Source organism: Heterodontus francisci, chromosome 9, assembly GCF_036365525.1.
Source record: "Heterodontus francisci isolate sHetFra1 chromosome 9, sHetFra1.hap1, whole genome shotgun sequence".
Lineage (NCBI taxonomy): Eukaryota > Metazoa > Chordata > Chondrichthyes > Heterodontiformes > Heterodontidae > Heterodontus > Heterodontus francisci.
In genome coordinates, this window is record NC_090379.1 from 9,341,868 (window position 1) to 9,413,402 (window position 71,535).

General features: G+C 43.8%; 1 protein-coding gene across 1 annotated transcript; it reads right to left on the minus strand.

Moving 5' to 3' along the window:
• Positions 1-50,788: 50,788 nt before the first annotated feature.
• On the minus strand, positions 50,789-51,691 carry LOC137373303 (G-protein coupled receptor 4-like). Its single transcript, XM_068038125.1, has one exon. It carries the CDS (start codon positions 51,689-51,691, stop codon positions 50,789-50,791), a length of 903 nt encoding a protein of 300 aa, XP_067894226.1.
• Positions 51,692-71,535: the final 19,844 nt, after the last annotated feature.

The following is a 71,535-nucleotide window of genomic DNA, read 5'->3' on the forward strand; positions in this document are numbered from 1 at the left end:
ATTTCCTTGAAGATGATGGTGTGGCAATGAGCTAGTGTCTTCATTTCCTTGAAGATGATGGTGTGGCAGTGAGCTAGAGTCTTCATTTCCTTGAAGATGATGGTGTAGTTGTGAGCTAGAATCTTCCTGTCCTTGAAGATGATGGTGTAGCAGTGAGCTAGAATCTTCCTGTCCTTGAAGATGATGGTGTAGCAGTGAGCTAGAATCTTCATTTCCTTGAAGATGATGGTGTGGCAGTGAGATAGAGTCTTCCTGTCCTTGAAGATGATGGTGTGGCAATGAGCTAGTGTCTTCATTTCCTTGAAGATGATGGTGTCGCAGTGAGCTAGAATCTTCCTGTCCTTGAAGATGATGGTGTAGCAGTGAGCTAGAATCTTCCTGTCCTTGAAGATGATGGTGTGGCAGTGAGCTAGAGTCTTCCTGTCCTTGAAGATGATGGTGTGGCAGTGAGCTAGAGTCTTCCTGTCCTTGAGGATGATGGTTTAGCAGTGAGCTAGAATCTTCATGTCCTTGAAGATGATGATGTGTCGGTTTGCTAGAGTCTTACTATCCTTGAAGATGATGGTGTAGCAGTGAGCTAGAGTCTTCATTTCCTTGAAGATGATGATGTGGCAGTGAGCTAGAATCTTCATTGCTTTGAAGATGATGGTGTGGCAGTGAGCTAGTCTTCATTTCCTTGAAGATGATGGTGTAGCAGTGAGCTAGAGTCTTCATTTCCATGAAGATGATGGTGTAGCAGTGAGCTAGAGTCTTCCTGTCCTTGAAGATGATGGTGTAGCAGTGAGCTAGAGTCTTCCTGTCCTTGAAGATGATGGTGTGGCAGTGAGCTAGAGTCTTCATTTCCTTGAAGATGATGGTGTGGCAGTGAGCTAGAGTCATCCTGTCCTTGAAGATGATGGTGTAGCAGTGAGCTAGAGTCGTAATTTCCTTGAAGATGATGGTGTGACAGTGAGCTAGAGTTTTCCTGTCCTTGAAGATGATGGTGTGGCAGTGAGCTAGAATCTTCATTTCCTTGAAGATGATGGTGTGGCAGGAAGCTAGAGTCTTCCTGTCCTTGAAGATGATGGTGTGGCAGTGAGCTAGAATCTTCATTTCCTTGAAGATGATGGTGTGTCAGGAAGCTAGAGTCTTCCTGTCCTTGAAGATGATGGTGTGGCAGTGAGCTAGTGTCTTCATTTCCTTGTAGATGATGGTGTGGCAGCGTGCTAGAGTCTTCATTTTTTGAAGATGATGGTGTGGCAGTGCGCTAGTGTCTTCATTTCCTTGAAGATGATGGTGTGGCAGTGAGCTAGAGTCTTCATTTCCTTGAAGATGATGGTGTGGCAGTGAGCTAGAGTCTTCATTTCCTTGAAGATGATGGTGTGGCAGTGAGCTAGAGTCTTCATTTCCTTGAAGATGATGGTGTGGCAGGAAGCTAGAGTCTTCCTGTCCTTGAAGATGATGGTGTGGCAGTGAGCTAGTGTCTTCATTTCCTTGAAGATGATGGTGTGGCAGTGAGCAAGAGTCTTCATTTCCTTTAGGATGATGTTGTAGCAGTGAGCTAGAGTCTTCATTTCCTTGAAGATGATGGTGTAGCAGTAAGCTGGAGTATTCCTGTGCTTGAAGATGATGGTGTGAAAGTGAGCTAAATTCTTTCTGTGCTTGAAGTTGATGGTATGTCAGTGAGCAAGCGTCTTCATTTCCTTGAAGATGATGGTGTGGCAGTGAGCTAGAGTTTTGATGTCCTTGAAGATGATGGTGTAGCAGTGAGCTACAGTCTTCATTTCCTTGAAGATGATGGTGTGGCAGTGAGCTAGAGTCTTCATTTCCTTGAAGATGATGGTGTAGCAGTAAGCTAGAGTCTTCCTGTGCTTGAAGATGATGGTGTGACAGTGAGCTAGAGTCTTTCTGTGCTTGAGGTTGATGGTCTGGCAGTGAGCTAGAGTCTTCCTGTCCTTGAGGATGATGGTTTAGCAGTGAGCTAGAGTCTTCCTGTCCTTGAAGATGATGGTGTAGCAGTGAGCTAGAGTCTTCCTGTCCTTGAAGATGATGGTGTAGCAGTGAGCTAGAGTCGTAATTTCCTTGAAGATGATGGTGTGACAGTGAGCTAAAGTCTTCATTTCCTTGAAGATGATGGTGTAGCAGTGAGCTAGAGTTTTCCTGTCCTTGAAGATGATGGTGTAGCAGTGAGCTAGAATCTTCCTGTCCTTGAAGATGATGGTGTGGCAGTGAGCTAGAGTCTTCATTTCCTTGAAGATGATGGTGTAGCAGTGAGCTAATGTCTTCATTTCCTTGTAGATGATGGTGTGGCAGGAAGCTAGAGTCTTCCTGTCCTTGAAGATGATGGTGTGGCAGTGAGCTAGTGTCTTCATTTCCTTGAAGATGATGGTGTGGCAGTGAGCTAGAGTTTTCATGTCCTTGAAGATGATGGTGTAGCAGTGAGCAAGAGTCTTCATTTCCTTGAAGATGATGGTGTAGCAGTAAGCTGGAGTATTCCTGTGCTTGAAGATGATGGTGTGAAAGTGAGCTAAATTCTTTCTGTGCTTGAGGTTGATGGTCTGGCAGTGAGCTAGAGTCTTCCTGTCCTTGAGGATGATGGTTTAGCAGTGAGCTAGAATCTTCATGTCCTTGAAGATGATGATGTGTCGGTTTGCTAGAGTCTTCCTATCCTTGAAGATGATGGTGTAGCAGTGAGCTAGAGTCTTCATTTCCTTGAAGATGATGATGTGGCAATGAGCTAGAATCTTCATTGCTTTGAAGATGATGGTGTGGCAGTGAGCTAGAGTCTTCATTTCCTTGAAAATTATGGTGTAGCAGTGAGCTAGAGTCTTCATTTCCATGAAGATGATGGTGTAGCAGTGAGCTCGAGGCTTCCTGTCCTTGAAGATGATGGTGTAGCAGTGAGCTAGAGTCTTCCTGTCCTTGAAGATGATGGTGTAGCAGTGAGCTAGAGTCTTCCTGTCCTTGAAGATGATGGTGTGGCAGTGAGCTAGAGTCTTCATTTCCTTGAAGATGATGGTGTGGCTGTGAGCTAGAGTCTTCCTGTCCTTGAAGATGACGGTGTAGCAGTGAGCTAGAGTCGTAATTTCCTTGAAGATGATGGTGTGACAGTGAGCTAAAGTCTTCATTTCCTTGAAGATGATGGTGTAGCAGTGAGCTAGAGTTTTCCTGTCCTTGAAGATGATGGTGTGGCAGTGAGCTAGAGTCTTCATTTCCTTGAAGATGATGGTGTGGCAGTGAGCTAATGTCTTCATTTCCTTGTAGATGATGGTGTGGCAGTGAGCTAGAGTCTTCATTTCCTTGAAGATGATGGTGTCGCAGTGAGCTAGAGTCTTGCTGTCCTTGAAGATGATGGTGTGGCAGTGAGCTAGAATCTTCATTGCCTTGAAGATGATGGTGTGGCAGGAAGCTAGAGTCTTCATGTCCTTGAAGATGATGGTGTGGCAGTGAGATAGTGTCTTCATTTCCTTGTAGATGATGGTGTGGCAGTGAGCTAGAGTCTTCCTGTGCTTGAAGATGATGGTGTGACAGTGAGCTAGAGTCTTTCTGTGCTTGAAGTTGATGGTCTGGCAGTGAGCTAGAGTCTTCCTGTCCTTGAGGATGATGGTTTAGCATTGAGCTAGAATCTTCATGTCCTTGAATATGATGATGTGTCGGTGTGCTAGAATCTTCATTGCTTTGAAGATGATGGTGTGGCATTCAGATAGTCTTCATTTCCTTGAAGATGATGGTGTAGCAGTGAGCTAGAGTCTTCATTTCCTTGAAGATGATGGTGTAGCAGTGAGCTAGAGTCTTCATTTCCTTGAAGATGATGGTGTGGCAGTGAGCTAGAATCTTCATTGCTTTGAAGATGATGGTGTGGCATTGAGATAGTCTTCATTTCCTTGAAGATGATGGTGTAGCAGTGAGCTAGAGTCTTCATTTCCTTGAAGATGATGGTGTAGCAGTGAGCTAGAGTCTTCATTTCCTTGAAGATGATGGTGTGACAGTGAGCTAGAGTCTTCCTGAGCTTGAAGATGATGGTGTAGCAGTGAGCTAGAGTCTTCATTTCCTTGAAGATGATGGTGTATCAGTGAGCTAGAGTCTTCCTGTCATTGAAGATGATGGTGTAGCAGTGAGCTAGAGTCTTCATTTCCTTGAAGATGATGGTGTGGCAGTGAGCTAGAATCTTCATTGCTTTGAAGATAATGGTGTGGCAGTGAGCTAGAGTCTTCATTTCCTTGAAGATGATGGTGTAGCAGTGAGCTAGTGTCTTCATTTCCTTGAAGATGATGGTGTGGCAGTGAGCTAGAGTCTTCATTTCCTTGAAGATGATGGTGTAGTTGTGAGCTAGAATCTTCCTGTCCTTGAAGATGATGGTGTGGCAATGAGCTAGAGTCTTCATTTCCTTGAAGATGATGGTGTGGCAGTGAGCTAGTGTCTTCATTTCCTTGAAGATGATGGTGTGGCAGTGAGATAGAGTCTTCCTGTCCTTGAAGATGATGGTGTGGCAGTGAGCTAGAGTCTTCATTTCCTTGAAGATGATGGTGTAGTTGTGAGCTAGAGTCTTCATTTCCTTGAAGATGATGGTGTGGAAATAAGCTGGAGTCTTCCTGTCCTTGAAGATGATGGTGTGGCAATGAGCTCGAGTCTTCATTTCCTTGAAGATGATGGTGTCGCAGTGAGCTAGAGTTTTCATGTCCATGAAGATGATGGTGTAGCAGTGAGCTAGAGTCTTCATTTCCTTGAAGATGATGGTGTAGCAGTGAGCTAGAGTCTTCATTTCCTTGAAGATGATGGTGTAGCAGTAAGCTAGAGTCTTCCTGTGCTTGAAGATGATGGTGTGACAGTGAGCTAGAGTCTTTCTGTGCTTGAAGTTGATGGTGTGGCAGTGAGCTAGAGTCTTCCTGTCCTTGAAGATGATGGTGTAGCAGTGAGCTAGTGTCTTCATTTCCTTGAAGATGATGGTGTGGCAGTGAGCTAGAGTCTTCATTTCCTTGAAGATGATGATGTAGTTGTGAGCTAGAATCTTCCTGTCCTTGAAGATGATGGTGTGGCAATGAGCTAGAGTCTTCATTTCCTTGAAGATGATGGTGTGGCAGTGAGCTAGTGTCTTCATTTCCTTGAAGATGATGGTGTGACAGTGAGCTAGAGACTTCCTGAGCTTGAAAATGATGGTGTCGCAGTGAGCTAGAGTCTTCATTTCCTTGAAGATGATGTTGTGACAGTCAGCTAGAGTCTTCCTGAGCTTGAAGATGATGGTGTAGCAGTGAGCTAGAGTGTTCATTTCCTTGAAGATGATGGTGTAGCAGTGTGCTAGAGTCTTCCTGTCCTTGAAGATGATGGTGTAGCAGTGAGCTAGAGTCTTCATTTCCTTGAAGATGATGGTGTGGCAGTGAGCTAGAATCTTCATTGCTTTGAAGATGATGGTGTGGCAGTGAGCTAGAGTCTTCATTTCCTTGAAGATGATGGTGTAGCAGTAAGCTAGAGTCTTCCTGTGCTTGAAGATGATGGTGTGACAGTGAGCTAGAGTCTTTCTGTGCTTGAGGTTGATGGTCTGGCAGTGAGCTAGAGTCTTCCTGTCCTTGAGGATGATGGTTTAGCAGTGAGCTAGAGTCTTCCTGTCCTTGAAGATGATGGTGTAGCAGTGAGCTAGAGTCTTCCTGTCCTTGAAGATGATGGTGTAGCAGTGAGCTAGAGTCGTCATTTCCTTGAAGATGATGGTGTGACAGTGAGCTAAAGTCTTCATTTCCTTGAAGATGATGGTGTAGCAGTGAGCTAGAGTTTTCCTGTCCTTGAAGATGATGGTGTAGCAGTGAGCTAGAATCTTCCTGTCCTTGAAGATGATGGTGTGGCAGTGAGCTAGAGTCTTCATTTCCTTGAAGATGATGGTGTAGCAGTGAGCTAATGTCTTCATTTCCTTGTAGATGATGGTGTGGCAGGAAGCTAGAGTCTTCCTGTCCTTGAAGATGATGGTGTGGCAGTGAGCTAGTGTCTTCATTTCCTTGAAGATGATGGTGTGGCAGTGAGCTAGAGTTTTCATGTCCTTGAAGATGATGGTGTAGCAGTGAGCAAGAGTCTTCATTTCCTTGAAGATGATGGTGTAGCAGTAAGCTGGAGTATTCCTGTGCTTGAAGATGATGGTGTGAAAGTGAGCTAAATTCTTTCTGTGCTTGAGGTTGATGGTCTGGCAGTGAGCTAGAGTCTTCCTGTCCTTGAGGATGATGGTTTAGCAGTGAGCTAGAATCTTCATGTCCTTGAAGATGATGATGTGTCGGTTTGCTAGAGTCTTCCTATCCTTGAAGATGATGGTGTAGCAGTGAGCTAGAGTCTTCATTTCCTTGAAGATGATGATGTGGCAATGAGCTAGAATCTTCATTGCTTTGAAGATGATGGTGTGGCAGTGAGCTAGAGTCTTCATTTCCTTGAAAATTATGGTGTAGCAGTGAGCTAGAGTCTTCATTTCCATGAAGATGATGGTGTAGCAGTGAGCTCGAGGCTTCCTGTCCTTGAAGATGATGGTGTAGCAGTGAGCTAGAGTCTTCCTGTCCTTGAAGATGATGGTGTAGCAGTGAGCTAGAGTCTTCCTGTCCTTGAAGATGATGGTGTGGCAGTGAGCTAGAGTCTTCATTTCCTTGAAGATGATGGTGTGGCTGTGAGCTAGAGTCTTCCTGTCCTTGAAGATGACGGTGTAGCAGTGAGCTAGAGTCGTAATTTCCTTGAAGATGATGGTGTGACAGTGAGCTAAAGTCTTCATTTCCTTGAAGATGATGGTGTAGCAGTGAGCTAGAGTTTTCCTGTCCTTGAAGATGATGGTGTGGCAGTGAGCTAGAGTCTTCATTTCCTTGAAGATGATGGTGTGGCAGTGAGCTAATGTCTTCATTTCCTTGTAGATGATGGTGTGGCAGTGAGCTAGAGTCTTCATTTCCTTGAAGATGATGGTGTCGCAGTGAGCTAGAGTCTTGCTGTCCTTGAAGATGATGGTGTGGCAGTGAGCTAGAATCTTCATTGCCTTGAAGATGATGGTGTGGCAGGAAGCTAGAGTCTTCATGTCCTTGAAGATGATGGTGTGGCAGTGAGCTAGTGTCTTCATTTCCTTGTAGATGATGGTGTGGCAGTGAGCTAGAGTCTTCCTGTGCTTGAAGATGATGGTGTGACAGTGAGCTAGAGTCTTTCTGTGCTTGAAGTTGATGGTCTGGCAGTGAGCTAGAGTCTTCCTGTCCTTGAGGATGATGGTTTAGCATTGAGCTAGAATCTTCATGTCCTTGAATATGATGATGTGTCGGTGTGCTAGAATCTTCATTGCTTTGAAGATGATGGTGTGGCATTCAGATAGTCTTCATTTCCTTGAAGATGATGGTGTAGCAGTGAGCTAGAGTCTTCATTTCCTTGAAGATGATGGTGTAGCAGTGAGCTAGAGTCTTCATTTCCTTGAAGATGATGGTGTGGCAGTGAGCTAGAATCTTCATTGCTTTGAAGATGATGGTGTGGCATTGAGATAGTCTTCATTTCCTTGAAGATGATGGTGTAGCAGTGAGCTAGAGTCTTCATTTCCTTGAAGATGATGGTGTAGCAGTGAGCTAGAGTCTTCATTTCCTTGAAGATGATGGTGTGACAGTGAGCTAGAGTCTTCCTGAGCTTGAAGATGATGGTGTAGCAGTGAGCTAGAGTCTTCATTTCCTTGAAGATGATGGTGTATCAGTGAGCTAGAGTCTTCCTGTCATTGAAGATGATGGTGTAGCAGTGAGCTAGAGTCTTCATTTCCTTGAAGATGATGGTGTGGCAGTGAGCTAGAATCTTCATTGCTTTGAAGATAATGGTGTGGCAGTGAGCTAGAGTCTTCATTTCCTTGAAGATGATGGTGTAGCAGTGAGCTAGTGTCTTCATTTCCTTGAAGATGATGGTGTGGCAGTGAGCTAGAGTCTTCATTTCCTTGAAGATGATGGTGTAGTTGTGAGCTAGAATCTTCCTGTCCTTGAAGATGATGGTGTGGCAATGAGCTAGAGTCTTCATTTCCTTGAAGATGATGGTGTGGCAGTGAGCTAGTGTCTTCATTTCCTTGAAGATGATGGTGTGGCAGTGAGATAGAGTCTTCCTGTCCTTGAAGATGATGGTGTGGCAGTGAGCTAGAGTCTTCATTTCCTTGAAGATGATGGTGTAGTTGTGAGCTAGAGTCTTCATTTCCTTGAAGATGATGGTGTGGAAATAAGCTGGAGTCTTCCTGTCCTTGAAGATGATGGTGTGGCAATGAGCTCGAGTCTTCATTTCCTTGAAGATGATGGTGTCGCAGTGAGCTAGAGTTTTCATGTCCATGAAGATGATGGTGTAGCAGTGAGCTAGAGTCTTCATTTCCTTGAAGATGATGGTGTAGCAGTGAGCTAGAGTCTTCATTTCCTTGAAGATGATGGTGTAGCAGTAAGCTAGAGTCTTCCTGTGCTTGAAGATGATGGTGTGACAGTGAGCTAGAGTCTTTCTGTGCTTGAAGTTGATGGTGTGGCAGTGAGCTAGAGTCTTCCTGTCCTTGAAGATGATGGTGTAGCAGTGAGCTAGTGTCTTCATTTCCTTGAAGATGATGGTGTGGCAGTGAGCTAGAGTCTTCATTTCCTTGAAGATGATGGTGTAGTTGTGAGCTAGAATCTTCCTGTCCTTGAAGATGATGGTGTGGCAATGAGCTAGAGTCTTCATTTCCTTGAAGATGATGGTGTGGCAGTGAGCTAGTGTCTTCATTTCCTTGAAGATGATGGTGTGACAGTGAGCTAGAGACTTCCTGAGCTTGAAAATGATGGTGTCGCAGTGAGCTAGAGTCTTCATTTCCTTGAAGATGATGTTGTGACAGTCAGCTAGAGTCTTCCTGAGCTTGAAGATGATGGTGTAGCAGTGAGCTAGAGTGTTCATTTCCTTGAAGATGATGGTGTAGCAGTGTGCTAGAGTCTTCCTGTCCTTGAAGATGATGGTGTAGCAGTGAGCTAGAGTCTTCATTTCCTTGAAGATGATGGTGTGGCAGTGAGCTAGAATCTTCATTGCTTTGAAGATGATGGTGTGGCAGTGAGCTAGAGTCTTCATTTCCTTGAAGATGATGGTGTAGCAGTAAGCTAGAGTCTTCCTGTGCTTGAAGATGATGGTGTGACAGTGAGCTAGAGTCTTTCTGTGCTTGAGGTTGATGGTCTGGCAGTGAGCTAGAGTCTTCCTGTCCTTGAGGATGATGGTTTAGCAGTGAGCTAGAGTCTTCCTGTCCTTGAAGATGATGGTGTAGCAGTGAGCTAGAGTCTTCCTGTCCTTGAAGATGATGGTGTAGCAGTGAGCTAGAGTCGTCATTTCCTTGAAGATGATGGTGTGACAGTGAGCTAAAGTCTTCATTTCCTTGAAGATGATGGTGTAGCAGTGAGCTAGAGTTTTCCTGTCCTTGAAGATGATGGTGTAGCAGTGAGCTAGAATCTTCCTGTCCTTGAAGATGATGGTGTGGCAGTGAGCTAGAGTCTTCATTTCCTTGAAGATGATGGTGTAGCAGTGAGCTAATGTCTTCATTTCCTTGTAGATGATGGTGTGGCAGGAAGCTAGAGTCTTCCTGTCCTTGAAGATGATGGTGTGGCAGTGAGCTAGTGTCTTCATTTCCTTGAAGATGATGGTGTGGCAGTGAGCTAGAGTTTTCATGTCCTTGAAGATGATGGTGTAGCAGTGAGCAAGAGTCTTCATTTCCTTGAAGATGATGGTGTAGCAGTAAGCTGGAGTATTCCTGTGCTTGAAGATGATGGTGTGAAAGTGAGCTAAATTCTTTCTGTGCTTGAGGTTGATGGTCTGGCAGTGAGCTAGAGTCTTCCTGTCCTTGAGGATGATGGTTTAGCAGTGAGCTAGAATCTTCATGTCCTTGAAGATGATGATGTGTCGGTTTGCTAGAGTCTTCCTATCCTTGAAGATGATGGTGTAGCAGTGAGCTAGAGTCTTCATTTCCTTGAAGATGATGATGTGGCAATGAGCTAGAATCTTCATTGCTTTGAAGATGATGGTGTGGCAGTGAGCTAGAGTCTTCATTTCCTTGAAAATTATGGTGTAGCAGTGAGCTAGAGTCTTCATTTCCATGAAGATGATGGTGTAGCAGTGAGCTCGAGGCTTCCTGTCCTTGAAGATGATGGTGTAGCAGTGAGCTAGAGTCTTCCTGTCCTTGAAGATGATGGTGTAGCAGTGAGCTAGAGTCTTCCTGTCCTTGAAGATGATGGTGTGGCAGTGAGCTAGAGTCTTCATTTCCTTGAAGATGATGGTGTGGCTGTGAGCTAGAGTCTTCCTGTCCTTGAAGATGACGGTGTAGCAGTGAGCTAGAGTCGTAATTTCCTTGAAGATGATGGTGTGACAGTGAGCTAAAGTCTTCATTTCCTTGAAGATGATGGTGTAGCAGTGAGCTAGAGTTTTCCTGTCCTTGAAGATGATGGTGTGGCAGTGAGCTAGAGTCTTCATTTCCTTGAAGATGATGGTGCGGCAGTGAGCTAATGTCTTCATTTCCTTGTAGATGATGGTGTGGCAGTGAGCTAGAGTCTTCATTTCCTTGAAGATGATGGTGTCGCAGTGAGCTAGAGTCTTGCTGTCCTTGAAGATGATGGTGTGGCAGTGAGCTAGAATCTTCATTGCCTTGAAGATGATGGTGTGGCAGGAAGCTAGAGTCTTCATGTCCTTGAAGATGATGGTGTGGCAGTGAGCTAGTGTCTTCATTTCCTTGTAGATGATGGTGTGGCAGTGAGCTAGAGTCTTCATTTCCTTGAAGATGATGGTGTGGCAGTGAGCTAGTGTCTTCATTTCCTTGAAGATGATGGTGTGGCAGGATGCTAGAGTCTTCATTTCCTTGATGATGATGGTGTGGCAGTGAGCTAGAGTTTTCCTGTCCTTGAAGATGATGTTGTAGCAGTGAGCTAGAGTCTTCATTTCCTTGAAGATGATGGTGTAGTTGTGAGCTAGAATTTTCCTGTCCTTGAAGATGATGGTGTGGCAATGAGCTAGTGTCTTCATTTCCTTGAAGATGATGGTGTGGAAGTGAGATAGAGTCTTCCTGTCCTTGAAGATGATGGTGTGGCAGTGAGCTAGAGTCTTCATTTCCTTGAAGATGATGGTGTAGTTGTGAGCTAGAGTCTTCATTTCCTTGAAGATGATGGTGTGGAAATAAGCTGGAGTCTTCGTGTCCTTGAAGATGATGGTGTGGCAATGAGCTAGAGTTTTCATGTCCATGAAGATGATGGTGTAGCAGTGAGCTAGAGTCTTCATTTCCTTGAAGATGATCGTGTAGCAGTGAGCTAGAGTCTTCATTTCCTTGAAGATGATGGTGTGGCAGTGAGCTAGAATCTTCATTGCCTTGAAGATGATGGTGTGGCAGGAAGCTAGAGTCTTCATGTCCTTGAATATAATGGTGTGGCAGTGAGCTAGTGTCTTCATTTCCTTGTAGATGATGGTGTGGCAGTGAGCTAGAGTCTTCATTTCCTTGAAGATGATGGTGTGGCAGTGAGCTAGTGTCTTCATTTCCTTGAAGATGATGGTGTGGCAGGATGCTAGAGTCTTCCTGTCCTTGAAGATGATGGTGTGGCAGTGAGCTAGAGTTTTCATGTCCTTGAAGATGATGGTGTAGCAGTGAGCAAGAGTCCTCATTTCCTTGAGGATGATGGTCTAGCAGTGAGCTAGAGTCTTCATTTCCTTGAAGATGATGGTGTAGCAGTAAGCTGGAGTATTCCTGTGCTTGAAGATGATGGTGTGAAAGTGAGCTAAATTCTTTCTGTGCTTGAAGTTGATGGTATGTCAGTGAGCTAGAGTCTTCATTTCCTTGAAGATGATGGTGTGGCAGTGAGCTAGAGTTTTCATGTCCTTGAAGATGATGGTGTAGCAGTGAGCTACAGTCTTCATTTCCTTGAAGATGATGGTGTGGCAGTGAGCTAGAGTCTTCATTTCCTTGATGATGATGGTGTGGCAGTGAGCTAGAGTTTTCCTGTCCTTGAAGATGATGTTGTAGCAGTGAGCTAGAGTCTTCATTTCCTTGAAGATGATGGTGTAGTTGTGAGCTAGAATTTTCCTGTCCTTGAAGATGATGGTGTGGCAATGAGCTAGTGTCTTCATTTCCTTGAAGATGATGGTGTGGAAGTGAGATAGAGTCTTCCTGTCCTTGAAGATGATGGTGTGGCAGTGAGCTAGAGTCTTCATTTCCTTGAAGATGATGGTGTAGTTGTGAGCTAGAGTCTTCATTTCCTTGAAGATGATGGTGTGGAAATAAGCTGGAGTCTTCGTGTCCTTGAAGATGATGGTGTGGCAATGAGCTAGAGTTTTCATGTCCATGAAGATGATGGTGTAGCAGTGAGCTAGAGTCTTCATTTCCTTGAAGATGATGGTGTAGCAGTGAGCTAGAGTCTTCATTTCCTTGAAGATGATGGTGTAGCAGTAAGCTAGAGTCTTCCTGTGCTTGAAGATGATGGTGTGACAGTGAGCTAGAGTCTTTCTGTGCTTGAAGTTGATGGTCTGGCAGTGAGCTAGAGTCTTCCTGTCCTTGAGGATGATGGTTTAGCATTGAGCTAGAATCTTCATGTCCTTGAATATGATGATGTGTCGGTGTGCTAGAATCTTCATTGCTTTGAAGATGATGGTGTGGCATTCAGATAGTCTTCATTTCCTTGAAGATGATGGTGTAGCAGTGAGCTAGAGTCTTCATTTCCTTGAAGATGATGGTGTAGCAGTGAGCTAGAGTCTTCATTTCCTTGAAGATGATGGTGTGGCAGTGAGCTAGAATCTTCATTGCTTTGAAGATGATGGTGTGGCATTGAGATAGTCTTCATTTCCTTGAAGATGATGGTGTAGCAGTGAGCTAGAGTCTTCATTTCCTTGAAGATGATGGTGTAGCAGTGAGCTAGAGTCTTCATTTCCTTGAAGATGATGGTGTGACAGTGAGCTAGAGTCTTCCTGAGCTTGAAGATGATGGTGTAGCAGTGAGCTAGAGTCTTCATTTCCTTGAAGATGATGGTGTATCAGTGAGCTAGAGTCTTCCTGTCATTGAAGATGATGGTGTAGCAGTGAGCTAGAGTCTTCATTTCCTTGAAGATGATGGTGTGGCAGTGAGCTAGAATCTTCATTGCTTTGAAGATGATGGTGTGGCAGTGAGCTAGAGTCTTCATTTCCTTGAAGATGATGGTGTAGCAGTGAGCTAGTGTCTTCATTTCCTTGAAGATGATGGTGTGGCAGTGAGCTAGAGTCTTCATTTCCTTGAAGATGATGGTGTAGTTGTGAGCTAGAATCTTCCTGTCCTTGAAGATGATGGTGTGGCAATGAGCTAGAGTCTTCATTTCCTTGAAGATGATGGTGTGGCAGTGAGCTAGTGTCTTCATTTCCTTGAAGATGATGGTGTGGCAGTGAGATAGAGTCTTCCTGTCCTTGAAGATGATGGTGTGGCAGTGAGCTAGAGTCTTCATTTCCTTGAAGATGATGGTGTAGTTGTGAGCTAGAGTCTTCATTTCCTTGAAGATGATGGTGTGGAAATAAGCTGGAGTCTTCCTGTCCTTGAAGATGATGGTGTGGCAATGAGCTCGAGTCTTCATTTCCTTGAAGATGATGGTGTCGCAGTGAGCTAGAGTTTTCATGTCCATGAAGATGATGGTGTAGCAGTGAGCTAGAGTCTTCATTTCCTTGAAGATGATGGTGTAGCAGTGAGCTAGAGTCTTCATTTCCTTGAAGATGATGGTGTAGCAGTAAGCTAGAGTCTTCCTGTGCTTGAAGATGATGGTGTGACAGTGAGCTAGAGTCTTTCTGTGCTTGAAGTTGATGGTGTGGCAGTGAGCTAGAGTCTTCCTGTCCTTGAAGATGATGGTGTAGCAGTGAGCTAGTGTCTTCATTTCCTTGAAGATGATGGTGTGGCAGTGAGCTAGAGTCTTCATTTCCTTGAAGATGATGGTGTAGTTGTGAGCTAGAATCTTCCTGTCCTTGAAGATGATGGTGTGGCAATGAGCTAGAGTCTTCATTTCCTTGAAGATGATGGTGTGGCAGTGAGCTAGTGTCTTCATTTCCTTGAAGATGATGGTGTGACAGTGAGCTAGAGTCTTCCTGAGCTTGAAAATGATGGTGTCGCAGTGAGCTAGAGTCTTCATTTCCTTGAAGATGATGTTGTGACAGTCAGCTAGAGTCTTCCTGAGCTTGAAGATGATGGTGTAGCAGTGAGCTAGAGTGTTCATTTCCTTGAAGATGATGGTGTAGCAGTGTGCTAGAGTCTTCCTGTCCTTGAAGATGATGGTGTAGCAGTGAGCTAGAGTCTTCATTTCCTTGAAGATGATGGTGTGGCAGTGAGCTAGAATCTTCATTGCTTTGAAGATGATGGTGTGGCAGTGAGCTAGAGTCTTCATTTCCTTGAAGATGATGGTGTAGCAGTGAGCTAGAGTCTTCATTTCCTTGAAGATGATGGTGTGGCAGTGAGCTAGAGTTTTCCTGTCCTTGAAGATGATGGTGTGACAGTGAGCTGGAGTTTTTCTGTGCTTGAAGTTGATGGTCTGGCAGTGAGCTAGAGTCTTCCTGTCCTTGAGGATGATGGTGTAGCAGTGAGCTAGAGTCTTCCTGTCCTTGAAGATGATGGTGTGGCAGTGAGCTAGAGTTTTCATTTCCTTGAAGATGATGGTGTGGCTGTTAGCTGGAATTTTCATGTCCTTGAAGATGATGGTGTAGCAGTGAGCTAGTGTCTTCATTTCCTTGAAGATGATGGTGTAGCAGTAAGCTGGAGTATTCCTGTGCTTGAAGATGATGGTGTGAAAGTGAGCTCAATTCTTTCTGTGCTTGAAGTTGATGGTATGTCAGTGAGCAAGCGTCTTCATTTTCTTGAAGATGATGGTGTGGCAGTGAGCTAGAGTCTTCATTTCCTTGAAGATGATAGTGTAGCAGTGAGCTAGAGTTTTCATGTCCTTGAAGATGATGGTGTAGCAGTGAGCTACAGTCTTCATTTCCTTGAAGATGATGGTGTGGCAGTGAGCAAGGGTCTTCATTTCCTTGAAGATTATGGTGTGGCAGTGAGCAAGAGTCTTCATTTCCTTGAAGATGATGGTGTAGCAGTGAGCTAGAGTTTTCCTGTCCTTGAAGATGATGGTGTAGCAGTGAGCTAGAGTCTTCCTGTCCTTGAAGATGATGATCTGGCAATGAGCTAGAGTCTTCATTTCCTTGAAGATGATGGTGTGGCAGTGAGCTAGAGTCTTCATTTCCTTGATGATGATGGTGTGGCAGTGAGCTAGAGTCTTCATTTCCTTGAAGATGATGGTGTAGCAGTGAGCTAGAATCTTCCTGTCCTTGAAGATGATGGTGTGGCAATGAGCTCGAGTCTTCATTTCCTTGAAGAAATTGGTGTGGCAGTGAGCTAGTGTCTTCATTTCCTTGAAGATGACGGTGTGGCAGTGAGATAGAGTCTTCCTGTCCTTGAAGATGATGGTGTGGCAGTGAGCTAGAGTCTTTATTTCCTTGAAGATGATGGTGTAGTTGTGAGCTAGTCTTTTTTTCCTTGAAGATGATGGTGTGGAAATAAGCTGGAGTCTTCCTGTCCTTGAAGATGATGGTGTGGCAATGAGCTAGAGTCTTCATTTCCTTGAAGATGATGGTGTCGCAGTGAGCTAGAGTTTTCATGTCCCTGAAGATGATGGTGTAGCAGTGAGCTTGAGTCTTCATTTCCTTGAAGATGATGGTGTAGCAGTGAGCTAGAGTCTTCCTGTGCTTGACGATGATGGTGTGACAGTGAGCTAGAGTCTTTCTGTGCTTGAAGTTGATGGTGTGGCAGTGAGCTAGAGTCTTCCTGTCCTTGAAGATGATGGAGTAGCAGTGAGCTAGAGTCTTCATTTCCTTGAAGATGATGGTGTGGCAGTGAGCTAGAATCTTCATTGCTTTGAAGATGATGGTGTGGCATTGAGATAGTCTTCATTTCCTTGAAGATGATGGTGTAGCAGTGAGCTAGAGTCTTCATTTCCTTGAAGATGATGGTGTAGCAGTGAGCTAGAGTCTTCATTTCCTTGAAGATGATGGTGTGACAGTGAGCTAGAGTCTTCCTGAGCTTGAAGATGATGGTGTAGCAGTCAGCCTGATTCTTCATTTCCTTGAAGATGATGTTGTGACAGTCAGCTAGAGTCTTCCTGAGCTTGAAGATGATGGTGTAGCAGTGAGCTAGAGTCTTCATTTCCTTGAAGATGATGGTGTAGCAGTGTGCTAGAGTCTTCCTGTCCTTGAAGATGATGGTGTAGCAGAGCTAGAGTCTTCATTTCCTTGAAGATGATGGTGTGGCAGTGAGCTAGAATCTTCATTGCTTTGAAGATGATGGTGTGGCAGTGAGCTAGAGTCTTCATTTCCTTGAAGATGATGGTGTAGCAGTGAGCTAGTGTCTTCATTTCCTTGAAGATGATGGTGTGACAGTGAGCTAGAGTCTTCATTTCCTTGAAAATTATGGTGTAGCAGTGAGCTAGAGTCTTCATTTCCATGAATATGATGGTATGGCAGTGAGCTAGAGTCTTCATTTCCTTGAAGATGATGGTGTGGCAGTGAGCTAGGGTCTTCATTTCCTTGAAGATTATGGTGTGGCAGTGAGCAAGAGTCTTCATTTCCTTGAAGATGATGGTGTAGCATTGAGCTAGAGTTTTCCTGTCCTTGAAGATGATGGTGTAGCAGTGAGCTAGAATCTTCCTGTCCTTGAAGATGATGATCTGGCAATGAGATAGAGTCTTCATTTCCTTGAAGATGATGGTCTGGCAGTGAGCTAGAGTCTTCCAGTCCTTGAGGATGATGGTTTAGCAGTGAGCTAGAATCTTCATGTCCTTGAAGATGATGATGTGTCGGTGTACTAGAGTCTTCCTGTCCTTGAAGATGATGGTGTAGCAGTGAGCTAGAGTCTTCATTTCCTTGAAGATGATGGTGTGGCAGTGAGCTAGAATCTTCATTGCTTTGAAGATGATGGTGTGGCAGTGAGCTTGTCTTCATTTCCTTGAAGATGATGGTGTAGCAGTGAGCTAGAGTCTTCCTGTCCTTGAAGATGATGGTGCAGCAGTGAGCTAGAGTCTTCATTTCCTTGAAGATGATGTTGTGACAGTGAGCTAGTCTTCCTGTCCTTGAAGATGATGGTGCAGCAGTGAGCTAGAGTCTTCGTTATCCTTGAAAATGATGGTGTAGCAGTGAGCTAGAGTCTTCATTTCCTTGAAGATGATGGTGTGACAGTGAGCTAGTCTTCCTGTCCTTGAAGATGATGGTGCAGCAGTGAGCTAGAGTCTTCATTATCCTTGAAAATGATGGTGTAGCAGTGAGCTAGAGTCTTCATTTCCATGAAGATGATGGTGTAGCAGTGAGCTAGAGTCTTCATTTCCTTGAAGATGATGGTGTGACAGTGAGCTAGAGTTTTCCTGAGCTTGAGGATGATGGTGTAGCAGTGAGCTGGAGTCTTCATTTCCTTGAAGATGATGTTGTGACAGTCAGCTAGAGTCTTCCTGAGCTTGAAGATGATGTTGTAGCAGTGAGCTAGAGTCTTCATTTCATTGAAGATGATGGTGTGGCAGTGAGCTAGAATCTTCATTGCTTTGAAGATGATGGTGTGGCAGTGAGCTAGAGTCTTCATTTCCTTGAAGATGATGGTGTAGCAGTGAGCTAGAGTCTTCATTGCCTTGAAGATGATGGTGTGACAGTGAGCTAGAGTCTTCCTGTCCTTGAAGATGATGGTGTAGCAGTGAGCTAGAGTCTTCATTTCCTTGAAAATGATGGTGTAGCAGTGAGCTAGAGTCTTCATTTCCTTGAAGATGATGGTGTGGCAGTGAGCTAGAGACTTCATTTCCTTGAAGATGATGGTGTAGCAGTGAGCTAGAGTCTTCATTGCCTTGAAGATGATGGTGTGACAGTGAGCTAGAGTCTTCCTGTCCTTGAAGATGATGGTGTAGCAGTGAGCTAGAGTCTTCATTTCCTTGAAAATGATGGTGTAGCAGTGAGCTAGAGTCTTCATTTCCTTGAAGATGATGGTGTAGCAGTAAGCTAGAGTCTTCCTGTGCTTGAAGATGATGGTGTGACAGTGAGCTAGAGTCTTTCTGTGCTTGAAGTTGATGGTCTGGCAGTGAGCTAGAGTCTTCCTGTCCTTGAGGATGATGGTTTAGCAGTGAGCTAGAATCTTCATGTCCTTTTAAGATGATGATGTGTCGGTGTGCTAGAGTCCTCCTGTCCTTGAAGATGATGGTGTCGCAGTGAGCTAGAGTCTTCATTTCCTTGAAGATGATGGTGTAGCAGTGAGCTAGAGTCTTCATTTCCTTGAAGATGATGGTGTGACAGTGAGCTAGAGTCTTCCTGTCCTTGAAGATGATGGTGCAGCAGTGAGCTAGAGTCTTCATTATCCTTGAAAATGATGGTGTAGCAGTGAGCTAGAGTCTTCATTTCCATGAAGATGATGGTGTAGCAGTGAGCTAGAGTCTTCATTTCCTTGACGATGATGGTGTGACAGTGAGCTGGAGTCTTCCTGAGCTTGAAGATGATGGTGTAGCAGTGAGCTAGAGTCTTCATTTCCTTGAAGATGATGTTGTGACAGTCAGCTAGAGTCTTCCTGAGCTTGAAGATGATGGTGTAGCAGTGAGCTAGAGTCTTCATTTCCTTGAAGATGATGGTGTAGCAGTGTGCTAGAGTCTTCCTGTCCTTGAAGATGATGGTGTAGCAGTGAGCTAGAGTCTTCATTTCCTTGAAGATCATGGTGTGGCAGTGAGCTAGAGTCTTCATTTCCTTGAAGATGATGGTGTGACAGTGAGCTAGAGTCTTCCTGTCCTTGAAGATGATGGTGTAGCAGTGAGCTAGAGTCTTCATTTCCTTGAAGATGATGGTGCAGCAGTGAGCTAGAGTCTTCATTTCCTTGAAGATGATGGTGTGACAGTGAGCTAGAGTCTTCCTGTCCTTGAAGATGATGGTGCAGCAGTGAGCTAGAGTCTTCATTTCCTTGAAAATTATGGTGTAGCAGTGAGCTGGAGTCTTCATTTCCTTGAAGATGATGGTGTAGCAGTGAGCTAGAGTCTTTATTACCTTGAAGATGATGTTGTGACAGTCAGCTAGAGTCTTCCTGAGCTTGAAGATGATGTTGTAGCAGTGAGCTCGAATCTTCATTTCCTTGAAGATGATGGTGTAGCAGTGAGCTAGAGTCTTCATGTCCTTGAAGATAATGGTGTATCAGTGAGCTAGAGTCTTCATTTCCTTGAAGATGATGGTGTAGCAGTGAGCTAGAGTCTTCATTTCCTTGAAGATGATGGTGTAGCAGTGAGATAGAGTCTTCATTTCCTTGAAGATGATGGTGTGGCAGTGAGATAGAGTCTTCATTTCCTTGAAGATGATGGTGTGGCAGTGAGCTAGTGTCTTCATTGCTTTGAAGATGATGGTGTGGCAGTGAGCTAGAGTCTTCATTTCCTTGAAGATGATGGTGTCGCAGTGAGCTAGAGACTTCATTTCCTTGAAGATGATGGTGTAGCGGTGAGCTGGAGTCTTTCTGTGCTTGATGTTGATGGTCTGGCAGTGAGCTAGAGTCTTCCTGTCCTTGAAGATGATGGTGTCGCAGTGAGCTAGATTCTTCCTGTCTTTGAAGATGATGGTGTAGCAGTGTGCTAGAATCTTCCTGTCCTTGAAGATGATGATCTGGCAGTGAGCTAGAGTCTTCCAGTCCTTGAGGATGATGGTTTAGCTGTGAGCTAGAATCTTCATGTCCTTGAAGATAATGGTGTATCAGTGAGCTAGAGTCTTCATTTCCTTGAAGATGATGGTGTATCAGTGAGCTAGAGTCTTCATTTCCTTGAAGATGATGGTGTAGCAGTGAGCTAGAGTCTTCATTTCCTTGAAGATGATGGTGTAGCAGTGAGATAGAGTCTTCATTTCCTTGAAGATGATGGTGTGACAGTGAGCTAGAGTCTTCATTTCCTTGAAAATTATGGTGTAGCAGTGAGCTAGAGTCTTCATTTCCATGAATATGATGGTATGGCAGTGAGCTAGAGTCTTCATTTCCTTGAAGATGATGGTGTGGCAGTGAGCTAGGGTCTTCATTTCCTTGAAGATTATGGTGTGGCAGTGAGCAAGAGTCTTCATTTCCTTGAAGATGATGGTGTAGCATTGAGCTAGAGTTTTCCTGTCCTTGAAGATGATGGTGTAGCAGTGAGCTAGAATCTTCCTGTCCTTGAAGATGATGATCTGGCAATGAGATAGAGTCTTCATTTCCTTGAAGATGATGGTCTGGCAGTGAGCTAGAGTCTTCCAGTCCTTGAGGATGATGGTTTAGCAGTGAGCTAGAATCTGCATGTCCTTGAAGATGATGATGTGTCGGTGTACTAGAGTCTTCCTGTCCTTGAAGATGATGGTGTAGCAGTGAGCTAGAGTCTTCATTTCCTTGAAGATGATGGTGTGGCAGTGAGCTAGAATCTTCATTGCTTTGAAGATGATGGTGTGGCAGTGAGCTTGTCTTCATTTCCTTGAAGATGATGGTGTAGCAGTGAGCTAGAGTCTTCCTGTCCTTGAAGATGATGGTGCAGCAGTGAGCTAGAGTCTTCATTTCCTTGAAGATGATGTTGTGACAGTGAGCTAGTCTTCCTGTCCTTGAAGATGATGGTGCAGCAGTGAGCTAGAGTCTTCGTTATCCTTGAAAATGATGGTGTAGCAGTGAGCTAGAGTCTTCATTTCCTTGAAGATGATGGTGTGACAGTGAGCTAGTCTTCCTGTCCTTGAAGATGATGGTGCAGCAGTGAGCTAGAGTCTTCATTATCCTTGAAAATGATGGTGTAGCAGTGAGCTAGAGTCTTCATTTCCATGAAGATGATGGTGTAGCAGTGAGCTAGAGTCTTCATTTCCTTGAAGATGATGGTGTGACAGTGAGCTAGAGTTTTCCTGAGCTTGAGGATGATGGTGTAGCAGTGAGCTGGAGTCTTCATTTCCTTGAAGATGATGTTGTGACAGTCAGCTAGAGTCTTCCTGAGCTTGAAGATGATGTTGTAGCAGTGAGCTAGAGTCTTCATTTCATTGAAGATGATGGTGTGGCAGTGAGCTAGAATCTTCATTGCTTTGAAGATGATGGTGTGGCAGTGAGCTAGAGTCTTCATTTCCTTGAAGATGATGGTGTAGCAGTGAGCTAGAGTCTTCATTGCCTTGAAGATGATGGTGTGACAGTGAGCTAGAGTCTTCCTGTCCTTGAAGATGATGGTGTAGCAGTGAGCTAGAGTCTTCATTTCCTTGAAAATGATGGTGTAGCAGTGAGCTAGAGTCTTCATTTCCTTGAAGATGATGGTGTGGCAGTGAGCTAGAGACTTCATTTCCTTGAAGATGATGGTGTAGCAGTGAGCTAGAGTCTTCATTGCCTTGAAGATGATGGTGTGACAGTGAGCTAGAGTCTTCCTGTCCTTGAAGATGATGGTGTAGCAGTGAGCTAGAGTCTTCATTTCCTTGAAAATGATGGTGTAGCAGTGAGCTAGAGTCTTCATTTCCTTGAAGATGATGGTGTAGCAGTAAGCTAGAGTCTTCCTGTGCTTGAAGATGATGGTGTGACAGTGAGCTAGAGTCTTTCTGTGCTTGAAGTTGATGGTCTGGCAGTGAGCTAGAGTCTTCCTGTCCTTGAGGATGATGGTTTAGCAGTGAGCTAGAATCTTCATGTCCTTTTAAGATGATGATGTGTCGGTGTGCTAGAGTCCTCCTGTCCTTGAAGATGATGGTGTCGCAGTGAGCTAGAGTCTTCATTTCCTTGAAGATGATGGTGTAGCAGTGAGCTAGAGTCTTCATTTCCTTGAAGATGATGGTGTGACAGTGAGCTAGAGTCTTCCTGTCCTTGAAGATGATGGTGCAGCAGTGAGCTAGAGTCTTCATTATCCTTGAAAATGATGGTGTAGCAGTGAGCTAGAGTCTTCATTTCCATGAAGATGATGGTGTAGCAGTGAGCTAGAGTCTTCATTTCCTTGACGATGATGGTGTGACAGTGAGCTGGAGTCTTCCTGAGCTTGAAGATGATGGTGTAGCAGTGAGCTAGAGTCTTCATTTCCTTGAAGATGATGTTGTGACAGTCAGCTAGAGTCTTCCTGAGCTTGAAGATGATGGTGTAGCAGTGAGCTAGAGTCTTCATTTCCTTGAAGATGATGGTGTAGCAGTGTGCTAGAGTCTTCCTGTCCTTGAAGATGATGGTGTAGCAGTGAGCTAGAGTCTTCATTTCCTTGAAGATCATGGTGTGGCAGTGAGCTAGAGTCTTCATTTCCTTGAAGATGATGGTGTGACAGTGAGCTAGAGTCTTCCTGTCCTTGAAGATGATGGTGTAGCAGTGAGCTAGAGTCTTCATTTCCTTGAAGATGATGGTGCAGCAGTGAGCTAGAGTCTTCATTTCCTTGAAGATGATGGTGTGACAGTGAGCTAGAGTCTTCCTGTCCTTGAAGATGATGGTGCAGCAGTGAGCTAGAGTCTTCATTTCCTTGAAAATTATGGTGTAGCAGTGAGCTGGAGTCTTCATTTCCTTGAAGATGATGGTGTAGCAGTGAGCTAGAGTCTTTATTACCTTGAAGATGATGTTGTGACAGTCAGCTAGAGTCTTCCTGAGCTTGAAGATGATGTTGTAGCAGTGAGCTCGAATCTTCATTTCCTTGAAGATGATGGTGTAGCAGTGAGCTAGAGTCTTCATGTCCTTGAAGATAATGGTGTATCAGTGAGCTAGAGTCTTCATTTCCTTGAAGATGATGGTGTAGCAGTGAGCTAGAGTCTTCATTTCCTTGAAGATGATGGTGTAGCAGTGAGATAGAGTCTTCATTTCCTTGAAGATGATGGTGTGGCAGTGAGATAGAGTCTTCATTTCCTTGAAGATGATGGTGTGGCAGTGAGCTAGTGTCTTCATTGCTTTGAAGATGATGGTGTGGCAGTGAGCTAGAGTCTTCATTTCCTTGAAGATGATGGTGTCGCAGTGAGCTAGAGACTTCATTTCCTTGAAGATGATGGTGTAGCAGTGAGCTGGAGTCTTTCTGTGCTTGATGTTGATGGTCTGGCAGTGAGCTAGAGTCTTCCTGTCCTTGAAGATGATGGTGTCGCAGTGAGCTAGAGTCTTCCTGTCTTTGAAGATGATGGTGTAGCAGTGTGCTAGAATCTTCCTGTCCTTGAAGATGATGATCTGGCAGTGAGCTAGAGTCTTCCAGTCCTTGAGGATGATGGTTTAGCAGTGAGCTAGAATCTTCATGTCCTTGAAGATAATGGTGTATCAGTGAGCTAGAGTCTTCATTTCCTTGAAGATGATGGTGTATCAGTGAGCTAGAGTCTTCATTTCCTTGAAGATGATGGTGTAGCAGTGAGCTAGAGTCTTCATTTCCTTGAAGATGATGGTGTAGCAGTGAGATAGAGTCTTCATTTCCTTGAAGATGATGGTGTGACAGTGAGCTAGAGTCTTCATTTCCTTGAAAATTATGGTGTAGCAGTGAGCTAGAGTCTTCATTTCCATGAATATGATGGTATGGCAGTGAGCTAGAGTCTTCATTTCCTTGAAGATGATGGTGTGGCAGTGAGCTAGGGTCTTCATTTCCTTGAAGATTATGGTGTGGCAGTGAGCAAGAGTCTTCATTTCCTTGAAGATGATGGTGTAGCATTGAGCTAGAGTTTTCCTGTCCTTGAAGATGATGGTGTAGCAGTGAGCTAGAATCTTCCTGTCCTTGAAGATGATGATCTGGCAATGAGATAGAGTCTTCATTTCCTTGAAGATGATGGTCTGGCAGTGAGCTAGAGTCTTCCAGTCCTTGAGGATGATGGTTTAGCAGTGAGCTAGAATCTGCATGTCCTTGAAGATGATGATGTGTCGGTGTACTAGAGTCTTCCTGTCCTTGAAGATGATGGTGTAGCAGTGAGCTAGAGTCTTCATTTCCTTGAAGATGATGGTGTGGCAGTGAGCTAGAATCTTCATTGCTTTGAAGATGATGGTGTGGCAGTGAGCTTGTCTTCATTTCCTTGAAGATGATGGTGTAGCAGTGAGCTAGAGTCTTCCTGTCCTTGAAGATGATGGTGCAGCAGTGAGCTAGAGTCTTCATTTCCTTGAAGATGATGTTGTGACAGTGAGCTAGTCTTCCTGTCCTTGAAGATGATGGTGCAGCAGTGAGCTAGAGTCTTCGTTATCCTTGAAAATGATGGTGTAGCAGTGAGCTAGAGTCTTCATTTCCTTGAAGATGATGGTGTGACAGTGAGCTAGTCTTCCTGTCCTTGAAGATGATGGTGCAGCAGTGAGCTAGAGTCTTCATTATCCTTGAAAATGATGGTGTAGCAGTGAGCTAGAGTCTTCATTTCCATGAAGATGATGGTGTAGCAGTGAGCTAGAGTCTTCATTTCCTTGAAGATGATGGTGTGACAGTGAGCTAGAGTTTTCCTGAGCTTGAGGATGATGGTGTAGCAGTGAGCTGGAGTCTTCATTTCCTTGAAGATGATGTTGTGACAGTCAGCTAGAGTCTTCCTGAGCTTGAAGATGATGTTGTAGCAGTGAGCTAGAGTCTTCATTTCATTGAAGATGATGGTGTGGCAGTGAGCTAGAATCTTCATTGCTTTGAAGATGATGGTGTGGCAGTGAGCTAGAGTCTTCATTTCCTTGAAGATGATGGTGTAGCAGTGAGCTAGAGTCTTCATTGCCTTGAAGATGATGGTGTGACAGTGAGCTAGAGTTTTCCTGAGCTTGAGGATGATGGTGTAGCAGTGAGCTGGAGTCTTCATTTCCTTGAAGATGATGTTGTGACAGTCAGCTAGAGTCTTCCTGAGCTTGAAGATGATGTTGTAGCAGTGAGCTAGAGTCTTCATTTCATTGAAGATGATGGTGTGGCAGTGAGCTAGAATCTTCATTGCTTTGAAGATGATGGTGTGGCAGTGAGCTAGAGTCTTCATTTCCTTGAAGATGATGGTGTAGCAGTGAGCTAGAGTCTTCATTGCCTTGAAGATGATGGTGTGACAGTGAGCTAGAGTCTTCCTGTCCTTGAAGATGATGGTGTAGCAGTGAGCTAGAGTCTTCATTTCCTTGAAAATGATGGTGTAGCAGTGAGCTAGAGTCTTCATTTCCTTGAAGATGATGGTGTGGCAGTGAGCTAGAGACTTCATTTCCTTGAAGATGATGGTGTAGCAGTGAGCTAGAGTCTTCATTGCCTTGAAGATGATGGTGTGACAGTGAGCTAGAGTCTTCCTGTCCTTGAAGATGATGGTGTAGCAGTGAGCTAGAGTCTTCATTTCCTTGAAAATGATGGTGTAGCAGTGAGCTAGAGTCTTCATTTCCTTGAAGATGATGGTGTAGCAGTAAGCTAGAGTCTTCCTGTGCTTGAAGATGATGGTGTGACAGTGAGCTAGAGTCTTTCTGTGCTTGAAGTTGATGGTCTGGCAGTGAGCTAGAGTCTTCCTGTCCTTGAGGATGATGGTTTAGCAGTGAGCTAGAATCTTCATGTCCTTTTAAGATGATGATGTGTCGGTGTGCTAGAGTCCTCCTGTCCTTGAAGATGATGGTGTCGCAGTGAGCTAGAGTCTTCATTTCCTTGAAGATGATGGTGTAGCAGTGAGCTAGAGTCTTCATTTCCTTGAAGATGATGGTGTGACAGTGAGCTAGAGTCTTCCTGTCCTTGAAGATGATGGTGCAGCAGTGAGCTAGAGTCTTCATTATCCTTGAAAATGATGGTGTAGCAGTGAGCTAGAGTCTTCATTTCCATGAAGATGATGGTGTAGCAGTGAGCTAGAGTCTTCATTTCCTTGACGATGATGGTGTGACAGTGAGCTGGAGTCTTCCTGAGCTTGAAGATGATGGTGTAGCAGTGAGCTAGAGTCTTCATTTCCTTGAAGATGATGTTGTGACAGTCAGCTAGAGTCTTCCTGAGCTTGAAGATGATGGTGTAGCAGTGAGCTAGAGTCTTCATTTCCTTGAAGATGATGGTGTAGCAGTGTGCTAGAGTCTTCCTGTCCTTGAAGATGATGGTGTAGCAGTGAGCTAGAGTCTTCATTTCCTTGAAGATCATGGTGTGGCAGTGAGCTAGAGTCTTCATTTCCTTGAAGATGATGGTGTGACAGTGAGCTAGAGTCTTCCTGTCCTTGAAGATGATGGTGTAGCAGTGAGCTAGAGTCTTCATTTCCTTGAAGATGATGGTGCAGCAGTGAGCTAGAGTCTTCATTTCCTTGAAGATGATGGTGTGACAGTGAGCTAGAGTCTTCCTGTCCTTGAAGATGATGGTGCAGCAGTGAGCTAGAGTCTTCATTTCCTTGAAAATTATGGTGTAGCAGTGAGCTGGAGTCTTCATTTCCTTGAAGATGATGGTGTAGCAGTGAGCTAGAGTCTTTATTACCTTGAAGATGATGTTGTGACAGTCAGCTAGAGTCTTCCTGAGCTTGAAGATGATGTTGTAGCAGTGAGCTCGAATCTTCATTTCCTTGAAGATGATGGTGTAGCAGTGAGCTAGAGTCTTCATGTCCTTGAAGATAATGGTGTATCAGTGAGCTAGTTTCTTCATTTCCTTGAAGATGATGGTGTAGCAGTGAGCTAGAGTCTTCATTTCCTTGAAGATGATGGTGTAACAGTGAGATAGAGTCTTCATTTCCTTGAAGATGATGGTGTGGCAGTGAGATAGAGTCTTCATTTCCTTGAAGATGATGGTGTGGCAGTGAGCTAGTGTCTTCATTGCTTTGAAGATGATGGTGTGGCAGTGAGCTAGAGTCTTCATTTCCTTGAAGATGATGGTGTCGCAGTGAGCTAGAGACTTCATTTCCTTGAAGATGATGGTGTAGCAGTGAGCTGGAGTCTTTCTGTGCTTGATGTTGATGGTCTGGCAGTGAGCTAGAGTCTTCCTGTCCTTGAAGATGATGGTGTCGCAGTGAGCTAGAGTCTTCCTGTCTTTGAAGATGATGGTGTAGCAGTGTGCTAGAATCTTCATGTCCTTGAAGATGATGATGTGGCGGTGAGCTCGAGTCTTCCTGTCCTTGAAGATGATGGTGCAGCAGTGAGCTAGAGTCTTCCTGTGCTTGAAGATGATGCTGTAGCAGTGATCTAGAGTCTTCATGTCCTTGAAGAGGATGGTGTAGCAGTGAGCTAGAGTCTTCCTGTCCTTGAAGATGATGGTGTAGCAGTGAGCTAGAGTCTTCCTGTGCTTGAAGATGATGCTGTAGCAGTGATCTAGAGTCTTCATGTCCTTGAAGAGGATGGTGTAGCAGTGAGCTAGAGTCTTCCTGTCCTTGAAGATGAAGGTGTAGCAGTGAGCTAGAATCTTCCTGTCCTTGAAGATGATGGTGTAGCAGTGAGCTAGAGTCTTCCTGTCCTTGAAGATGATAGTGTAGCAGTGAGCTAGAGTCTTCCTGTCCTTGAAGATGATGGTGTAACAGTGAGCTAGAGTCTTCCTATCCTTAAAGATGATGGTGTAGCAGTGAGCTACAGTCTTCCTGTCCTTGAAGATGATGGTGTAACAGTGAGCTAGAGTCTTCCTATCCTTAAAGATGATTGTGTAGCAGTGAGCTAGAGTCTTCCTGTCCTTGAAGATGATCGTGTATCAGTGAGCTAGAGTCTTCCTGTCCTTGAAGATGATGGTGTAGCAGTGAGCTAGAGTCTTCCTGAGCTTGAAGATGATGGTGTAGCAGTGAGCTAGAGTCTTCATTTCCTTGAAGATGATGGTGTGGCAGTGAGCTAGAGTCTTCATTGCTTTGAAGATGATGGTGTCGCAGTGAGCTAGAGACTTTCTGTGCTTGATGTTGATGGTCTGGCAGTGAGCTAGAATCTTCATGTCCTTGAAGATGATGATGTGGCGGTGAGCTAGAGTCTTCCTGTCCTTGAAGATGATGGTGCAGCAGTGAACTGGAGTCTTCCTGTGCTTGAAGATGATGCTGTAGCAGTGAGCTAGAGTTTTCATGTCCTTGAAGATGATGGTGTAGCAGTGAGCTAGAGTCTTCATGTCCTTGAAGAGGATGGTTTAGCAGTGAGCTTGAGTCTTCCTGTCCTTGAAGATGAGGGTGTAGCAGTGAGCTAGAATCTTCCTGTCCTTGAAGATAATGGTTTCGCAGTGAGCTGGTGTCTTCCTGTCCTTGAAGATGATGGTGTAGCAGTGAGGTAGAGTCTCCCTGTCCTTGAAGATGATGGTGTAACAGTGAGCTAGAGTCTTCCTATCCTTAAAGATGATGGTGTAACAGTGAGCTAGAGTCTTCCTATCCTTGAAGATGATGGTGTAACAGTGAGCTAGAGTCTTCCTATCCTTAAAGATGATTGTGTAGCAGTGAGCTAGAGTCTTCCTGTCCTTGAAGATGATCGTGTATCAGTGAGCTAGAGTCTTCCTGTCCTTGAAGATGATGGTGTAGCAGTGAGCTAGAGTCTTCATTTCCTTGAAGATGATGGTGTGGCAGTGAGATAGAGTCTTCCTGTCCTTGAAGATGATGGTGTGGCAGTGAGCGAGAGTCTTCATTTGCTTGAAGATGATGGTGTGGAAGTAAGCTGGAGTCTTCCTGTCCTTGAAGATGATGGTGTGGCAGTGTACTAGAGTCTTCCTGTCCTTGAAGATGATGGTGTAGCAGTGAGCTAGAGTCTTCCTGTCCTTGAAGATGATGGTGTAGCAGTGAGCTAGAGTCTTCCTGTCCTTGAAGATGATGGTGTAACAGTGAGCTAGAGTCTTCCTATCCTTAAAGATGATGGTGTAGCAGTGAGCTACAGTCTTCCTGTCCTTGAAGATGATGGTGTGGCAGTGAGCTAGAGTCTTCCTGTCCTTGAAGATGATGGTATAGCAGTGAGCTAGAGTCTTCCTGAGCTTGAAGATGATGGTGTAGCAGTGAGCTAGAGTCTTCATTTCCTTGAGGATGATGGTGTAGCAGTGAGCTAGAGTCTTCATTTCCTTGAAGATGATGGTGTGGCAGTGAGCTAGAGTCTTCATTGCTTTGAAGATGATGGTGTCGCAGTGAGCTAGAGACTTTCTGTGCTTGATGTTGATGGTCTGGCAGTGAGCTAGAATCTTCATGTCCTTGAAGATGATGATGTGGCGGTGAGCTAGAGTCTTCCTGTCCTTGAAGATAATGGTGCAGCAGTGAACTGGAGTCTTCCTGTGCTTGAAGATGATGCTGTAGCAGTGAGCTAGAGTTTTCATGTCCTTGAAGATGATGGTGTAGCAGTGAGCTAGAGTCTTCATGTCCTTGAAGAGGATGGTTTAGCAGTGAGCTTGAGTCTTCCTGTCCTTGAAGATGAGGGTGTAGCAGTGAGCTAGAATCTTCCTGTCCTTGAAGATGATGGTTTCGCAGTGAGCTGGTGTCTTCCTGTCCTTGAAGATGATGGTGTAGCAGTGAGCTAGAGTCTCCCTGTCCTTGAAGATGATGGTGTAACAGTGAGCTAGAGTCTTCCTATCCTTAAAGATGATGGTGTAACAGTGAGCTAGAGTCTTCCTATCCTTGAAGATGATGGTGTAACAGTGAGCTAGAGTCTTCCTATCCTTAAAGATGATTGTGTAGCAGTGAGCTAGAGTCTTCCTGTCCTTGAAGATGATCGTGTATCAGTGAGCTAGAGTCTTCCTGTCCTTGAAGATGATGGTGTAGCAGTGAGCTAGAGTCTTCATTTCCTTGAAGATGATGGTGTGGCAGTGAGATAGAGTCTTCCTGTCCTTGAAGATGATGGTGTGGCAGTGAGCGAGAGTCTTCATTTGCTTGAAGATGATGGTGTGGCAGTGAGCTAGAGTCTTCATTTCCTTGAAGATGATGGTGTCGCAGTGAGCTAGAGACTTCATTTCCTTGAAGATGATGGTGTAGCAGTGAGCTGGAGTCTTTCTGTGCTTGATGTTGATGGTCTGGCAGTGAGCTAGAGTCTTCCTGTCCTTGAAGATGATGGTGTCGCAGTGAGCTAGAGTCTTCCTGTCTTTGAAGATGATGGTGTAGCAGTGTGCTAGAATCTTCATGTCCTTGAAGATGATGATGTGGCGGTGAGCTCGAGTCTTCCTGTCCTTGAAGATGATGGTGCAGCAGTGAGCTAGAGTCTTCCTGTGCTTGAAGATGATGCTGTAGCAGTGATCTAGAGTCTTCATGTCCTTGAAGAGGATGGTGTAGCAGTGAGCTAGAGTCTTCCTGTCCTTGAAGATGATGGTGTAGCAGTGAGCTAGAGTCTTCCTGTGCTTGAAGTTGATGCTGTAGCAGTGATCTAGAGTCTTCATGTCCTTGAAGAGGATGGTGTAGCAGTGAGCTAGAGTCTTCCTGTCCTTGAAGATGAGGGTGTAGCAGTGAGCTAGAATCTTCCTGTCCTTGAAGATGATGGTGTAGCAGTGAGCTAGAGTCTTCCTGTCCTTGAAGATGATAGTGTAGCAGTGAGCTAGAGTCTTCCTGTCCTTGAAGATGATGGTGTAACAGTGAGCTAGAGTCTTCCTATCCTTAAAGATGATGGTGTAGCAGTGAGCTACAGTCTTCATTATCCTTGAAAATGATGGTGTAGCAGTGAGCTAGAGTCTTCATTTCCTTGAAGATGATGGTGTAGCAGTGTGCTAGAGTCTTCCTGTCCTTGAAGATGATGGTGTAGCAGTGAGCTAGAGTCTTCATTTCCTTGAAGATGATGGTGTGGCAGTGAGCTAGAATCTTCATTGCTTTGAAGATGATGGTGTGGCAGTGAGCTAGAGTCTTCATTTCCTTGAAGATGATGGTGTAGCAGTGAGCTAGAGTCTTCATTTCCTTGAAGATGATGGTGTAACAGTGTGCTAGAGTCTTCCTGTCCTTGAAGATGATGGTGTAGCAGTGAGCTAGAGTCTTTATTACCTTGAAGATGATGTTGTTACAGTCAGCTAGAGTCTTCCTGAGCTTGAAGATGATGTTGTAGCAGTGAGCTAGAGTCTTCATTTCCTTGAAGATGATGGTGTAGCAGTGAGCTAGAGTCTTCATGTCCTTGAAGATAATGGTGTATCAGTGAGCTAGAGTCTTCATTTCCTTGAAGATGATGGTGTAGCAGTGAGCTAGAGTCTTCATTTCCTTGAAGATGATGGTGTAGCAGTGAGATAGAGTCTTCATTTCCTTGAAGATGATGGTGTGGCAGTGAGCTAGAGTCTTCATTGCTTTGAAGATGATGGTGTGGCAGTGAGCTAGAGTCTTCATTTCCTTGAAGATGATGGTGTCGCAGTGAGCTGGAGTCTTTCTGAGCTTGATGTTGATGGTCTGGCAGTGAGCTAGAGTCTTCCTGTCCTTGAAGATGATGGTGTAGCAGTGAGCTAGAGTCTTCCTGTCTTTGAAGATGATGGTGTAGCAGTGTGCTAGAATCTTCATGTCCTTGAAGATGATGATGTGGCAGTGAGCTAGAGTCTTCCTGTCCTTGAAGATGATGATGTGGCAGTGAGCTAGAGTCTTCCTGTCCTTGAAGATGATGGTGTAGCAGTGAGCTAGAGTCTTCCTGTCTTTGAAGATGATGGTGTAGCAGTGTGCTAGAATCTTCATGTCCTTGAAGATGATGATGTGGCAGTGAGCTAGAGTCTTCCTGTCCTTGAAGATGATGGTGTAGCAGTGAGCTAGAGTCTTCATGTCCTTGAAGAGGATGGTGTAGCAGTGATCTGGAGTCTTCATGTCCTTGAAGAGGATGGTGAAGCAGTGAGCTAGAATCTTCCTGTCCTTGAAGATGATGGTATAGCAGTGAGCTTGAATCTTCCTGTCCTTGAAGATGATGGTGTAGCAGTGAGCTAGAGTCTTCCTGTCCTTGAAGATGATGGTGTAGCAGTGAGCTAGAGTCTTCCTGTCCTTGAAGATGATGGTGTAGCAGTGAGCTAGAGTCTTCCTGTCCTTGAAGATGATGGTGTAGCAGTGAGCTAGAGTCTTCCTGTCCTTGAAGATGATGGTGTAACAGTGAGCTAGAGTCTTCCTGTCCTTGATGATGATGGTGTAACAGTGAGCTAGAGTCTTCCTATCCTTAAAGATGATGGTGTAGCAGTGAGCTACAGTCTTCCTGTCCATGAAGATGATTGTGTAGCAGTGAGCTACAGCCTTCCTGTCCTTGAAGATGATTGTGTAACAGTGAGCTAGAGTCTTCCTATTCTTAAAGATGATTGTGTAGCAGTGAGCTAGAGTCTTCCTGTCCTTGAAGATGATCGTGTATCAGTGAGCTAGAGTCTTCCTGTCCTTGAAGATGATGGTGTAGCAGTGAGCTAGAGTCTTCCTGTCCTTGAAGATGATGGTATAGCAGTGAGCTAGAGTCTTCCTGAGCTTGAAGATGATGGTGTAGCAGTGAGCTAGAGTCTTCATTTCCTTGAGGATGATGGTGTAGCAGTGAGCTAGAGTCTTCATTTCCTTGAAGATGATCGTGTATCAGTGAGCTAGAGTCTTCCTGTCCTTGAAGATGATCGTGTATCAGTGAGCTAGAGTCTTCCTGTCCTTGAAGATGATGGTGTAGCAGTGAGCTAGAGTCTTCCTGTCCTTGAAGATGATGGTATAGCAGTGAGCTAGAGTCTTCCTGAGCTTGAAGATGATGGTGTAGCAGTGAGCTAGAGTCTTCATTTCCTTGAGGATGATCGTGTATCAGTGAGCTAGAGTCTTCATTTCCTTGAAGATGATGGTGTAGCAGTGAGCTAGAGTCTTCATTTCCTTGAAGATGATGGTGTAGCAGTGAGATAGAGTCTTCATTTCCTTGAAGATGATGGTGTGGCAGTGAGCTAGAGTCTTCATTGCTTTGAAGATGATGGTGTGGCAGTGAGCTAGAGTCTTCATTTCCTTGAAGATGATGGTGTCGCAGTGAGCTGGAGTCTTTCTGAGCTTGATGTTGATGGTCTGGCAGTGAGCTAGAGTCTTCCTGTCCTTGAAGATGATGGTGTAGCAGTGAGCTAGAGTCTTCCTGTCTTTGAAGATGATGGTGTAGCAGCGAGCTAGAGTCTTCCTGTCTTTGAAGATGATGGTGTAGCAGTGTGCTAGAATCTTCATGTCCTTGAAGATGATGATGTGGCAGTGAGCTAGAGTCTTCCTGTCCTTGAAGATGATGGTGTAGCAGTGAGCTAGAGTCTTCCTGTCTTTGAAGATGATGGTGCAGCAGTGTGCTAGAATCTTCATGTCCTTGAAGATGATGATGTGGCAGTGAGCTAGAGTCTTCCTGTCCTTGAAGATGATGGTGTAGCAGTGAGCTAGAGTCTTCATGTCCTTGAAGAGGATGGTGTAGCAGTGATCTGGAGTCTTCATGTCCTTGAAGAGGATGGTGAAGCAGTGAGCTAGAATCTTCCTGTCCTTGAAGATGATGGTATAGCAGTGAGCTTGAATCTTCCTGTCCTTGAAGATGATGGTGTAGCAGTGAGCTAGAGTCTTCCTGTCCTTGAAGATGATGGTGTAGCAGTGAGCTAGAGTCTTCCTGTCCTTGAAGATGATGGTGTAGCAGTGAGCTAGAGTCTTCCTGTCCTTGAAGATGATGGTGTAGCAGTGAGCTAGAGTCTTCCTGTCCTTGAAGATGATGGTGTAACAGTGAGCTAGAGTCTTCCTGTCCTTGATGATGATGGTGTAACAGTGAGCTAGAGTCTTCCTATCCTTAAAGATGATGGTGTAGCAGTGAGCTACAGTCTTCCTGTCCATGAAGATGATTGTGTAGCAGTGAGCTACAGCCTTCCTGTCCTTGAAGATGATTGTGTAACAGTGAGCTAGAGTCTTCCTATTCTTAAAGATGATTGTGTAGCAGTGAGCTAGAGTCTTCCTGTCCTTGAAGATGATCGTGTATCAGTGAGCTAGAGTCTTCCTGTCCTTGAAGATGATGGTGTAGCAGTGAGCTAGAGTCTTCCTGTCCTTGAAGATGATGGTATAGCAGTGAGCTAGAGTCTTCCTGAGCTTGAAGATGATGGTGTAGCAGTGAGCTAGAGTCTTCATTTCCTTGAGGATGATGGTGTAGCAGTGAGCTAGAGTCTTCATTTCCTTGAAGATGATCGTGTATCAGTGAGCTAGAGTCTTCCTGTCCTTGAAGATGATCGTGTATCAGTGAGCTAGAGTCTTCCTGTCCTTGAAGATGATGGTGTAGCAGTGAGCTAGAGTCTTCCTGTCCTTGAAGATGATGGTATAGCAGTGAGCTAGAGTCTTCCTGAGCTTGAAGATGATGGTGTAGCAGTGAGCTAGAGTCTTCATTTCCTTGAGGATGATCGTGTATCAGTGAGCTAGAGTCTTCATTTCCTTGAAGATGATGGTGTAGCAGTGAGCTAGAGTCTTCATTGCTTTGAAGATGATGGTGTAGCAGTGAGCTAGAGTCTTCATTTCCTTGAGGATGATCGTGTATCAGTGAGCTAGAGTCTTCATTTCCTTGAAGATGATGGTGTCGCAGTGAGCTAGAGACTTCATTTCCTTGAAGATGATGGTGTAGCATTGAGCTAGAGTCTTTCTGTGCTTGATGTTGATGGTCTGGCAGTGAGCTAGAATCTTCATGTCCTTGAAGATGATGATGTGGCGGTGAGCTAGAGTCTTCCTGTCCTTGACGATGATGGTGCAGCAGTGAGCTAGAGTTTTCATGTCCTTGAAGATGATGGTGTAGCAGTGAGCTAGAGTCTTCATGTCCTTGAAGAGGCTGGTTTAGCAGTGAGCTTGAGTCTTGCTGTCCTTGAAGATGAGGGTGTAGCAGTGAGCTAGAGTCTTCCTGTCCTTGAAGATGATGGTGTAGCAGTGAGCTAGAGTCTTCCTATCCTTGAAGATGATGGTGTAACAGTGAGCTAGAGTCTTCCTATCCTTAAAGATGATTGTGTCGCAGTGAGCTAGAGTCTTCCTGTCCTTGAAGATGATGGTGTCGCAGTGAGCTAGAGACTTCATTTCCTTGAAGATGATGGTGTAGCAGTGAGCTAGAATCTTTCTGTGCTTGATGTTGATGGTCTGGCAGTGAGCTAGAATCTTCATGTCCTTGAAGATGATGATGTGGCGGTGAGCTAGAGTCTTCCTGTCCTTGAAGATGATGGTGCAGCAGTGAACTGGAGTCTTCCTGTGCTTGAAGATGATGCTGTAGCAGTAAGCTAGAGTTTTCATGTCCTTGAAGATGATGGTGTAGCAGTGAGCTAGAGTCTTCATGTCCTTGAAGAGGATGGTTTAGCAGTGAGCTTGAGTCTTCCTGTCCTTGAAGATGAGGGTGTAGCAGTGAGCTAGAGTCTTCCTGTCCTTGAAGATGATGGTGTAGCAGTGAGCTAGAGTCTCCCTGTCCTTGAAGATGATGGTGTAGCAGTGAGGTAGAGTCTCCCTGTCCTTGAAGATGATGGTGTAACAGTGAGCTAGAGTCTTCCTATCCTTAAAGATGATGTTGTAGCAGTGAGCTGCAGTCTTCCTGTCCTTGAAGATGATGGTGTTACAGTGAGCTAGAGTCTTCCTATCCTTAAAGATTATTGTGTAGCTGTGAGCTAGAGTCTTCCTATCCTTAAAGATGATGTTGTAGCAGTGAGCTGCAGTCTTCCTGTCCTTGAAGATGATGGTGTGAAAGTGAGCTAGAGTCTTCCTATCCTTAAAGATTATTGTGTAGCAGTGAGCTAGAGTCTTCCTGAGCTTGAAGATGATGGTGTAGCAGTGAGCTAGAGTCTTCATTTCCTTGAAGATGATGGTGTAGCAGTGAGGTAGAGTCTTCATTGCTTTGAAGATGATGGTGTCGCAGTGAGCTAGAGACTTCATTTCTTTGAAGATGATGGTGTAGCAGTGAGCTAGAGTCTTCATTGCTTTGAAGATGATGGTGTAGCAGTGAGCTAGAGTCTTCCTATCCTTAAAGATGATGGTGTTGCAGTGAGCTAGAGTCTTCCTGTCCTTGGGGATGATGGTGTATCAGTGAGCTAGTGTCTTCCTTTCCTTGAAGATGATGGTGTAGCAGTAACGGACCCAGTAAGGGAACAATTGAAACCGTGGCATCTTTTTTTTTCAGGTACTAAATGGATCTCATGGAACTTAGTTTTATACCTTTCCTTTCTGCTCCTTTTTTCTCTCTCTCTTTAATCCAATCTTTCTTTCCCTCTCTTTCTGTCTCTTTCCGCGCCTGATTTGATTCTAATTCACCCTGATTCATTCTCCATTCTTCTTTTATTTCACAATCCTTCTCCTTTGTTATCTCTTGCCCCACTCCCGGCTCACTTGCTTATAACCTTTGACATTTCTAATATTTGCTGGTTCCGAAGAAGGGTCACTGACTCGAAACGTTAACGCTGCTTCTCTTTCCACAGATGCTGCCGGACCTGCTGAGTGGTTCCAGCATTTCTTGTTTTTATTTCAGATTTCCAGCATCCGCAGTATTTTGCTTTTATTATTGAGATGGTTAAATTGTCTTACATTGAAGATAGTCATTGCCTCGCACTTGTGTGGCATGAATGTTATTTGCCACTTATCAAGCCTGAATGTTGTCTTTGTCTTGCTGCATGTGAGCACATTATCTGAGGAGTTATCAATGGGAACAATGTACAAGCATCAGTGCTTGAAGATGTTGGCATGGCAGTGAATAAAATTTTCCTGTGCATGAAGGTGATGGTGTGGTAGTGGGTTCGAATCTTTCTTGTTCTTGAAGTTCATGTAAGTTGGCATGGGCAGTAAGTTTAAGCCCTTCTGCTTCCGTGCCAATTCCTTGCCTGGTCCTTCCTTGCACTTCCCAAATTGATAGTCCAATTCTGTTTCACTTTTCAAGGAAAGTGACAGCTGTTAGTGAAAAAATTGATTGTGTTTGGTGAGAGGCAAATATGCTTTTTGCGAATGCTCTCTGAAGGTATTCCCTCAACACTGGTGTCTGAAATGCTTGTTGGTGATGAACCACAGATCACAGTGCAGTGAGGTGATCACAGGTATGGAAAACCATGCCAACTGTGCTGGGTTATAACACAACCATCCTTCTGTGTGCATGCCTCATGGTGGGGAGGAAATGAGCCTCAATAGTCCTGAAGAAGATAGATATTTTCTTTCAGAAATTACGATTTTCGTTTTGCCTGGTATTGGTAAGCAATTAATTGCTTTTCTGAAACCAGCCTTTTAAATTTTAAATTTCTGTCTTGCAACACTGGAACATGCAATCACTGTGGTAAAAACTAGTTACTTTTTATTTCCAAGCCCCCTAAAACATTCTCATCAAAGAATAGTTAAAGCAATACAAGAGAGACCTCATTGTAATTGTTACAATGTAAGTTTTCCAATTCATTCTTGGAATGTGGAATTACTGGCAAGATGGCATTTATTCCCCATCCCTACTTGTCCTTGATAAGGTGCTTATAGGCCACCTTCTTGAACTGCTGCAGTCAATGGGGTGAAGTTACTCCCACATTGCTGTGATGGAGGAAGTTCCAAGATCTTGACTCTGTGAGGATGAAGGACCAGCAATATAGTTCCAGGTCAAGATGGTGTGTGACTTGGAGGGGAAGTTGGAAGTGGTGGTGTTTCTAAGCACCTGTTTCCCTTGTCCTTCTACGTGGGAGAGATCATGGTTTTTGGAGATACTGTTGAAGAAGCCTTGGTAATTTGTTCCAGTGCGTCTTGTAGATGGTATACCCTACAGCTACAGTGCACCAGTGGTGGAGGGAGTGAATATTTTAAGGTGGTGGATGGGCTTTCGATCAAGTGGGGAGTATTTTGTCCTGGATGATATTGAGCTTCTTTAGTGTTGTTGGTACTGTACTTATTCAGTCAAGTAGAGAGTATTCTATCACACATCACACTCCTGGCTTGGAGTCACAGAATATACAGCCTCTTGCAGCCACAGACAGTAAATACAGTATTTACATGGCTGGCCCAGTCAAGTTTCTGACCAATGGTGACCCCATGTTAATGGTCGGGACTTTGATGATGGTAATGCCAAGAGGAGATGGTTACACTATCTCATGTTGAAGATGATCATTGCCTGTCATTTGTGTGGCACATATGTTATTTGCTACTTATCCAATTATGAATGGTGGTGGGCAATTAAACAATCAATGGTAGGGGGCTCCATGAATAAATATCCCCATCCTTGATGATGCTGGAGCCAGCATATGAGTGCAAAAAACAAGGCTGAAACCTTTGCAACCATCTTCAGACAGAAGTGTCGAATGGATGATCCATTTTGGTTTACTCCTGAGGTCTCCACCATCACAGAGCCAATCTTCAGCCAATATGATTTACTCCACATGATAGCAAGAAATGGCTGAGTGCACTGGATACAGCAAAGGCTATGAACCCCAACAACCTCCCATCGATAGGATTGAAGACTTGGTCTCCAGAAATGGCATGCGTACATCTCTGATCTACCAATCCACAGCTCATTCACATACCCACAACCGCCTTGTTCCTGAATCTCCACAGTTAAGATGATGACTGCTGCGTTCTGTTTGAGACCTTCCCTGAGTCTTGGATTACAGTCCAAGTTGTGCTCATGCCCCTTTGAGGCCCCCCTCGCTGGATCTCCTCAGAGCTACAACATTTTCCCTGTTATCAAAGTCTCTTCCTGTGCACTGGCAGGCTCCTACGAGAGTTTATGTTTCTATAGGATATGGGGAGAAAGCGGGAACAGGCTACTGAGTCAGATGATCAGCCATGATCACAATAAATGGCGGAACAGGCTCAAAGGGCCAAATGGCCTACTCCTGCTCCTTTTTTTTCTGAGTCAGCTGCAATCCTGGTGCGAAGCTCAGCGTGCAAACTCAATAAGCCCTGATCCATAAAAGGACTGAGTCCTGGGGCAGATAGGGAGGGTGAGGCCTCTCACGACCAATAAACCGTGCTAGGATTTGCTGGGCAATTAACAACAAATTTAATGGTGCTTGCTGTTCCGTGTGCATAAAATGTTCAGCAGCTTGTGACAAGGAAAAGATATCCCATGAATTGTGAATCCCCAAAACTACTGAATGATTTTCATCACTAACCTCACAAAAATATCAGCTCGCCCTCAACCTCCCCATGAGTTTCAAGAAATTGGGGCATTTGTGTAGTATTTACCAAATTAAATATGTGACAGGAAACTTAGGCTGAAACAACATAAGCATCTTTTTTAATGACAAGATTGATGGTTCTGACAAATCTCTGAGCCTCTCTGACCCAATAGGGGAACAACTGAAACCGTGGCGTCTTTTTTTTCAGGTACTAAATGGATCTCATAGAACTTAGTTTCATACCTTTCCTTTCTGCCTCTTTTTTCTCTCTCTCTTTAATCCAATCTTTCTTTCCCTCTCTTTATGTCTCTTTCTGCACCTGATTTGATTCTAATTCACCCTGCTTCATTCTCCATTCTTCTTTTTATTTCACAATCCTTCAATCTCACTAGTTAAGGAGATAGACTGTTGATCCCACCGTTCAATAAGACCCCAGGCGGCAGACCCATTATTTCAGCCTGTTCCTGCCCCACTGAACTTATTTCTTCCTGTCTTGACTCTATCTTTTCTCCCCTGGTCCAGTCTCTTCCCACCTACATCCGTGATTCTTAGAACATAAGAACGTAAGAACTAGGAGCAGGAGTAGGCAATTCAGCCCCTTGAGCCTGCTCCACCATTCAATACGATCATGGCTGATCTCATCTTGGCCTCAACTCCACTTTCCTGCCCGTTCTCCATAACCCTTCAACCCATTACTAGTTAAAAATTTGCCTATCTCCTCCTTAAATTTATTCAAAGTCCTGGCATCCACCGCACTCTGAGGTAGTGAATTCCACAGATTCACGACCCTTTGGGAGAAATAATTTCTCCTCATCTCTGTTTTAAATCTGCTACCCCTTATCATAAAACTATGACCTCTCATTCTAGATTGCCCCACCAGAGGAAACATCCTCTCCACATCTACTTTGTCAATCCCCTTAATCATCTTACATACCTCAATTTGATCTCTTATTCTTCTAAACTCCAGAGAGTAATGGCTTAAACTGCTCAATCTCTCTTCATAAGACAAACCCCTCATCTCTGGAATCAATCGAGTGAACCTCCTCTGAACTGCCTCCAATGCAACTACATCTCTCCTCAAGTAAGGGGACCAAAACTGTACGCAATACTCCAACGCCTTGTACAGTTGCAGCAACACTTCCCTACTTTTATACTCTATTCGTTTAGCAATAAATGCCAAAATTCCATTTGCCTTCCTTATTACCTGCTGTACCTGCATACTAGTTTTCATATAAACATGCACGAGGACACCCAGATCCCTCTGCACTGAAGCACTCTGAAATTTCTCTCCATTTATATAATAATTGCCTTTCTATTCTTCCGACCAAAATGGATAACCTCACACTTATCCACATTAAACTCCATCTGCCACATTTTGGCCCATTCACCTAACCTATCCATATCCATTTGTAAATTTCTTATTTCTTTATTGCAGCTTACTATCCCACCTATTTTAGTGTCATCTGCAAATGTGGCTATAGTACCTTCTATCCCTGCATCCAAGCCATTAATATAGATTGTAAATAGTTGGGGCCCGAGGACTGAAACCTGCGGCACCCCACTAGTTACATCTTGTCGACCAGAAAAGGTCCAATTTATCCCGACTCTCTGTTTTCTGTTGGTGACTCTTCTGATGCCCTACGTCATTTTGACAATTTCCAGTTTCCTGGCTCTAACCGTCTCATCTTCACTATGGATGTCCAATCTCTCTACACCTCCATCCCTCACCAGGACGGTCTGAGGGCTCTCCGTTTCTTCCATGAACAGAGGCCCAACCAGTCCCCATCCACCACCACCATCCTCCGCCTGGCTGAACTTGTTATCACATTGAACAACTTTTCCTTCAACTCCACTCACTTCCTTCAGGTAAACAGTGTAGCTATAGGTACGCGCATGGGTCCTAGTTATGCCTGTCTTTTTGTGGGATATGTCAAACATTCCTTGTTCCAGTCCTACTCAGGCCACCTCCCCCAACACTTTTTCTGGTACATAGATGACTATATCGCTGCCGTTTCCTGCTCCCGTCCTGAATTGGAAAACTTTATCAACTTTGCTTCCAATTTCCACCCTTCTCTCACCTTTACATGGTCCATCTCCGACACTTCCCTTCCCTTCTTCAACTTCTCTGTCTTCATCTCTGGGGATAGGCCGTCTACTAATATTCATTATAAGCCCACCAACTCCCACAGCTACCTCGACTACACTTCTTCACACCCTGCCTCCTGTAAGGACTCCATTCCATTCTCCCAGTTTCTCCGTCTCCGACGCATCTGCTCTGATGATGCAACCTTCCACAACAGTGCTTCTGATATGTCTTCAACCGAGGATTCCCCCCCACTGTGGTTGACAGGGCCCTCAACTGCGTCCAGCCCATTTCCCGCATCTCTGCTCTCACCTCATCCCCTCCCTCCCAAAACAGCAGCAGGGTTCCCCTTGTCCTCACTTTCCACCCCATCAGCCTCCATATCCAAAGGATCATCCTGCGCCATTTCCACCACGTCCAGCGTGATGCCCACTACCAAACACATCTTCCCCTCGCCACCCCTGTCAGCATTCTGAAGGGATTGTTCCCTCCGCGACACCCTGCTCCACTCTTCCATTACCCCGACACCTCGTTTCCTTCCCACGGCACCTTCCCATGCAATCACAGGAGGTGTAATACCTGCCCATTTACCTCCTCTCTCCTCACTATCCAGGGACCCAAACACTCCTTTCTGGTGAAGCAGCGATTTACTTGTACTTCTTTCAATTTAGTATACTGTATTCACTGCTCTCAATGCAGTCTCCTCTACATTATGGAGACCAAACGCAGATTGGGTGACCGCTTTGCATAACACCTCCGCTCAGTCTGAAAACATGACCCCGAGCTTCCTGTCAATTGCCATTTCAACACTCCCCCCTGCTCTCATGCCCACATCTCTGTCCTGGGATTGCTGCAGTGTTCCAGTGAACATCAACGCAAGCTCGAGAAACAACATCTCATTTACCGATTAGGCACGCTACAGCCTGCTGGACTGAACGTTGAATTCAATAATTTCAGAGCATGATGGGCCCCCCATTTTTATTTTTATTTTTTATTTTTATTTTATTTTAGTCTGTTTCATCATTCATTTTTTTTTTAACCATGTGCCTGCCCACTTTTTTTTCATGTTTGTGCTTTCGACCAGGGCTGTTCACAATTCTGTCATTTAACACGCTCTCTGCACTAACGCTTTGTCTTTCACCACACCATGAACGCACTCTTTGCCTTTGCTCAATGATCTTCTGGTCAGTTATTCTCTGTGACCCTCTGTCCTATCAACACCTTCCCTTTTGTTATCTTTTGCCCCAACCCTGCTTTATTTGCTTAAAACCTATTACATTTCTAACCTTTGCTAGTTCTGATGAAGGGTTGACCTGAAACGTTAACTTTGCTTCTCTCTCCACAGATGCTGCCAGACCTGCTGAGTATTTCCAGCAGTTTTTGTTTTTACCCCAGATGTTACCTTGCCCTCACCATACTGTTATCAATATGCACTTCCAGCCAATTGAGTGCAAAAAAATTTCAAGCTGAAGGGTGAGGGGAAAGTTTAACTAATGGGGGCAGGCCGCGAGATGCTCTTACTCAGCAAATCCTGGGCCATTGTAAAAGAGAACTAAGAGCAGTATTTCTTTTTGCTTACAGTACAGAAGTCATTTACATATCACAGCCACTAAAGGAAGTTGTAGGAAAATGTATATGCAAATCTGCAGCACTGAATGTAAGAGGCAAAACAAAAACAATTCTCAAGCCAAAGGCAGCAAACAAAAAGGGATTTATCTTCATAGTAAGGATGGCTGCATCTACATTAATATGCACACACGCAGGTATATGTTCCGCCCCATGTCAATTGTCAGCTTGACTCAGACAGAAGGTTGTATATTTAACACCCAGTCTAAGGGGCAAATTTAGGAATATAGGAACAGGCATAGGCTATTGAGTCCCTCAAGCCTGTTCCTGATTCAAAGTAAATGCTTCGGACCCCCAAGACACTCAGCTTAGTATATCAAGGGAGCGCTGAGAGGCAGGGACTTGGATATGCAGTAGCTCACCTCTTAGTGAACTGTCAGTCCCAGTTCCGAAAACAGCAAAATAGAACCATGGTCCTCTTCCAGGTGTACAGTAGCAGTAGCTGTTATGTTACAGGACTAGTAATCTCAAGGCCTGAACGAAAGGCTCAGAAACGTGAATACAAATTCCACCACAGCAGCTTTATAATTTCAATTCAGTTAAGTAAATAAACCTAGAATTAAAAAGCTAGTATCAGTAATGATGGCCATGAAACTACAGGATTGTTGTAAAATCCCTTCACACACCAGATTCACAGCAATGTGGTTGACTCTTAACTGCCCCTTGGTATGGCCTAGTAAGCCACTCAGGTGTATTCAGAATGTAGTTCACCACCACCTTCTCAAGGGCAATTAGGAATGGGCAATAAATGTTTGCTTTGCCAACAATGCCCACACCTGTGAATGAATGAAAAAATCAAGTAGATTGCAGCTGCTCTGCATTGACCCATCTTGTTTCTATATTCCTTAATGGCCTAACCTAACAAAAATCTATCAATATCAGTTTCAACATTTTCAACTAACCCCTAGCCTCAACAGTTTTTGGGGGAGAGAGTGCCACATTTCTATTTCCTTTTCTATGAAGAAGTGCTTCCTGATATCACCCACAGCTTTAATTTGAATTTTATGCCCTATTGTTCTTGACTCCCCCACCAGAGGAAATAGTTTCTCTCTATCTATCCTATCACATTCTATAACCATCTTAAATACTCAATGAGATCACCCCTTAATCTTCTATACTCAAGGGAATACAAACCTCATTTATGCGACCTGTCCTCACAACTTAACCCTTAGTTCCAGTATCATTCTAGTGCATCTGTGCTGCACCTCCTCCAAAGACAATATATCCTAAGGTTCAGTGCCCAGAAATGAACACAGTTCTCCAGATAGGGTCTAACAAGAGTATTATACAACTCTAGTATTATATATCCCTTTGTTTTCCAGCCCTCTGGACATAAAGGCCTACATTCTATTAGCCTGTTTAATGATTTTTGAACAGGTCCACTAGTTTTTAGTGCTTTCTGTACATGGATCCCCAAATATTTCTGCTCATCCATTATTCCTAGAATCATAGAGAGATACAGCACTGAAACAGGCCCTTTGGCCCACCGAGTCTGTGCCGACCATCAACCACCTATTTATACTAATCCTACATTAATCCCATATTCCCTACCACATCCCCATCTTCTCTCAATTCTCCAACCACCTACCTATACTAGGGGCAATTTACAACGGCCAATTTACCGATCAACCTGCAAGTCTTTGGCTGTGGGAGGAAACCGGAGAACCCGGCATAAACCGGGGCCTTTCTCTGAGCCTTTCGTTCAGGGCGCAAGATTACTAGTCCCGTAACATAACTGCTACTGCTACTGTACACCTGGAATAGGACCATTGTTCTATTTTGCTGTTTTCGGTTTAGGAAGTACTCTGATCTAGCTTTTGAGGCCCAAAGTGGATGACTTCACACTTGTTCACACTGAACTCCATCTGCCGCAGTTTTTTCTCACTTAATCTATCAACACCCCTTTGCAATTTTAACCAGACAACTCCAAGCTCAGTGACACCCACCCACTGCTCCCCCCACCTTACCACTCTCCCATGCCTGACCCCAACCCAATTAATTCCAAAGACTTCCTTCTTCCACTTCAAAGCATCGTCAGCCTCCAACCTTCACTCTCCTCTTGCTTTTCAAAATTCTGATTCACAACCTTATCACCTCAAGATTCAAGAACCTCAAAATTTGATCAGGCGCTATAACAGTAAGTATCTTTGTATCTACCCATTCAAGTCCTTTAAAACTACACAATCTGATCACCCCTCTGAAGTGATTTATGACTTTAACCCCTTGTAGGGACTAAAACAAATCAGGAGCACATCCCCAAAAATCTCCTTTAATCGTTCAAACCAGACAAATTCTCCGACATTTATTTGGGTCCAAAGCATTGCACTAGCTTTCTCTCAAAGAAAGAAAACCAACAGACAATTTTGCCATCATTCAGATAGCCTATTTCTAATATTTTTATGGCCAAGTCATAAATATCCCAGATATTATAAGGTTCTGGGAAACTCTCTTTAATATGTATCTTCCTATGTTCCTATGTATCTCTCCACTTAAAGAGACACAGAGAGAGGGTTCTTGTAGTTGTATACAGAATAGTACACGAGACGATTTAATAACTTTTATATATTTATTAAAGAATTTAATATGCAATACACTTCTTAAGTGGATAAGTATAGCACAATATAAAATATTGCTGAGAGGTGTAACACATATTCTTATTTCTAACTAGAATCCAAAAGTTTAACCTTGCTAATGTAGCAGCAAAATTATCTTAGAATATCCATCAAAATTTAAAGTAAACTTGTACCTTAAATCCCCGAAACAGGCATGGGGTGAGAAGTGTTGTTGAGGATTCAACACCTCTAAGTGTTTGCTTCAGAACCTTGTATTTTTATAATATTTTTAAGGTGTCGTATGACTTTTGCATTAGATGTGACCTTTCTGTGTTCCTTTTAAAATCCATATCTTTAATCTAATGTTTCACTGGAATTTGAAGTTGTGAGCTTCTATCTGGTCAAAATGTTCATAATTGTGTTTACTTGACCTCTCTTGTTCCTGTGAGTACATTCCATTTATTGTTAAATACCCTTTCCATGGTACCCACAGCAACCTCCGGAGTCTGAACAACACCGCTGTTAGCGGGAATGAATCTAGACGAATCACTTGACACTCAGATCTGCTCCAATGTCAAACAGTTTATTTAAGTTACGCCGGTGGGGAGCAGGTCACTGGACTGTCCAGATGCCTCTCCACCGAACAAAGAAAAATCATCAATACTTATACATTTTCAAACAGTTACTCAGCCCATCCCGGCTGGACATGGTCCAATCATAATGATTACAGATTATATACATTGATTATTAAAGACCAATGGAAGCAGTTACCAGGCGTGGAAGGGGCTGCATGACCAGCCCACGGACAGATCGGGGATTACTCGTGAAGTTTTCCATTCCTTTCTAGTCTCTATCCTTGGTTTTCATGTACGCACACCACCTTATCTTAACCTTGTTACAGGCTGGTATCCTTGTCAGCATTCCACAAGGACATCTGCTTTCCATTGAATAAGTCTTTGTTTGAATTTATGTTACTCAGCTCCTGTGTGGAATGTGGTCAAGCTGGCTAAGCCCCGTGATGCCCTACAACCTCTTCATTGTTCACTAAGATTATATGTTACTAGTTACTCAAATAACATTTAAACAGTATAATATTTACTGCAGGTGACTCTGCGCTTGGGAATACCCTTCAACAACCGCCATAAACCAATTAAGTTTTATTGCTATCTCTTACTGAGGTCACACAGGATATTTCAATGTACGTGTTTATCTTCCAAGTCCCTGGTAACAGCAATTCTATTCTAACAGAGACCTTGAAATTTTTAACTCCAACATCTTGAAGGGGAATAAAAGCAAAATACTGCGGATGCTGGAAATCTGAAATAAAAACAAGAAATACTGGAAATACTCATCAGGTCTGGCAGCATCTGTGGAGAGAGAAGCAGAGTTAACGTTTCAGGTCAGTGACCCTTCTTCAGAACACTTGAGTTCTGAATAAGGGTCACTGACCTGAAACATTAACTCTGTTTCTCTCTCCACAGATGCTGCCAGACCTGCTGAGTATTTCCAGTATTTCTTGTTTTTATTATCTTAAAGGGGAACATCAGTGAGCTCTGAAAACTAACCATTTATTCAAACTTTAACTCTAAAAGCACAATACACTAACTATTTCCAAATTCCAGTCAGTCAAGCCTATTATACCTATATTCCTTCACACCTTCTAAACTCAAGGGAATACAAGCTAGGGTTATGCAACTTGCCCTCATAATTTAACCCTTTAAATCTGGTATCATTGAGGTGATTCTGCACTGTACTTCCTGCCAAGCCAGTATATCCTTCCTTAAGTACAGTGCCCAGAACTGAATGCAGTACTCGAGATGAGGTCTAACCAAAATACTATATAACTGAAGCATAACTTCCTCCCCTTTGTAATCCAGCCCCCTCGCTGTCTCACTAATTCTCTCTCTTACAAAGATGTACATACTGTCCCTTTCTGCCTCAGGCTGAAGACTAGCCTGACAGCAACTGAAACAGTTATTTGCCACTGAAGCGATTTGATTACACAACCAAAATAATGAAATAAAGAGAATCACAGAAAACATACACTTTTTCACCAAACCATAATGCATAGATGTTAAATAATCTGCCTTAAAATCCTTTCCAGGGTCCTACATGGTTAGACATACAAAATAGAACATCCTGAACAAATTAGTACTAATTGCTATATCTTCCAGAAAGAACAAACAAACTTAGGCCTCAACAATAAAAGTCAAATAAATAGACTGAGATGTTTGATGGCGGGACTGACGTATGAGGAGAGATTGAGTCGGTTAGGATTATATTCGCTGGAGTTCAGAAGAGTGAGGGGGATCTCATAGAAACCTATAAAATTCGAACAGGACTTGACAGGGTAGATGCAGGAAGGATGTTCCCGATGGTGGGGAAGTCCAGAACCAGGGGTCATAGTATAAAGATATGGGGTAAACCTTTCAGGACTGAGATGAGGAGAAATTACTTCACCCAGAGAGTGGTGATCCTGTGGAATTCGCTACCACAGAAAGAAGTTGAGGCCAAAACATTGTATGTTTTCAAGAAGGAGTTAGATATAGCTCTTGGGGCGAAAGGGATCAAAGGATATGGGGGGAAAGCGGGAACAGGTTACTGAGTTGGATGATCAGCCATGATCATAATGAATGGCGGAGCAGGCTCGAAGGGCCAAATGGCCTACTCCTGCTCCTATTTTCTATGTTTCTATGTAGAAGGTAGGTTTGACGGTAAAACTCTGTAACCCAAAAACTCAAAAAAAAATTGAATTAACTCGACATATCCACTTTTACTAATATTTCTGCAACAGTTTTGTTGATTTTAAAGAGCTCCTGTTTCTATAGAATATCAAAAAGTAGGAGATTATACACAGGCCATGCCAATTACTTTAATGATAGTACAATCCTTCCAAGATGTCCCTCTTTAACCCTCTCTCACTATTGTTTTTATGTTTGGTGGCAATGCATTGAGTCAGACAGGTAAGTGTGTTGTTCAAAGTGTAGATAACCTATCTCAAATCCTCATAAGTATTTGTACCGGAAGACATTTCTCCTTGACAGATTGTATCTATCAGGAAACTGAATAGGCATGGGCTCTTTTCTGTAGAAAAGAGAAAGCTGAGTGGTGACCTGATAGATGCCTTTAGAAGTGAAGACGTTTTCATTTGTGGAGGAGACCAAAGCTAAGGGCTATAAATATAAGATAGTTACTAATAACTCCAATAGAGAATTCAGAAGTTTCTTTACCCAGAGAGTGGTTAGAATATGAAACTCACTACCACAGGGACTAGCTGAGGATTTTCAGGGGAATTTAGATAAACACACTAGGGAGAAATTCGAAATAAATGATGATAGAAGGGGGAGGAGGCTCATGTGGAGCATAAACACCAGCATTGACCTGTTGGGCCAAATGGCCATTTCCTGTGCCATAAACTCTATGTCGTTCTATGTTCAGGGATAATTTGAATAAACAACTGAACAACTGTAAGATGATGGCAGGCTGGCGATTATTCAGGTTTGAGATTGCAAGTGCAAAGGTGGTAAAGTTGGGAGACAGTCAATTAACAAGATGTTTGGCACCAAGCAGCAGGGGCGAGGCCAAGTCAGCATGATAGAAACTATACTGGTATTCACGCATATCTGAATGGGATTTAATAAAATGGTCAATTTAATGAGTAAGTGCTGCACTGGTCAAGGCTATGGCTCTATTTTGAAGAACAGGGGAGTTCTATCTGGTGCCCTGGCCAATATATGTCCCTCAATCAAAACACTTTACCTTTATCTCATTGCTACGTGTGGACACATGCGTGTGGAAATTGGTCATCACATTTTCTTCATTACAACAGTGACTACATTTCAAAAGTACCCTATTGGTTGTCAAGTGCTTTGCAACATCCTGAGGTCATAAAACGTGGTATATAAAGGCAGTTTTTTTCCTTCTTTTTCACTTGCTTCTACCCGAAATCCTTCACTCAGATAAATCATAAAGGATTCCTGCTCCTGATCATTAGGCCTTGCTAGGTTTTTTTATTCAGTCATGGGATGTGGACATTGCTGGGCAGGCCAGCATTTATTGCCCATCCCTAATTGCCCTTGAGAAGTTGGTGGTGAGATGCCTTCTACGACCGCTGCAGTCCTTGGGGTGCAGGTACACCCACAGTACTATTAGGAAGGCAGTTAGAATCATAGATTCATAGAAAGTTTAAGGCACAGAATGAGGCCACTTGGCCCATTGTGTCCGTGCCGGCCGAAAAATGATCCAGCTAATCTAATCCTACCTTCCAGCATTTGGTCCGTAGCCCTGCAGATTACGGCAGTTGAGGTGTATATCCAGACTCCTTTTGAATGAGTTGAGGATTTCTGCCTCAACTACCCTTTCAGGCAGTGAGTTCCAGACCATCACCACCCTTCTGGGTGAAAAAGTCTTTCCTCATCTCCCTTCTAATTTTTTCTACCAATCGCTTTAAATCTATGCCCCTCATCACAGACCTCTTTGCTAAGGTGAATAGACTCTTCACCTCCACTCTATCCAGGCCCCTCAAATTTTTGTACATTTCAATCACCTGTCCCCTCAGCCTTCTCTGTTCCAAGGAGAACAAACCCAGCCTATCCAATCTTTCCTCATAGCTGCATTTTCCAGTCCTTGCAACATCCTCGTAAATTTCTTCAGTACCCTCTCTAGTGCAATTACATCCTTTTAGTAATGAGCTGACCAGAACTGCGCACAGTACTCAAGTTGTGGCCTAACCAATGAGTTATGCATTTCCAGCATAACCTCCCTCCTCTTATATTCTATACCTCAGCTAATAAATGAAAGGATTCCATATGCCTTGTTAACCATCTTATCAACCCGTCCTGCTACCTTCAGTGATCTGTGGACATTCACTCCAAGGGCCCTCACTGCCTCTACACTTCTCAGTATTTTCCCATTAATCATGTATTCCTTTGCCTTGTTTGACCTCCCCAAATGCATCATCTCACACTTCTTCAGGTTGAATTTCATTTGCCACTTTTCTGCCATCTGACCAGACCAACAATATCTTCCTGCAGCCTACAGCTATCCTCCTCACTATCTACCACACAGCCAATCTTTGTGTTGTCTGCAGGTCCAGGATTTTGAGCCAGCGACAGTGAAGGGACCACGATATAGTTCCAAGTCAGGATGGTGTGTAGCTTGGAGGGGAACTTGCAGTTGGTGGTGTTCCCAACTTGCAGGTGATGGTGTTCCCATATCTAGGTTATATGAACATCAGGTAGATGAAGCTTTTGCTTGGCTGTAATACCTCTCCTGATAACTCCTCTCCCCTCCGCTAATTATGAAACATTGAAGGGAACATTTCCCTGGTCCTGTGCCTGGACACTCTAGATTGCTTAGGATCTTGTGTTATGTTCGTGTGACAGTAAGTACAGGTAAATTGGGTAGGTTGGAGCACATGCCTGTAGAGGAATCAGACAGATTTTCAATATGTTGTCCATCCAGGAGATTCAGTACATAAGACTCAGGGAATCTCCTCTCTGGACATTCACATGAAGAACAACTGGGGTACTGGAGAGTGGCACAGCAGCTGTGGAAACATGTATCCCAGTGTGAGTCTCGAGCCTAGGTACTGGAGAGTGCACTATTGTTGTGGGGCTATATACTCCAGTGTGAATCACTGCCATCAAGAGAAAGTGAAGCTACAGTCTCATTGGTGGCTCTGTCATATTGCTGTGATTTATGTCCCTCTTTTATCCCCTTGTTCCAAGTTAACTTTCTGGATTGTGATTAAGTTCCAGCTCTGAAATTGAAGTGTTGCCCTGGCTTTGAAGGAGGTCCCACAGTCGGTTTAGAATGTGTTTGTTGAAGCAGCTTGTGGAGCAGAGGCCTGCCACACTTCGCTAAATCTGTGCACAGCAGCTGAAAAGCTTCCTTCGGATATCTCCACAAACAAATATATACAACAAGGGAGCAAATATGTTGTTGAGATTCATTAAAGCCAATGTTATGTGAAAATAGATAGCCACAGATGATTCATGATAACAGACATCATCAGCAGAGACTACGACAATAATCCTGTAGATGTAGGTAATGTGGTATGGGCTAAAAAATACAATAAACATAAATCCTACTGCTAACAGCAAATGTTGGATCCGTTTCTTTTCGTCAGGTTCCAGAGATCTGGATCTCTGAATAGCTCGCAGGATGCTTCCATAAGTGAAACAAAGAATGAAACAGGGAATGATAAAACCAATACAAATGGATATCAACCTGAGTATGGCATGTACTAGAAACAGTGGATACATCTCAAAGCACCACCTATTCTCTCTGAACCTAAATAGCAGCATGAAGATGAGAGCTCCTGAGCCACAGACTAGCCACCCGCATACGCTGACTATAATGGCAATCCTCTTGGTCCGAAGACCATGTGAGTACAAAGGGTGAACAATGGCCAGGTAACGGTCAATAGCCGTCCAGGTCAGAAAATAAATACTGACATAGATGTCACAATAGAACACAAAGCCAGTTATGTTGCAGGAGATCTTGTTGAACACCCAATGCATCCTGTTAATGTAATAAATGATCCAGAGAGGCAGAGTCACTAAGTTGAAAAGGTCAGCTATTAAGAGGTTCAGCAGGTAGGTGGCAAGCATCCCAGTTTGCTGCCTCAACTGATACAGGCCACAAATAGCAATGATGTTCAAGGGAAGGCCGATGACAAAGCTACAACTGTAAATCACAATGGGAAAGAGTCTGCCTGACTTGATGTCAATTTCACACTGCACCGTGCTGTTCATTTTCATTCGCACCCTGCCAAATGTCCATCCTATGCTTTCTGTTTCCACATGACAGCAGTTCAGATTGGCCTTTGGTCACTTGGTGAGGTGTTCAGCAATCTGGCATCTAAATAAAAAAGCATCTGGTAAGAGTGCACTTTAATAGATTAATTATTTCGTTCCACAACATTTTAAACTCATGAATTCAACAATAAGTAGAAGTTGTTACCATTTCTATCCTTTTTTGTTGGGTAAAGGTATCAAGGGATATGAATCAAAGATGGTTAAATGGAGTTGAGATACGGATCAGCTATGCCCTAACTGAATAGGAAACAGGATCGAGATGAGCTACTCCTGTTCTTATGAACTTTCTTCTCAGGATTGAGAGGAGAAAAAGATCCAGCTGCAGAACACTGCCATCTGCTACAAGGACCACAGCAATATCAGGCTAGTACGTGCAGTAATGAAGATGACCATCAGTGCCATAAAACCTGGTTACACCTGCTAGTAAGCATGCTGCAGTGTTGACCTAGTGATGATGTTGTGGAGTTGCACAGTGGAGAACTCTGCTGGAAAAAACCTCAAATTCTACAAGTATCCAAAAGGGGTTCAGGGTGAAAGTCCTCCATTACTTGCCTTCAGACCAAGAAACTTGGATTTTTTTATCAGCATCATAACTTCACTGGATGAGCGACTGAAGTCCTGTTTGCACACATGCACAAGGCTTCCTGCTGTTTCTATGGTGAGTCAAGTACTGGGGAAATTCCCAGACAGAAGATTCCCATAGACAAATAATAATTAGCAACTTCCCTAAATGCATTTGTATTTTTGTTCTTCTGTTGTCCCAATTCCCTTTAATTGGTTCCTTCCTTCAATTTTCACTTTCTTACAATTTCCCACTCTTCTTTTGGGCCTCCTTATCTCGAGAGACAATGGATACGCGCCTGGAGGTGGTCAGTGGTTTGTGAAGCAGCGCCTGGAGTGGCTATAAAGGCCAATTCTGGAGTGACAGGCTCTTCCACAGGTGCTGCAGAGAAATTTGTTTGTTGGGGCTGTTGCACAGTTGGCTCTCCCCTTGCGCCTCTGTCTTTTTTCCTGCCAACTACTAAGTCTCTTCGACTCGCCACAATTTAGCCCTGTCTTTATGGCTGCCCGCCAGCTCTGGCGAATGCTGGCAACTGACTCCCACGACTTGTGATCAATGTCACACGATTTCATGTCACGTTTGCAGACGTCTTTATAACGGAGACATGGACGGCCGGTGGGTCTGATACCAGTGGCGAGCTCGCTGTACAATGTGTCTTTGGGGATCCTGCCATCTTCCATGCGGCTCACATGGCCAAGCCATCTCAAGCGCCGCTGACTCAGTAGTGTGTATAAGCTGGGGGTGTTGGCCGCTTCAAGGACTTCTGTGTTGGAGATATAGTCCTGCCACCTGATGCCAAGTATTCTCCGAAGGCAGCGAAGATGGAATGAATTGAGACGTCGCTCTTGGCTGGCATACGTTGTCCAGGCCTCGCTGCCGTAGAGCAAGGTACTGAGGACACAGGCCTGATACACTCGGACTTTTGTGTTCCGTGTCAGTGCGCCATTTTCCCACACTCTCTTGGCCAGTCTGGACATAGCAGTGGAAGCCTTACCCATGCGCTTGTTGATTTCTGCATCTAGAGACAGGTTACTGGTGATAGTTGAGCCTAGGTAGGTGAACTCTTGAACCACTTCCAGAGCGTGGTTGCCAATATTGATGGATGGAGCATTTCTGACATCCTGCCCCATGATGTTCGTTTTCTTGAGGCTGATGGTTAGGCCAAATTCATTGCATTCTACATCTTAGCTTTTTGGATCAATTCAAACTGACACCAGAAATTATGCCAATGAAGTGCCAGAAAAAAAGGTCTGTGTAGGATGGTACACTTCCCTTCAAAAGTAAATTGGTAAATACTTGAAAGGAAAATATTTACAGGGCTTTTAGTGGTATATATTAATGATTTGGACATAAATGTAGGGGGCCTGATCAAGAAGTTTGCAGACGACACAAAGATTGGCCTATTGGTAGATAGCGAGGAGGATAGCTGTAGGCTGCAGGAAGATATTGATGGTCTGGTCAGATGGGCAGGAAATGGCAAATGAAATTCAACTTGGAGAAGTGTGAGGTGATGCATTTGGGAAGGTCAAACAAGAAAAAGGAATTCATGAGTAATGAGGAAATACTGAGAAGTGTAGAGGAAGCAAGGGACCTTGGAGTGAATGTCCACAGATCGCTAAAGGTAGCAGGACAGGTCGATAAGATGGTTAAGAAGGCATATGGAATCCTTTCCTTTATTAGCCATGGTATAGAACACAAAAGCAGGGAGGTTATGCTGGAACTGTATAACTCATTGGTTAGGCCACAACTTGAGTACTGTGTGCAGTTCTGGTCATCTCAAAGGACGTGATTGCACCGGAGAGGGTAAAGAGGAGATTTACGAGGATGTTGCAAGGACTGGAAAAATGCAGCTATGAGGAAAGATTGGATAGACTGGGGTTGTTCTTCTTGGAACAGAGAAGGCTGAGGGGAAATCTGATTGAAATGCACAAACTTTTGAGGGGCCTGGATAGAGTGGAGGTGAAGGGTCTATTCACCTTAGCAGAGAGGTCAGTGACGAGGGGGTATAGATTTAAAGTGATTGGTAGAAAAATTAGAGGGGAGATGAGGAAAAACTTTTTCATCCAGAGGGTGGTGATGGTCTGGAACTCACTGCTTGAAAGGGTAGTTGAGGCAGAAACCCTCAACTCATACAAAAGTAGTCTGGATATGCACCTCAAGTGCTGCAGGGCTACGGACCAAATGCTGGAAGGTAGGATTAGAATAGGTGGATCGTTTTTCAGCCGGCACAGACACAATGGGCCAAGTGGCCTCTTTCTGTGTCTTAAACTTTCTATGATTCCACAGGGAAAGAGGGGAGGAAGGGGAGGACAGTTGCATAGGTCTATCAAAGAGCCAGCCCAGACAAGATGGGCTCTATGGCCTCTGTCTGTGCTGTATCATTCTATCACATTATGATTCCTTTTCAGTCAGTCTAAAACCCACACATAGCCAAATCGAGACCTTTCCCTCAGTATAAGGCTCTCAGTTAGACCACTCTTTCTGTTACAGGCCCTGCCCTTGCTGTAAGCCTCTCAGTTAGAACGCTGGGCTAAATTTTACCAAGTCCTCGACATCGGGGTCTATGGTGGCGGAGGGTGGGCCTGAAGATGGGCCCAGAACAGGCCCACCGCGGAAATCGACGCCGGGAGGGCCCAGCCCGATCCTCCCAGTGGCGGCGAGGTTCCGTGGCAGCCCTCTGCTGCTGGGCAATGGGACCTGAATTTAAATATTTAAATTAATAAAATGAATACATTTAAATGGACTTAGCTGCAATCTTGAGGGCTCACCGTGATCTTTGGCGCCTCCCGCACCTTCAATTCCCTGTCCGGGGAAAGGTGTGGTGGCACTGTGGGGAGGGGGGAGGAGTTACTATTTTTTGAGGAGGACGGCAGGGGTGGGGCGGCGGAGACCAGGTCAAATAAACGCAATGGGTGTAGGGGATGGTGGAAAGGGATGAATTCTAAACTTTGTGCAGTCTGGGGTTTGGGGGGTGATGGTCACATTAAAAAGATGTGTTTTTGAGGGGGGGGAGGGAAAACAATTAATGTAATTTTTATTGGTGGGTGGGAAAGGGGAATTTAAAATTTATTGGATAAATTTCGGGGGATACTTCTTGAAAAATTTAAATGTACCAGCAATGCTGATTGCCCTTTAAAAATGGCACCTGCGCACAGACAGCTGACGCCATTGCCGGGGATGCCCACCCCCTCCGCGTGGGAGGATCGGCAGTAGGCTTTTAAAAACCAGCCCACTGTCTCTGTTGCACACCCCACCCTCAGAATAAGGCTCCCAATTATACTGCTCCCTCTGTTACACTCCGCCATCAGTATAAAGCTCTCAGTTATAGTGCTCTCTCTAACAATGAACTCCAGGCAATAGAATTGTAGCAACCAAAACTACTAATATGCTCAGGAACAGTTCACTCCTTGCTGACGTTACTACCTCTTGTTTTCATATAAATCTTTAAGTTACCCCTACCCTCATTAACCACTGTGACCTGGATCCTGTTGCATTTCTTTTCTTTCTCACATTCTTTCAATAATGCTATTAAGGTTTAGATGGCAACTTACCACATTGAAGATCTCAAAGCTCTGGTATAGCTGCTATGATGTCCACCAATGAACAGTGCTAAAGTTCTCTCTTCCTTTTGTTGGTCTATTTCCTTGTTCCCCATCCAATAACTACTTTCCATATTTTCCACCTTTGCTGTCCTGAAACCATAAAACTTTGCATTATCTAGTGATTTCTCGAGTTTAAACTCTCACCTATTTCCAGCAAAACGAATCAGTTCGCTTGATCTCTAATGAATATTATACCAGAGCCTTTTAGTCCCTCTACAGTGACTTCTATATGAAGGGAAGTTTGCTTATGTGATTCTTTCCTTTATTAGCCGAGGTATAGAATATAACTGTTGGGAGCTTATGCCAGAATTGTATAAAATGTTAGTTATGTGAAACTAAAGTACTGCATTACAGGAAAAGTGTGATCGCATAAGAGGAGGAACGGAGGAGATTTAAGAGGAGGCTGACAGGAATGGAAAATTTTAGCTAGGAGGAAAGATTGGATAGGCTGGGGTTGTTTTCTTTGGAATAGAGAAGGTTGATGGGAGATTTATTTGAGGTGTATAAAATTATGAGGACCTAGATGGTGTGGATAGGAAGTACCTACTTCCCTTAGCAGTGAGATCAATAACTAGGAGGCATAGATTTAAAATAATTGGCAGGAGGACTAGAGGGGAGTGGTTGAGGAGAAATTATTTTCAGGGTGATGGGGGTCTGGAACTCACTGCCTGAAAGTGTGATAGATGTAGAAATCCTCATCATATTTGCAAAATATTTGGATATGCACTTGAGGTAGCGTAACCCATAGCCTATGGACCAAGAGCTGGAAAGTGGGATTAGGCTGGATAGCTCTTTTTCAGGCAGCCCAGGCATGATGAGCTGAATGGCCTCCTTCTCTATAATAAATTTTATATGCTTTTCCCTGCCTGTTAGAGGAAACACAGAGTTGGGTGGGTTGGGTTGGCATCCTTCCATCTATGAAAGATGATGGACATGCAGCAAACAATCCATTCAGGTGGGGTGTCTTCTCTTGCTGTAGCAACAGGTCATCATGGTAGTGCACAACAGTTCACAGGAGGTGTTGCCATTTCCCTCTTTCGCCAGCTAGTGACTCCCCTTCATGTCACACTTGCAAGCATCCTTGAGCGGAGATGTGGGCACCCCACTGGTTGTCTGGTCCTGGATACCTCACCATACAGAAGGTCCTTGGGTATGTGACCGTCTTCCATCCTGCGGACCAGTCCAATCCACCGAAGCCTACTCTGTTTGATTAGTGCCAACACACTTGGGAGCTCTGCCTTTGAGAGGACTGCCGTATTTGTGATTTTGTCCTGCCCAGGATATACCCATAATGCGAAGACAGCAAAGATGGAAATTATTGAGCTTCTTTTCCTGGTAGCTGTAAGTAGCCAATGTTTCACAGCCATACAGCAAGGTGTTGAGAACACAGGCCTTATAAACCATCAGCTTGGTCCTAAGGATCAGCTTAGTGTTATCCCATGTGCATTTTGCAAGTTGGCTAAGGGTGGTAGCGGCTTTCCCTATGCGTGTATCGAACTCTGCATCAAGGGACAGATTGTCTGACACCAAGGTGGCAGAATTTGCTAACCACTTTCAGTGGGATGTTATTTTGCGTGTTTGGGGATTGAGATGCAAAACCTTGTCCCATGACTATGGTTTTCTTCACACTTATAGTCAAGGGGAACAAGTTACAGGCATGGGAGAGACAGTCCATGAGTCTTCTTAGCTGAGTTTCCATGTGAGTGACTAGTGCAGCATCATCAGCGTAGAGTAGTTCTCTGATCAGGACGTGATATGTTTTTTGTCTTCATTTTAAGCTTTGATAGATTGTAGAGCTTACCGTCTGACCTAGTGTGCAAGTAGACTCCTTCCATATCTGCAGGGAAGGTGAAGCTCAGGAGCATAGAAAAGATTCCAAACAAAGTGGGAGCTAGGACACAACCCTGTTTCACTCAAAGAAAGAACAAAGAACAAAGAACAGTACAGCACAGGAACAGGCCATTCGGCCCTCCAAGCCTGCCTGCCTAAACTAACACCTTCTGCACTTCCGGGGCCCATATCCCTCTGTTCCCTTCCTATTCATGCATTTGTCAAGATGTCTCTTAAACGTCGCTATTGTATCTGCTTCCACCACCTCCCCTGGCAGCAAGTTCCAGGCACTCACCACCCTCTGTTTAAAGAACTTGCCTCGCACATCCCCTCTAAACTCCATTCTTCACTCCGAAATTATCGGAAGTGGAGCCATCAAACTATACAGTGCAGTGCATGTTGTCATGGAAGGAGCAGATGAGACTGATAAGCTTCGGGGACAGCCAATTTTTCTCAAAATCTTGTAGAGCCCTGCTCTGCTGATGGTGTCAAATACCTTAGTGAGATCTATGAAAGTAAGGTAAAGGAGTTGTGATGGAATGTAGGTATAATAGGCTTAATTAGGTAGAATTCAAATATAATTAATATATTATACCATTTAGAATTAAAGATTGAATAAATGGTCAGTTTTCAAGACTCACTGAAGTTCCCTTTTAAGAAGGTAGAGTTAGAAGTTTCAAGGTCTTTCAACACCCCTGTGACAATAGAATGTGAACCAGAAACAACTTTTAAGTTGGGAAATCCATTTCAGTGTTTCTGTTGCCAGGGACTTGGAGGATAAACACACATTGAAATATCCTGTGTAACATCAGTAAGAGGTAGCAATAAACTTAATTGATAGTGTCGGTTGGTGATGTAGACAGATCGGCTCAAAAGATTGTTACAATAAAAAAGGCAATTATAGATAATAAAACAATAAATGGAAAAGTATTTACAGGAACAAGAGGTCAAGTAAACACAATTAAAACACAACATTTTGACCAGATAAATGCTCACAACTTCAAGAGCAGGAGAAATCCAGCAAAACGTTAAGTGAAGATGATAGTTAATGATACTACCAAATATGTATCTCAAAAGCAGGAAAAACACACACAGAAAGGTAACACCTATATGCTAAAAGGTCAGATGACACCTTAGAAACAGTATAAACATGAGAGTTTCTGAAGCAAAAATTAGAAATGTTGAATCCTCATCAATACTTCTCACCCTATGGTTTACTCGGGGAATTTAAGCTAAAAGTTTACTTTAAATTTTGATGGATATTCTAAGAAATTTTGCTACAACATTAGCAAGGTTAAACATTTGGATTCTATGTTAGAAATAAGATTATGTGTTACATCTCTTAGTAATATTTGATATTGTGATATTGTTACAGCCGACCACTCCAGTCAAAGCCCCCAATCAAAATATAGGATTCTGATTGTGGTAGGACCAATGCATTGTTAATTCAATCCCGTGGCTCCACAGATCGGTTAACATATCATTTAAAACTTTCCAAATTAAAGAAAGGCCCAGCCAAATTGTACCATCTATTAACCCCCCGAATGAGGCTAACCAAACCAGGTGTCTTTAAATCAACAAATTAACTCTTTAATTAGAAGAACTAAATTCGTAAACACTATGAAGATATAAACAACATTTAAAATAGAAAAAATTAGAGTCCTTGCAAATTTACAGTCCAATGTTGCTTGAAGTCCTCACAAAATATTGCTTGAAATCCTCACAGAATGTTGCTTGAAGTCCTCACAGAATTAATTTCAACAATTAACGACTTGCAAACACTTTCAACAGAATCAATCTGACTTTAGAGTTTTTGAGGGATGAAAGATTGTCACGGTCTAAGTTCCCTTTCTTCAATTTAAATTACCAGAGATCTCTGTTTTGGCTTGAATTTTTTTGAATTTTGAGAGGTAATAATTAAACAGACTAAATTTCTCTTCCTTCAGTTTAAATGGTTGCGAGCTCTTTTTCAGGTGTGCTAAACATCACAGCTGTCTGTGTCCTCTGTGTCTGTGTTCTGTTAGAACAAACTGTCTTCAACTCAAAGCCAGTTCAAAATTGAATTGTAACAAATGCATCGTATCAGACTCATTCCCAGTGGCTGTATCTATGGTAACAAGAATGCACCCTTTCAATTGCAGTCTCCAAATGGCTGTTTCTAATGCAACAAAAATGCACCTTCCTCTAACTCCTGAGGCTTGCTGGTTCTTAAAGCAATACTGATCCTTTGCAAGCCTTAAAGGCAAACTGCATATTCCCAAAAAAAAACTACAGGACCATGACAATATACATATCCACTTAAAAGTGTATTGGTTGTTAAGTTCTTTAATAAATATATAAAAGTTAATAAATCCTCTCATGTAGCATTCTGTATACAACTATGAGAATCCCCTTTCTCATATAATATCTGGGATATTTATGAATTCACCATAATTGTTTTTAAAAATAGGCTATCCGAAAGATGGTAATATTCTCTGTTAGTTTGGGAAAACTAGTTCAATTCTTTGTACCCAAATAAGTGTCTATAAGAATTTGTCTGGTTTGAACTTAACTAGAGGAGATTCATAAGGACATACACTTGATTTGGTTTTGTCCCTATAAAGGGTTAAAGTCATAAATCACTTCAGGGTATGCTCTGTTCTGTACACTTCTCTAGTAGCTGACGTATAGAGAAGATTATATCTCCAGTAGCTCTGTCGCCACAGAAACCGCAATGTACTTCCGGGTACACTCGGTCAGAAAGAAAATGGCTGTCAGCACAGAAACTGCACTGCATTTCTGGGTACACTTGGTCTGCAAGTAAATGGAGTCTTTTAAGTATCACCCTAGCAAAGGTATTCCCTGTGATGCTAAGGAATGAGATCCCTGTAGTCGTTGCGGTTTCCTCCGTCGCTTTTGTGTTTGTGTAGTGTAAGGATTTTGGTGTCACACATCTCCTGTGGAACAGTGCCTACTTTCCAGCAGAGAAGGAGAAGGTCATAAAGATGTGGCAATAGATGGGACTTTCTGTGTTTGAGCAGTTCGACTGGGATTCCATCCTTGCCCGGTGCCCTTCTGTTCGCTTGGCAGTCGATGGCCATTTTGAGCTCGAGTGATGAGGGTTCTTCATCTAACTCATCCATGACAGGAAGTTGCAGGAGAGCATCGAGGGTAGAGTGGGAGATGCCTGACTCACAGGGATACAGATAACAATAGTGTTCAGCCCAGCTGGACATCTGTTTACTTCTGTCGGTGACTACTTCACCATCTGCCAACTTCAGGAGAGCAACTTTGGTGATGGAAGGGCCAAATGCCCTCTTGATCCTTTCGTACATAGCTCGTAGATTTTCTTTGCCACATTCAGCTTGGATTTCTTGACATAAGCTGATCCAGTGTTTGTTTGTGCAGTATCACCCTCTCCTTTACACAGCTGTCTTGGTTACTTTCATGGCATGCAATGTCTGAGCGGTTGGGTTTATGTTGTGCATCATGTAGGCTTTTTTTGCATCAATGACAGATATTATCTCAGCTGAGTAGGTCTCAAATCAGCCCTTGTTGTGGGTTCCACCTTTACCAAATGATGTTTCTGCTGCTTCATAGATGATAGAGCTTTGTAACTTCCAAGCTTCGTCAATGCCAGCATCGGTGTTTCCCATTAAGTGGATAGCAAGCGTTCTAGCAACAAAGCGAAGTGCTGGTATTTGGTATCAATGCTAACGCAAGGGATATTGATGTGTGGTGGGCCGTAGTGTTTGGAGCACTGGAGCTTTCGGGAATGCATCTTCACTCTGCTGCTGATAAGAGAGGTTGGTGTCGCAGTCTGTGCTATGGTAGGTGCGGTGTGAACAACACTGAGATCGCGCCTCCCCATGATGATTAGCTCTAGTTGGTGCCAATTACCAGACCTTGGGTGATGCTATGATACCTAGTGGCAATGTCTGCCCTGTAAGAAGATGTTGGCGATGCAGAGTTTATTCAGGGCACGAAGCTCAAGAAGGTGTTGTCCGTTATTGTTGATCTTGCTCACCCCATGACAACCAAGGCATGTTGGCCGTGAATCACTGTCTGCCCCAGCATGTGTATTGACGTCACTCAGGATAAATAGCCTCTCACCATGTGTCAAGTCTCTCGCTATTTGTCACATATCATAAACAATCTGCACCCAAAGAGGAACAGGATCTTTAGTGACCTGAGTAAATACTTAGTAGTACCGTAGCTTCTGCTCTGGTATAGTTAATTATATGCCCTAATGATAGCTGACGCAGCCCACCGTACATAAATGGCACAGCACTGGACTAAAGATACTCACATCAGAATACATCCTATGCTGCTTGTCTGCCATTCACTTTCACGTGCTAAGTGACCCATTGACTGGCAGCATTGGGCTCATTGGTTGGGACTAATCTTAAAGAAGAATAAAGAGCAAAGAGTACTATTTGCCCTTGCCTAAGAAGAATGACCAGCGCTTACCAATTGCTCTGAGACACATTTTATACGAAGCAAATTCTATGCTCAGTCTATTTGGAGTAGGACTGAATGCACTTTATCAGGCAGGATTGAATTATTGATATACACCAAAACTGAATGGCCAGTTGATATACAGCAATACTGATGTCTCTATATTAGAATAGGATTGAATGTTCTATATAGATCAGGACTGAATATGTGGAGCCAAAGCAGGACTGGATACTCTACATGGAGCAGGACTGAGTACTGTATATGGAGCTGGACTGAGTACTGTATATGGAGTTGGACTGAGTACTGTATATGGAGCTGGACTGAGTACTGTATATGGAGCTGGACTGAGTACCGTATATGGAGCAGACTGAGTACTGTATATGGAGCTGGACTGAGTACTGTATATGGAGCTGGACTGAGTACTGTATATGGAGCTGGACTGAGTACTGTATATGGAGCTGGACTGAGTACTGTATATGGAGCTGGACTGAGTACTGTATATGGAGCTGGACTGAAAGCTCTCTGTGGATCAGGACTTTTTTTTTGTATTTTTTTGTATTCATTCATGAGAGCATCGCTGGCACGGCCAACATTCATTGCCCATCCCTGATTGCACTTGAGAAGGCGGTGGTGAGATACTTTCTTGAACCATGTAGACCCAGTAAAAACACATAAAAACTTAGTTAAAAGAAATGGGCTAGTCACACAACAATAAATAATGTGTTAAAACATCGGGGGTATGAATAGAACGGGGCCACAGCACACAGATGGCCGAGGAATTGTAAACAGTATAGATAAGACATATTGATGATACCAGACCCTGTCTTTCATGGAGCAGATAAAGGGGGTCGCCATGGATACTAGATAAGATCTGACTCATAGTAGATAACAGGAAACTGTGACATTTCGAACAGGTTCTCACTGAGCCAAATAAGGAATTACCATTATGTCATTATACCAGACCCCTATGAGTAAGTAAGAGGGGTGGGTCTTACAAACAAGATTCAACCCCTGACTGAGACTGAGGAAGGTACGAGAACCACGGGGAAGAACACTCGAGAAGATACCCTGAGCCAGGGGCTCAGAGAACAGAAGAGCAGCCGCAAGTCCGAGACTGGTCACCTCATGTCTTGACGGGTAGTATACTGTGCAAGTAGTGAGAGCTTGTACTTTGATGATTTAGTGTGTGAGTAAAATATCGATATACCTTTCACCAATCGGATTCCGCGGATTCTTTAAGAGTAAGTGCGTATTAGGCACAACATAATAGGCGCCCAAACAGGGACTCAATTGTAGTGCTATTTCAAGCTATTTTGAATAGCCTCACTGAGTTTGAACTAAATTTTAAACTAAGCTACGAGTCTGACGGATCGGATTGGTGAACCTTTGAGTAATTATGGCCCTGGCCAGGCCAGAGTGGGAGTTGAAACTCCGGAAATATTTGAAGGGCAAGTGGATAGAGTTTGCAGTTAAACAGTACACGGGCCAGGGGTCCGTTGGGGTACAGCATTGGGAGGATGCGCGTACCCACCAAGCCAAAAGGGCACCTAAGTTAGTGAAAGCCACTGCTATAGTGTCTTGTATGAGGGAATTAGATGAAAAAGAGAGTGAAGTTGAAAGATTGAAGCAGGAGTTGCAAAAGTCAGAAAAAGAAAGGAATGAGTGGTATGATAGGGCCCTGAAGGCAGAGTCAGTTAGTGCAGCACAGGTGGTGCATTTAAGTCAATTCCAGTCTCAAGCTGAAACGGCTGAGTACAGTCACCGTAAGGCTGAGAGGGAAGCAAACAAGGCAAAGGAACAGATCGCAAGAGTGGAACAGAAATGCTCTGACTTACAGACGGCAATGACAGTTATGCACCGCTCCCAGACGGAGTGGGCGTACCAGTCAGCAGATCATACCAAATGTCAGCAGGAGATAAGTAAACTACAGTCTCAACTCTCAGCGCAAAGGTGTATAATATGCGCGTTTGCGGATAGGGAGGATGATGACAATGACGACATTAATTGGACCAATTTGGCAGACCAGGCCAGTAGGTACCATAATAATGAAAACGGATCATGGGATGATCCACCTCTCGAACCGCCTGAACCTCCAATTGAGCCGTCGGCCCCCACCCTGGCCTTACCTATGGCACTATTGATAACTAAATGAACAGACGGGGTCCAAGGGGGGCAGGCACTAACACATACTACTCCGTATACGATCACTCAATTGGCGGAAATACAGAAAGAGGTCCCTAAGTATAACGGCGAAGGGGACCCGTCCGTTACCTTTGCAGCTATAACCCATTTACAGGCTCTAGATTGGACAATAGAGAGGAGATTAAACTATTAGAGGAGGCGGTGGCGTATTGGTATTGTCACTGGACTAGTAACCCAGAGACCCAGGTATTGCTCTGGGGACATGGGTTCGAATCCCACCACAGCAGAAGGTGGAATTTGAATTCAATTAACAAATCTGGAATTTAAAGCTAGTCTAATGATGGCCATGAAACCATTGTCGATTGTTGTAAAAACCCATCTGGTTCACGAATGTCCTTTAGGGAAGGAAACCTGCTGTCCTTACCTGGTCTGGCCTACATGTGACTCCAGATCCACAGCAATGTGGTTAACTCTTACATGCTTTCGAAATGGCCTAGCAAGCCACTCAGTTCAAGGGCAATTAGGGATGGGCAATAAATGCTGGCCTGGCCTGCGACGCCCACATCCCATGATTGAATATTTTAAAAAAGGAGACCGGTGGCTTAGCAGCAGGAGCATGAGGGTGGTTGATACCATCCTAATAGTGAAATCCGGAGAAGGGCTGGTCAGAAGGAAGAGTCGACCAAGTCGGTTACCTGGAATTCTGATCTAGATACCGGCTGGGAAGATTGATGGTGTCAGGTCAGGTCTCGGTGGAGTGGGTTTGCAAAGTGTGGGAGGGGGGTGCGGTGGGATCCGTTTGGGTGACCGGTGGTGAAAAGTGAGGTAAGAGGCCGGCTCACTATGTTTTTGTGGCTCCTGGATGGTCCTGAACCAATCTAAAGGAACGGACCCCTCTTGGCATACCGAGAATAAAGTGATGTTAAGTGGCTTTATAGGCCATGTTCAAACAGGGATTGAAACTAAACCATTACGACTCAGATTTGGAAATTGTTGTTTTAACCATACATGTGTGATCGTCAAGTTGAGACGATCGATGGAGAACATTTTGGGATCAGATGTAATGAGGAAACAAGGCTTGTCTTTTGATCCGGTGAATTGTTACATCTGCAAGATGCCGAACGTGCAGGGTTTCTCTGGTATGATCCAAACGGGTCAATACACAGAGCACTTCACAAACCACTGACCACCTCCAGGCGCGTATCCATTGTCTCTCGAGATAAGGAGGCCAAAGAAGAATACACAGAGAGAATCTGTGTGATGGCAGAATTGTGGTTAAACCCAGAGGACATGACTGCTGATGCGGCAGCGCAGCAAATTATTGAAAAACACCGTTCGGTGTTTGCAACTTACAAGCATGATTGCGGACGGATGACAGGGAACATCCTAGTTGAGCGGCCAGATCATCGACCCCAGAAACAGTATGAGTTCCCCCCAAACAGGCGGAGATAGAGGTAAGGAAGGTCATTGACAGTCTCCGACAACAGGGGGTATTAAGACCAGTGGCATCCACCAATAACTGTCCTATTTGGCCCGTCCATAAACCAGATGGATCGTGGCGATTGACTATTGACTATCGAGAATTAAATAAGGTCACACCCTTGACAGCACCTACTATTGCTACAAGCCCTGCAACGAAAATGAAGCAGTTCCCACAGTCTAAGTGGTTTAACATGTTGGATATTAGTAATGGGTTCTGGTCCATACCACTGGCACAAGAGTGTCAATATAAATTTGCGTTTACGTTCCAGGGACAACAGTACACTTGGACGTGTCTCCCCCAGGGATTTCATAATAGTCCATCAATATTGTACCAGTATTCCCAATCAGAATGTTTGATCCAATATGTGGATGACCTATTACTCCAAACGGAGAGTAAGGAAGAGCATTTAGAGCTACTGGAGGAACTCCTTCAACTCCTTTAGAAGGTCGGAGTGAAAGTTAACCCGAAAAAGGCACAGATACTGAAAGAAAAGGTTTCCTATCTGGGAATAGTAATAACACAGGGAAAGCATAAGATAGAGCAAAAGCGAGTACAGACAATCCTCGAACTCCCCCTACCACAAGATATTAAAGCTCTGAGATCATTTTTGGGCCTTGTTGGGTATTGCAGGAACCATATTGATGGATTTGCCTTAAAGGCAGCCCCTTTATATGATCTCCTGAAAAAGAACTCTGAGTGGGTATGGAGTGTATGTCATGCTACCTTATCAGCGGTGTTGTTTCAGGAAAAACATGGTCGATTTTGTCCAGTGGCGTACGCGTCTCGCTTGTTAACATCAGTAGAATGAGCTTTTACAGTGTGTCAAAAGCATTTGCTGGCCATCTTCAGGACAGTTCAACATCTTACTGATATTGTCGGCCTCAGCCCCATAACTATTCTAACTGAACACACACCTATCCAGTTGTTACTGGATGGATGACTGAAGGACGGTAATGTTAGTCAGAATCGTATTGCTCGGTGGACCTTACTCTTGCAAGGCAGAGACATTTCAGTAAAAAAAGCAAGGACTACTACGTGCCTGCCGGATAATTTAATCTACCAAGGCAAACCCCATGAGTGCCAGGTTTTGACAGCAAAGGCCCTCAAGGGACCTCTTGTGCCAAAATCATTGGGGGTCTATATGGGAAAGAGCCAGAAATCAAACCAGCACTCAAAATTTTTGTTGACGGTTCCTCTACAGTGGAGGATGGGATTAGGCAGACAGGATGTGGATTACATCTACAGGATCATAATGCAACACCTATTAAAGATATTGCCTTACAGTTACCCGCAAGTCTAAGTGTGCAGAACTAGCTGCGGTTGCTTTTGTGGTATCATAACCACACATGTTTCCCCCACCAGTTAACATTTATTCTGATAGTATGTATGTGTGTCACAGTTTAACTGAGTACCTACCTCTGTGGGAAGCGAGAGGTTTTATGTCGGCAGATGATAAACCTTTGCCATCTGCCCTCTTACTGCAGAGGATAGTAAATGCAGCAAGAAAAGGGGAAGGTCAGTACAGGATAATTAAAGTAAAGGCTCATAGCAAAGAGAGTCCTGAAGGAAATAAGAGAGCCGATGAGTTAGCAAAGATGGGAGCGAAAGCAGGGAAATATTGGGATCCGAGGGGAGCTGACACGAACCCATAAGTGCAGTGATAGTCTCCCAGCTTAAGATTGACGATCTGGTAGAGGCTCAAAGCCGAGATCCCATACTAAAACAGATACAGAAGGGAGAGAAATAGCCAGAAGAGTATTCTAGATGGAAGTCAAAGATACAGACAGAGACAGGAGTGGTACTGAAGGAAGGAAAATATGTAGTGTCGATACAGGATAGAAATCAAATAATTTATCAGTATCATGATGTACAAGGACACCAAGGGATGGAGGCTACAGAAGGTAGGATAAAGGAATTGTGTTGGCGGCCAGGAATGGGAGGAGGTGTGAAGTATTATGTGGAAAATTGTTTGATTTGTGCTCAAAATAATCCAGACCAGTACGCACAGAAAGGAGAATTACAACACAAACGTCCGGTAGAAGGGCCGTGGACGAATCTGCAGATTGATTATGTGGGGCCATTGCCTCCATGCAGGGGAGGATTTAAATATATATTGGTGATTATTGATACTTTTACTAAATAGGTAGAGGCTTTCCCCACAAAGACTAACACAGCACGGGTAACTGCTGATATTTTAGTGCAGCATGTTTTTACTAGATGGGAGTTACCTCGAAGCATAGAATCAGATCAAGGGTCTCACTTCACTGCTGAAGTGATGCAGAGTGTGATGATTATGTTGGGGATTGATCAGAAATTCCATATAGCCTATCGCCCTCAGTCAAGTGGGATAGTAGAAAGAATGAACAGGACTTTAAAGGGAATGTTGAGACAGACAGTGCAGCAAAATAATTCCACCTGGTATAAGGTCCTACCCTATGTCCTGATGGTAATCAGAAACACGGTATCCAGCTCGACTGGATTTATCCCCCATGCCCTAATGACAGGACGACAAATGCGAGGGATAGAAACATTATTGGGGTTAGATCTTTCTGAACCTGAGATAACTGCCCTAACCCGTGAGAAATTTATGAATCAGTTATTGGAGCACTTGCGGGCAACTCAGAAGATAGCAACGGTACAAATGGGATGGAAACGAAAACAGAGTAAGGCATATTTTGATGGAAAGATAAAGATGGTAGAGCTAGATGTGGGGCAACAAGTTATGGGCCGAATCCAACAGACAGGAACTTTCTTGTCCCCAAAATACATTGGGCCATACCGTATCGTGGATAAAGCCAGCCCGTCGGTGTACAAGAAGGACAGGGCACGCTGGTACCATGTGAACCAACTTAAACTATTCGGAAAACAGAATAGCCATCAACACCATGTACAGTTAGACGCACTAGGAGAGGTAGAGATGGGGCAAGTGGGAAACGCTCCCGCCCATGGAGGAAACAGACAGGATCAGAGTCCTCAGTTCTTAGAGGATGATATGGAAAACTTAAGTTTGGCATTCCAGAGAATGTTTCTAGAGGACCCAGGGGAAGCCACTTCCTCTGGAGGCACAGAAGTTGAGAAAGGTAGCACCAAAACAGAGAAATTAAATGTGGAACCAGCTGTCCGTTCAAAAAGGAAGCAGCTTAAACCACACCTTCAGACAGAGTGGAGGCGAATGGGGAAACCAGAGGATAGTGGTCCGTCAGAACACGGGGTATGGGGTCGATTAATCTGCATAAGTGATGATGAGTTTGACCCAGCTGGGGTGCACTAATCAGAACTGTAAATAAGAGCAGGTGTTATCTTGATCTTACAGGTAACAGAATGAAACCTTGGCATCTATCGCTCGTGATGACTGCTGCGGCTGTAGCCATCAACGCGCTGAAGGAGGATGACAGACCGTATAACATCAAGTGTTGTAACGGGAACTGGTTCAGGGGAGGACATTCAGATGACATCGTCCGACCAGTAGAAGTACATGGCAACTACCAGGGGCTATGGGAAGTTGCAGTTGGGGGCGAGCAGTGGGAGCAGTGGGCTTATTTTGTAAATGCTGCTATTGGACAGTGGGTATGTGTCGAATGCCCAAAGGCAATCACCTTATGGAACCCACCAGGGGGTCACAAATTTCCTGTATGGGAATGTGATGATAAAGACTGTAAGAACCGATTGCTGTGTGTGAAGCCACACAGTGATAGGGTCTATTGGCTCCAATGTGTTGGGAAAAATAAAAAAGGATAGTTCCTACTCCAGGTTGTGAGTGTAATCGGGCTAGAAGCTTCAATCACCACAGTTAACCCCACATCCGAATTACTAATGAGTAGGGTTACAATCCAGCAGCCACAAGTGACTGATCTCCCTTGCCCTGCCTTAACTGCAGGACCAGAAAATGGACTTGCAATAATAAAAACTAATAAAATTGTATATGATAATATACAGCATGAGTTGGTACCGGTAATATTAAATATCTCAGATATCCAGCTACCTGGCTGGTGCCCTGAGAAGACCCGAGAGTTGTACAAGGTACTACTGCAACAATTGCTGAGACAAGAATTTGGTAATGAGGGAATAATAAAGAGAAAGAGACGTAAACGTAGTTTAGTGAATGACGTAGTCACAGTCTTTAATACAGGAACTTCAATTGTTAATACTATAGATTTGGAAAATGTGGACCAGAAGGTTAGAACTCAGAAAACTTGTTAAGGTATGGAAGGGTCAGGAGTGTGTAAGTACAAGATCTATGAGTATTGGAGTAGTGTTGGGAATACCTGTAATTCCGAGAGATATGTTAGGGATGCAATTATACAAAGTAGAAAATATAGGAGTGATAAGGGGAAAAGATTACATAAAATACCATGATATTTTATCCTATGTTGTGGTAAGTGGAAAAGAGGTAGTTGGAACAACATTGTCTGAGTGTAGTCTGGAAAACCAGGTGGTCATATGTCCTCATCCTATACATAAAACAGCAGAATCAAAATTTGGATTTAATGCCACTGTAAATTGCACCATGGAAACTAGGAAAGCATTGTCAGGGCTAACCCATGTGGCCTATATGGGAAAGGGGAGATATTGCTTAACCACCACGGCGAAGGAATACCAGTATGGACATAACCAGACTTGTCCTGTGAGCAACAGTACATTTTGTTTCAACCCACAAATACCAACCAGATTAGGGAAGATGGAGTTGGTAGACGTACATAAACAAAAGACAGAAATGATAACTGTGACAGAAAGTATTAAGGAGGATTTGACAAATTACCTCCGAGAATACGAATATACTATTCAGCCATTGCCCATGCGCTTGGGTAAAGAGAGACAGCAGCTAGAAGCCATTGCTGTAGTGTACTACAATCTGGAACAACAGTGGAAGAAGCTACAAGATGAGATTGACGAGATAAACGATTCTGCCTGGTGGGAGGACTTATGGAACTGGGGGTCAAACGTGCGGATACACCCCTGGTTTAGAATTATCTCCCATGTCCTGATAGTTTTGGGTATCATGGTGATATATGTGACATACTTAATTTGGAAACTTAAGAAATTAATTAGGCGATGTGAGAGGATGCATGAATGCAGGTTGAACAGCTACCTTAAAGGCAATCAGTATTCAAAGTTGCTCTATAAAAGATAGACAATTAGTTATGTAACACGAGGGTAATTGTATAACCTATTCGTATGTACTGAAAATGAATTAATGAATGATCAATGTACTCTAAGAATGAAATTGCGACTCTATTATGTTCGCACAATTGACTGATTATGTAATAGTGATGTTTAAATTGTGCTTTCTTTAACATTACACTGCCTATGCTTATGCTTTGAAAATAAAATTGTAATTGCACAAGTGTACTACCTAAGAGACATGAGAGTGTGATCCCTTGGGCATGGCCCTACAGGATCAAAGGGGGGATTGTAGACCCAGTAAAAACACATATAGCAAAAACACATAAAAATTTAGTTAAAAGAAATAGCCTAGTTACACAACAATAAATAATGTGTTAAAACATAGGGGGTATGAGTAGAACGGGGCCACAGCACACAGATGGCCGAGGAATTGGAAACAGTATAGATAAGACATATTGATGATACCAGACCCTGTCTTTCATGTTAATAGAAAAAGGGGGTCGTCATGGATACTAGATAAGATCTGACTCATAGTAGATAACGGGAAACTGTGAAATTTTGAACAGGTTCTCACTGAGCCAAATAGGAATAACCATTATGTCATTAT

Coding starts and splice junctions, on each gene's coding strand:
- LOC137373303 (XM_068038125.1), bottom strand. CDS start 51,691: ATGAAAATGAACAGCACGGTGCAGTGTGAAATTGACATCAAGTCAGGC.